A 71,231-nucleotide genomic window follows, 5' to 3' on the forward strand; every position below is an offset into this window, starting at 1 on the left:
ACTGAAGATAAAGGAAGGTGAGTAGAAAATATTTATTCAGGCATTTTAATTAAGAAAACGTGAAAAAATGTTGTCCTTTCTTCCTCTAGTATAGTTTTATTGATCCCTGTCAGTGCTTTTGGCAAAGAATGCTGCTTGTTTCAAATTAAATGTACACCAATTAAAATTCATTAATCATTAAAAAAAAAAAAAAAAAAATTAAGTACATCATTAAAAAAAAAAAGGCACAAGCCCACTCAGATTTAGAGGACTATAAGTTCTATGCTTCAGCCTGCACCACTTTGGACCACAAGTTTGTCTCCTTATTTGAAGTGTCATTAAGTGGCTCAAACTGACGTCTGTTTTCCTCCACCTCATAGCAATTACTCTAATGGAGTGTTTAGTAATAGAGTGAGACATTCAGAATAATAAAACATTTTATTTCTAAATACTTTTTAAGTTTTAACTTTTAAGCTATTATTTTAGCAGTTGCATCAAGTTTTGTATTTTTAACAACAGCATTGGTCTTTAGAGAAGTGAATGCACACGAAATGGAAGGACTCGACATGAACAAACCACAACCTCAAACCAGAGCACTGGAGGTCCAAGACCACAGTAATAAACACCATCATGCTGACTATCAAACACACAGACTAAATCAGACACACCAACATCTTTTTGTAGGATAAAAAAAAAAATATATAGGTGGTGTTTTAAACAAATAAGTTCAAATTCAGGATTGTCACAGGATGGCAGATCTCTAGATCAGGACAAATGAAATGCAGGATTTCTCAGTGCTGTTTAAGTGTTAAAGAGGTAGAGTGTACACACACACACACACAAACACACACACACAAACAAACACACGCGCACACACACACTAATCTGATTGGTTGTGATTTGCAGATCTGTCCTATGAGAAGTCCATCACTGAGACTGTCCATGTAGGAAGAGAATCGAACATCAGCTGTAAATACCCAGAATCCCTCAGGAGTAATCCCAAGGTTCTCTGCAAGATTTGGCCACTGGATTCAGTTTGTTCTTGTAATTCATCTTTTACTAAAAGTAGAAAATATGTAAATATAGGGAAATTCTCCCTGTATGATGACAGAGAAAGACGAATCTTGAGTGTGAGTATTAGAAATGTAACTGAGCGAGACTCTGGTGAATACTGGTGTGGAGCTGAAGCAGCCTGGGAATCTGATGATGGATACGAGGTTTATTTCACACAGATCAACCTGACAGTTACTGGTGAGTTTGTAGAGACACAGAGACACACTGCATTAACTATTCAGACATACAAAGACTTTGTGTGAAGCCTCTATCACGTGACATCCTACCACGACTAGTCTTGATATTACTGGCAGTTACTGAATATACTGTAACCATAATAGCAGGAGAAATACATGCTGTGTATCCTAAATTATACAAACATGACTGTATTAGACTCAAAGTCTGTTCAATGCATATAATATAATGCATAAACTATAGAATAATGCATAAACTATATAATAATGCATAAACTATTCTTAGTGCACATCCATACCAATACTAGTGTGTCATATACTGTATAACAATAATGCCAGTACAAAATAGTTTTATTTATTATTATGTTGCACCTTTTCAGGTCATCAGTCATGCACTAGATTTATTTGCAATTTAATTAATTATCTAACTGAACTTTCACTGCTTTAGATGCACATGTGCCAGTTTCAACCTTGGAACCAACACAGGATGCTCCATCATCATCATCATCATCACATTCTTCTTCTTATTCATCATCTCGGACTACATTAGTTTCTCCTGCGACAGGTGATTCATGTCCTCAGATGCTCATCACAACCATAAACTTGATACATGACTTTGATCTGACCCCTAATGAATCATCATCATTTAGGATAAAGTGACTATTTGTCAGTTTCTTTTCTAGTATTTCCAGCTGTGATCCCTGTGTCTGTAATTTTGCTGCTGCTTTTGATTGGAATCTTATTCTTCCTTGTGGTTCTACAAAAAAGGCGCAAAATAAAAGGTGCCCATGCACGAACATAATACATTTTCAAAATGCATTCAGATTCATGTGCCTGGTTTATGATCGAGTGGTGCAGAGGTGCAGCAGGTAGCGTTGCTACCACATAGCCTTAATGTAGTGGACCTTGAGCTCAGGTTCCTGCAACTCAATTAAATCCAAGACTAAAAATAACAACATTTAGAACATTTATTGACTCCTCAATTGTTGTTATCAGCAGGTAGAGCTTCATCTGCCAGAAGGATTGTCCAAAGCTCAGCAAATGACAACAGGGTAATTATATTTATTATTTTTTGTAAGTGTTTAGTATAAAAACATATTTTACAAGAAAAGGGGGTGAAATGTTGACTTTTTTTTTTGGTTTATTTTTCTTTTTACTCTCAGATTTCTCTTGAGGTCTATGAGTATGATGAGTTTAAAAACAACATGCACCTTTCTGACCCAAATGCTGGAATTTCTACAGTTTACTCTGCTGTCCAGTCACCCACAAGCCCCTCTGATCCTTCTCAAACTATTTATGCAAACACATTGTTCCCCACAAGCCCCTGTGACTCTACTGTTTATTCTGCACCCCAATCTCCCAGAATCGCCTTGGATCAGGACATCTCCTGCACAGCTTAGTAACCGACAGGTTCCACTGCTGGGAAATCTGCTGTAAAGCTCTAATAATGCAGTTCAACACATTCTCTTTAAGTAGTAAGTGGTCTTATTTGATACATGATACAGTTCCTCATGTATATTAATATAGCTAGTTTCTCATTATTAGTGTTTTAAGCATGTGGTGCTGGAACTCCACTTCTTCTCCTTTTTCCCCCCATGTGTTATTGTCCAAAATAACACATGAAGCAAAATGTGCCTGAAAAAAAAGCAATGAAAAATTCTGTCTCAGTTGTCATTGTGGCGGTTAGTTTCACTCATACTGTAAATGAGAAAGTCCAAAGCCATAAATATATATGCGCTATTGTTGATGAGTGAACCTTGATGGTCCTATGTTTTACTATTGTTAAGAAGTCATGACAGGTCTCAGAGCTCAGCCCAAAGTGAATGTGATGCTTCAGCTTAAATACCCCTTACACCTCAAACTCGATCTGTTTAACTCCTCTTCCGAATGCACCATTTTAGTGTCTATGTAAAATGAGCCTGAGCCGAGCCCTGCCCCACAGAAGACCAGCAGAGCTGGAGGAGGTTTTTCTTCATATGTAACCTGCCATATCAAGTCAGATATTATATAACACAAGTTACTTTCTCACTATGGCCAATATAGTGCAATGGGTCAAATTGGTAAAATCTGCATTATGGAGTTGGTAAATATCTAAAACAGAATTGAGAAATTCCTAAACATTGTTTTAAAGCACCTTAATGAAAATTATTCAACCTGATTACTCGAGGTGTGAAAGTATTTTGCACTGCTGGTGAAGGTATTTTAGTGACAGCAGGCAAATCCTGGTGTTACAGTAAAGCTTCTGTTGGCCATTTTATTAGTGCTTTCTGTTCGAGCCTCCGCAGTCACTGCTGTGCAGGTGTGAACATTACATCCGTTTATTTGTTACTGCAGTGTGAGCAAAAATGTACACCCCACTTGTGATTTGGATGAAAGAAGAGCAGTCTGCAGTGATTTGTTTTTTTGTGGTCCGAGGGTGTACCTGCTCCTAAAACAACTCAAAGAGGAGCATAAACATTATTCGAGCGATGACTAAAGATCTGTGTGGGTTAACTCCCAACTCGTGCTTGTTACAATGAGAGTCTCTGTGATCTTGCATGATGATGCACATCCTCACACTTCTGCCTGCACTGTGAATACTCTGTAATAACTTGGGGTGTTAAAGCATCCTCCCAATAGTCCCACCCCTTAGTCCTGATCTCACTCCTTCTGAATTTTTACCTGTTTGGTTGTCTAAAACAGCTATATGAGGACAAAGATTTAAGTGAAGACATAAAGAAAGTCATGGCTCGCAGCATAAGATAAGAGTAATAAAAGCCAGGATCAGAGAGGGATCATTTTGTAAAGTTAGAAGTGACACAACACATTGGTCCTGCTCTCATTTTACTTTACCACAACATACATCAAGGTACAGTTCAAAGCATTTAAATACTGATCCTTGGCTGTGTATTGTATAAAATTAAATATGTCCGAGTTGGGTAAAAAAAAAAAAAAAAAAGTGAAATTAGTGCACTGATTTGAAAGCATCTAGTACTGTTTTCTTTTATTATTAAGCATTTTTTAAACTCATATTGATTTTGTATTTTCTTTTACGTTTATTTATTTATATAACCACTACATTGTATGTTTTGAGGTGTTCCCAGCATATTACACAATGAAAAAAATTCTATCAACTTATGTGTAATTCACAAATTCTAACAACTTTTTTTTTTCTTTTTTTTTTTGGATCCCTCTTAATTTCATGATCACAAAATGTTATCTTTTTTTCTTGTCCTTTTATTTTAGATTTTATGCCCTGCATACCCTTGAATAATATATTACGCAGTTAATATAGGTGGTAATGATGGAGGCCATCCTGTAAGGTTTTTGTCATGGAATGTCAGGGGGATAAATGGTCCTGTTAAAAGAGCCAAAGTTTTTTCTCATCTTAAACTTTTTAAACCAGATAAAGTATTTCTTCAAAAAACACATCTCAGATTGGAAGACCACAATAGAATCTGTAAATCATGGGTTATTCACATTTTTTATTCAAAATTTGATCGTAGATTCTAGGGTGTGGCAACAGGAGAATACAGTTTACACCATCTGCAATAATTCTAATAGTGATTTTATTATAGTCTCTGTTTTTTCGAACAGTTGTTCTGTTGTTCTAGTAAATGTTAATGCACACAATGCTTAAATAGAATGGAGCATAAAAAAAGGCACAAGCAAGGCTACAAGCACTGTCGCAATTCTTTCTAGACTCTAGACTGGACAAATTATACCCACAAACACCAACAGCCAAATTATATATTTAAAAAAAAAAAAAAAGTTGAATTACAGACTAAATAAAATCTCTTAATTACTTGAATTTCTTGTCCTTTAAGTTTCTGAGTACATACTGTAAACAAATCTAGCCGACTTTTGGCTCATCGGCTGAGACAAAAAGTTGCCTCTCATCTTATCCTTCAAATAAGAGACTCCAAATAAACTTTAACAAGTAACCCAAAAGAAATTAACAATATATGTACCACATTTCATACTGAGCTTTACACTTCAGAATTTCTTTCAGACACAATAGACATGAAACAGTTCTTAGACAACCTAGATACTCCAACTTCAAAATCAGAGAAGGTGGAGAATTTAATTTATTTTATTTATATATTAATTATATTTATTTTCACTTTTGTATAGGTTTTCTTCATGTATCAGGGCATAGGAGGCTCAGTAATAAGTTTCTCATCCACCATACAAAAGGCCTTAGTTTGAATATCTGCCTGTGTCCAAACACAGTTACTTAATGCAGGGAATACTTAGTGCCGGTTCCAGGCCTGGACAGAAGGGGAGGGTTGCATCAGCTCATGCCTAGTAACTAAGCAAAACTGTTGGCTTGCAGATTAAAATAAAGCAAATCTATGATATACATATTTTTTTTTTAGCCAGCTACCACTTGGCCTAAATTGTGCAGCTGTTTCTTACTTGATCAAAAAGGGAAGTGGTTAATGCATCACTTAACTTATTGAGATGCAGACAAAAACACAAAGGCAACACACTCAGAGCAGGACAGAGACAGTAAGAGTGTGTAACAGAACAGGAGCTTTAATATCTTTCTGAAGTGGAGTTGGTGTGGAGATGTGTGAGTGTGGACTCAGGATGAAGATCCTCCTCATTGTCACCCTCTGCCTGATCTCAGGTAAAGAAATGCACTTCAGAATAATCCTCACTTTCAGCAGCAGTGTTACATGAAGGAAGGTTTTGCTCAGATGGATGTTTGGTGTTTTGTTAGATGGAGGAGATTCCAAGGAAGTAACAGGATATTCAGGAGGAGGAGTCCTTATCAAGTGCAAGTATGATACAGGATACACACAAAACAATAAATATTTCTGCAAGAGTTCAACACCGGGCTGTCCTGACAAAATAAGAACACATGCTAAAAATGAGTGGATGAATTCAGGAAGATTCTCACTGTATGATGACACCAAATCAGCAGAGTTCAGGGTGATGATCAAAGAACTCACTGTACAGGACACTGGGACGTACCAGTGTGGAGTTGATAGAAGTATTGTTTTATTAACACCAGTGGAACTGAAGGTAAAGGAAGGTGAGTTTCCAAGTATTGCATTCTGTTCATCAACCAAAAGGTCTAGTGTCATTAACAGAAATGGAAACACATTTTTACTACATTATGTTAAGTAATGAATATGTTAAAAGACTTTTGCTCTGAGTCTTTTGCCTTCTTTAAAAAAACATTTTTCTTTCTTTATTCAAGGCTAAGAAACTAGTTATATTGATGTGCATTATAAATTCAACACTCAACTATATTAGAACTGTATGAATCAACAACTAATCATCAAGGATTTTCATTTTTTCATTGCAAGGATTTTCTATACGTATTACTTGTTTATCATATAATACAGTTACTAAAATCCTAATCCACCAAAAGGAGAGGTGTTTAAGGTATATGGAGTCCTCTTTAGTTATTGGAGGCTCAGGAACAAAACTGTTTGTAGGGATTTTAGTGTGAACTGCAGTCACAAGTCATCAAGTCAAGTACAGCTGTTGGCGTTAACCAAGACCAGAAGCATATTCATGGTCAAGTGGAACTGTCCCACCACACGCATCCAAAGCAGACCACATTTACATTTAGGCATTTGGCAGACGCTCTTATCCAGAGCGACTTACAAAAAGTGCTTTAATGTTTACATAATTGGATACATACTTACACTGGGTTAACTAGGTTAATAACTAAGTGCCATTAGTCCAACACAACTAAGGGGGGGGGGGGGGGGGGGGTTAGTCCAAGCACTGGAGAAACAGATGAGTCTTGAGTCGTCGTTTAAAGATAGTCAAAGTCTCTGATGTACAGACATCTAGAGGAAGTTCATTCCACCACCTAGGTGCCAGAACAGAAAAGAGCCTGGATGAATGCCACCCTCGATCCCTGAGAGATGGTGGGATGAGGCGAGCAGTGCTGGAGGATCGGAGGGAACGTGGTGCAGTGCGTGGTGTAATTAGCGCAGAGAGGTAAATGGGTGCTGGGCCATTCTTAGCTTTGTAGGCAAGCATCAGTGTTTTGAATTTGATGCGGGCAGCTACAGGAAGCCAGTGCAGAGAGCGGAGGAGTGGGGTGGTGTGGGAGAACTAGGGGAGGTTAAAAACGAGACGTGCTGCTGCATTCTGGATCAGTTGCAGAGGACGAATCGTGGACAGAGGCAGGCCTGCCAGGAGTGAGTTGCAGTAGTCCAGTCTTGAAATAACAAGGGACTGAACAAGCACCTGAGTAGCCTGTGAAGAAAGAAATGGGCGAATTCTTCTGATATTGTAAAGAAGAAATCGACAAGAGCGAGTAAGGTTAGCGATGTGTGGGGAAAATGACAAATGATTGTCCACGGTTACCCCAAGATTGCGGGCGGTGGCTGAAGGAGTGATTTGGTTGTTGTCCATGGATATCACAAGGTCTTGACCTGGAGATGAGTCACAAGGGATAAACAACAGTTCGGTTTTACTGAGATTGAGCTTCAGCTGATGAGCAGCCATACAAAATGAGATGTCTGCCAGACATGCTGAGATCCGGGTGGAAACTGAGTGTCAGAGGGAGGAAAGGAGAGAACAAGTTGGGTGTCGTCTGCATAACAATGGTATGAGAATCCATGCGATGATATGACCTTACCAAGAGACCGGGTATAGAGGGAGAACAGAAGAGGACCAAGTACTGAGCCCTGCGGGACACCAGTGGAGAGTCTACGTGGGGCAGATGTAGATCCCCTCCATGTTACCTCATATGACCTATTTTTTAGATAAGAAGCAAACCATTGCCACGCTGTTCCACAAATTCCAAGGCTTGTAAGAATAGATTGTGGTTCACCGTGTCAAATGCAGCTGACAGGTCCAGGAGGATGAGGACAGATGACAGTTTAGCAGATCTAGCAGCATGGAGCTTCTTAGTGACTGACAGAAGGGCAGTCTCTGTGGAATGTGCCACTTTGAATCCAGATTGGTTTGGGTCATTAAGGTTGTTCTGTGAGAGATAAAGAGACATTTGATTATAAACGGCTCTTTCAAGAATTTTGGAAATAAAAGAGAGCAGTGATACCGGGCGATAGTTGTTAACTTCTGATGGGTCCAGGCAGGGTTTCTTGAGGATGGGAATAACCCTCGCCTTCTTAAAAGCGTCAGGAACATGACCAGATGATATGGATTGGTTGATGATGGCTGTGGTGAAGGAAAGGGAGTCCCGTGAGATGGCCTGGAGCATTGTGGAAGGGATTGGGTCTACAGTAATGAACAGGTGGTGGGGTTAGATGACGAGATGATCTGTTGAATCTCATCAGATGACAGGTTGGAAAATTCTGCTAAAGGAGGGAAGGAAAGGTCCTGAGGTTCTGCCGTAGGAGCTTGGTTGAGAGCGAAGGACTGGCGGATTGCTGCAATCTTCCCATCGTAGAATGTGGAAAATCGTCAGCAGTCAGAGGCGAAGGGGCAGGAGGAGTCGGTGGGTTGAGTAGTGAGGAGAAGATGTTGTGGAGTTTGCCAGGATCATGTGCAGAGGCTTCCAACTTTTGTCTGAAGAAGGTAGTTTTGGCAGAAGTCACATCACATGAGAATTTGGAAAGAAGAGTCTGGTAAGAGATGAGATCTGCATCAAGTTGCGATTTCTTCCATCTTCTCTCCGCAGTTCTTAATTCTCTCCTGTTGTTGCGCAGTACATCAGATAGCCAAGGAGCATGACAAGACATCTTCCTTGGTTTTGATGACAGCGGGCAAAGGAGATCTATGGATGAGGAGGGAGAGGAGAGGAAAGTTTCAGTCGCAGTCTCTAGTGGTAAAGAGGAAAAGGAGTCTGGGTCTGGGAGGAATGATAGGGTGTATGAAGACACAGAGGAAGGGAAGACAGAGTGAAGGTTTTTGCGGGTAAAAGAGACATTTTGGTGGTTAGGTTTACATAGAATGGGAAGGGTTATGGTGAAAGATACCAGGTAATGATCAGATTTATGAAGAGGAATAGTAGTGATATCTGTGACTGGGGAAGGGCGGCAGAAAACAAGGTCGAGAGAATTTCCTGCCTTGTGTGTAGGAGGGCAGCTGTTTAGAGTTAAAGAGAAGGAGTTAAGGAGAGGGAGAAGGAAAGAGGATTGGAGTTTATCAGATGGAAGGTTGAAATCTCCTAGAACAGTGAGAGGAGTGTTAGCAGAAGGAAAAAGACTAAGAAGTATGTCCATTTCATCTAAAAAGTTTCCTAGAGAGCCAGGAGGACGGTAAATAACTAAGATGTGGAGGTTAATTGGAGAGGTTACCTTAACTGCATGAAATTCAAATGATGAAAAACTGAGATGAGACAGGGTGATAGGCGAGAAGGACCATCTCTTGGACAACAGGAGACCCGTACCACCACCTCTGCCAGTTTCTCGTGGAGTGTGAGAGAATACATAGGCAGAAGATAGGGCAGCCGGTGTAGCTGAGTTCTGAGGAGATATCCAGGTCTCAGTTAGTGCTAGAAAGTCAAAAAAGTAATGGGTAGCTAGGGCAGAGATAAAGTCCACATGGGACATCCATGTGATGAGATCTCCAATCGGGAGTGGGGCACCAAAATTTGTCAGAAAGGTCTGGAGGGCAGAGCGGGGCATGGATCACTGGCAGCTCATGTGCGGTATATCTAGCTAGACAGAGAGAGACAGGGAGGAAGAGAGAGAAAGAAGATAATGAGATAGAACAGTTAGGTTTGGTCATGGTCACATAATTGGATGTATTTTGTGCAGAGCATTAATTGGCAGGCTATCCCAAACTTTGGGTCTTTGTAAGAAAAAGCTCTGCCCCTGCTGTAGTTTTTATAATACAAGCTATTTTGCCTTTTTCTTTTGATTAAAGTAGGTGAGGCGGATCATAAAACACTAGCAGTTCACTCAGGTACTGTGGCATGAGACGATTTAGTGCTTTATACAGTAGGTCAATATTAGTATTTTAAACTGTATACATTACATCTATAGTAGTATAACTGTCTACATGTTGTTAATTAGAGGAAGGAAACATACACACATAATTAACCGATCTGATCGTTGTTATTTGCAGATCCATCCTGTATGAAGTCCATCAGTGAGACTGTCCATGTAGGAGAAGATTTGAACATCAGCTGTAAATACCCAGAATCCCTCAGGAGTAATCCCAAGTTTCTGTGCAATACAAGGCTACAAGCGTCAGTTTGTTTTTATAAAAAATCTGTTAACGAAAGTGAAAAGCATGTAAATGTGGGGAAATTCTCCCTGTATGATGACAGAGCAATACAAACCTTGAGTGTGAGTATTAGAAATGTAACTGAGCGAGACTCTGGTGAATACTGGTGTGGAGCTGAAGCAGCCTGGGAATCTGATGATGGATACAAGGTTTATTTCACACAGATCAACCTGACAGTTACTGGTGAGTTTGTAGAGACACAGAGACACACTGCATTAACTATTTTGTCATTACAGAGGTTTTTTATAAAGCAGAGTCAGTGCACATCCTAACCATGACTAGGCTGTGATATTTCTAGCGTTTATTTATTATAACAATACGAGCCGGAGAAATAGAGCAAATTCATCTAGAAATCATTTTGTTACCACATGAGATTGAAGTGCTCTAGCTGATATTATCATGTTAATCTTCTGAGTTCTGTTCTTTCGTTCTAAATGTTGTGATGAACAGATTTGTATTGTCCTCTCAGTTCTCCTTGTGCACATGTGTATTTTTGTTGCACTACACTTCCTGTGAGATAGCAGAAGTATTACCAGCAGCACAGTAATAATTCACAGCAGTCTATAAACGGTGATTTTTCTCAGCTTTAATAGCAGTCAGTATTTGTGGAGTTGCATGCATACATTTCTAGCTCAAAGCCAACACATCCTTCTTCATTAATCTCATCACCACCATCTTCACTACCACCACTATTATTGTCATTATAATCCACAACACTGCTTCTCACTAAGAAACACAAATCCTGGCCTACTCCACGTCCTCCTCCAGCAGGTGGTTCTGCTCAGATGCACATCACATCCAAAGAAACTCCATGACTTTATTGAATCTGATCTCTTCTGATCTCTTCTGATCAGGTTAAAGTCACTGTCTGTCTGTCTCTGTTTCAGGATTTCCAGCTTCCATTGTGAACCCTGTGGCTGTAATTCTGCTGTTGTTCCTGATTGGAGTCACATTCCTTACCTTGGCTCTACTAAAGAGATGCAAGATGCAAGGTATTAATACACTCAGAGCATACTTAAATGTTTAACATGTTTATTTTGTGAGAGTGGGTCATGATCAGTAGCATTGGTGCCTCAAAACTTCCACTTATTTAGTCTTGAGCTTGGGTGGTTTGTGCCAGGTAAGAGACTGTGAGAGAGAGAGACAAGAGAGAGTGTACATAATCTTCAATACAGTGAATGTGAGACAGAAAAGATGCGTTCTAATTGACTCGTGGTTACCTGCACAAGATATTTAGGCATGTGAATTAAAACACCAGACTGTAGGGACAAAACTCCTCAGTTCAAATGGAACGCTGAACATTGTAGAAGACAACTGAATGATGGTTTGTTATTTTATTATTATTTGCTGCAGCCAAAAATAAGTTTATTCCTAGCAATAGTTCAGTGCATCATTCTTTATTATCAAGGACACTATAATATTAATACTACATAATATTAATTTGTGAGTTAGAAGCTGTAAGATCTTTGCCGTGGATCGCACCACAGACAAACAAACACAGGGTGCGGTCTCAAATGGTTGTCACTCTCTGGTGCTGCAGCACCAATCCTCCTCCAAACAAACAAAAGCAAAAGTGCTGCGGAAGATAACGCAGTCCTCCAGGGACTGTCCTTTGGGAGGCTGGGGAATGTCGTGGCAAACTTTAATCTAAGCTCCATGCCTCTATTTAAAAAAGTGGTGAAAGCCTGGGGTGTTTAGCTAATGATCCCATGCCAGCCGTGCTAATTTTAGCAGTCCCACACTTTAACCCTGGTTAGTCTGTGGCAGAATCAAATGAATTTAATCAATCACATCACACACACTTGAGTAAATTTTGAGTTTTGGTTTATGATTCCATAACTCAACTAAATCCACAACAACAACAAAATAACAACATTTAAAACTCTCATTGATGCCTCAACTGTTGTTTTCAGCAGGTAGTGCTTCAACTGCCAGAATAATTGTCCAGAGCTCAGGAAATGACCAAGGGGTAATTCTATTTATTATAGTGTGTGTGTGTGTGTGTGTGTGTGTGTTAAGTATTAAAACCTAAGGTATTTTACCAAAGAAAAAAGGGTAAAACATTGACTTTTTTGGTTTATGTTTCTTTTTACTTTTTTTTCCACTTCTCTCGAGGTCTGTGAGAATGAGGAGTTTAAAAACACCATGCACCTTTCTGCCTCAAATGCTGGTCCTTCTACAGTTTACTCTGCTGTGCAATCACCCACAAGCCCCTCTGATCCTTCTCAAACTATTTATGCAAACATTGAGTTACCCACAAGCCCCTGTACTGTTTATTCTACACCGCCATCTCCCAGAATCGCCTTGGATCAGGACTTCTCCTGCACAGCTTAGTTACCCACAGGTCTCTCTGCGTGGAAATCTGCTGTAAAGCTCTAACAATGCAATTCAACGCATTCTCTTTAAGTAGTAAGTGGTCTCATATGATACATGATACAGTTTCTCATGTTCATTCATGCGGCTAGTTTCTCATCATTAGTGCTTCAAGCATGTGGTGCTTACTCAACTTCTTCTTCTTACATTTTTTCCTTCCACCCTGTAATACATGAAGCAAAATGTCTCTGAAATGATTCAGCAAAGGATTCTGTATCAATTGTTATATTGGTGGTTTAGTGCCACCATTTGGCAGATAAAAATATTGTTATTTTTTTCCATGAATGAGAAAGCCTAAAGACATATGTGCATATACCAGTTCTGTGCTTTTTTTTTCTTTTTTTTTTACTATTTTTAACAAGTAATGACAGGTCTCAGAGTGTCATCTACAGTGTATGTGATGCTTCAGCTGAAAAATGCCTCTGATAATGCATTTTTTATTCCTTAAAGAACAGCAGAACTGAACAGAGCTGGGGTTTCCTCATATGTGACCTGTCATGGTGACAAGTCAGGTATTAATTCCCACAAGTTACTTTTGCACTATGGCCAATAGAGTGTAGTACCGTAGGTGAAATTAATTAAAAATATATATTTTGGCAAAAATTTGTTGATAAAAATCTTTCTAATCTTTAAACAGAATTAATGAAGTTTTACTTCTAAACATTGTTCTACAGCACTTTAAGGAACATCATCCATCCTGGTGACTCCAGTCATAGAAATTCACACATTTTTTTCACAAAAGTCTGCGTTGCTGGTGAAGTTATTCTTCGGCATGGTTACAAGCCTTTAGCTCACTAGCTCCTGTAAATCTAGCCTCAGCTTGTGTCTCTTATGCAATGCATCATGTTATATTCCAGTCACAGAAATAATCTGCAGATTAACTCTTACTCAAAAAATAAAGAAATGCTGAATTTATCTAAATTTACACAACACTCGGTCAGATCCTGAAGGCATTTTCAGAGAGCACAAACATTCTTCTTATAAAAAAATAGTGAGTTTGTGACACTGAGAGTAAGCTGTAATGTTACCTCCAGTCATGGTAAACAGATTATTAAATTATCTAAAGTCACATCTGACCACTGCTGTTGCTGCCAATGGTTTTTAAAATAGCCAAGAAAAAAACTAAACTGTGAAAAAAATTGTAAACTAATCTAAATAAATTATATTAAAAAATATATATATAATTATTACTTACCCCGAGTCCATTAAACTGTTATCTTCATCTCTGTAGTGCAGTTTGATAGCGTCAGTCCAGCGGGGATGTGGGTGCGGTGTTCATTTGACTGCAACTCCGCACAGGTAAATTGCTGGCTTGTGTTAACGTGTTCTTAAGAGCAAAGCACCATTTCATGGTTAAATGAATAACCGAATAACTCAAGCTTCAATAGGGCTTCAGTTGCACGACCCAGATGGTTTTAAGTGGCTACTACTGTATAAACCCAGTGTGAGGATATACACTATCCAATCACAAAAACTTATTGAAGAGCAGAAGCATAAACTTCGGATTAAACACAGAAGACTGCAGTCTAAGTTTGTCATGATCTCCCATGACGATGCACATCTGCACACGTCTGCATGGACTGCTGACATTTTTGAAAAACTTTGTTTTGAGGTGTTAAAGCATCCTCCCCAAGGTCCTGATCTCGCTACATCAGACTTTCACCTGCTTGTTCCCCTGAAAGCAGCCCTACGGAAAAAAAACTAAGATTCACTTCCGATGAAGAAACTTATTGGATTAAGAAAATGCATAATACAAATCACCCAAATTTGTCAGATTTAAGGGAACTTTTTTGTCACATTGAAACTCATGTAGTACACACAGCATTAGCACAATGAAATCAATAAGAATCGAAACAGTCTCAATCTGTAATAACGATTTTGAAATGCTGTTTGTTCTTTTTACAGCAGCTCAGTAATGTCAGTTGATACAGTTGATGGTTCCATCTGGTAGCCAGAAATCAGCACAGAATGTTTGAGGTAAAGATCAGTAAATTGTTCTGTGGCTGAACCCTGTGGGGCTCTTTTAAGTAATGTCTGCACAGATGTTATTTCTTTCTCATTGTACATGATGTTGCATTTATGTGGGCCAGACTGAGATAATAATTTTGACTAATAGACTAATAATTTTCAGAGTAAGAGCATGTGATACATTTGTGGTCTTTAAAATATTGCGTTTTTTGAGTTTTTTTTATTTAATTTATGTAAAGTCAATAATGTATTAATCTTTTGAGGCTGTTGCCAGCATATTACGCAATAAAAAAAAATCTACAAACCTGTAGTCCATATTAATTTGATTGAACCAGTGTCACCAGTGAATTTCTTGATAGGGACCTCAATCACAATAGCATGACCTCAAGTGTGGTACTGCTTTTATACAACAGTTCCACAAACTTTTAGGCTTAAACAAAAACACAGAGGCAATTCGGAACACTTTAGGAGCAATTATAAAGTAAACAAAGTGTTTAAGATGACATTATGTTATCGTACATGTTTTCTTGCAAAAATGTGTCTGTAACTTGATTTGAATATACATTTTGGCAGGTAGCTGCTCTCTCTTCAGTACTGCGGACTGTACCGACCTACATTCACCCATGGAAAAACCAAAAAGTAGTATATTTAATAATTGTCCAACACCTCGAATATGGATCATAGTTAGAGTTAAATTTCCCACTGGTGTTACTGTCCACTATTACCACTTGTGGAAATTCTCTCATCAAATCAGATTGCTTTGTTGGTGGTAACTGTTGTATAACAGTATTTACCCGATACTGTGGGATAAGACCTTAACAAAGATCCAGATTTAGATTTTGATCCTTATTGAACAAGTAAAAGGTACCAGTGAAAAGAAAGTCCCTTAAACAACACGTGAAAGACTCCAGACTCCAGATGGCGAGAAAACTCAAGTTATTTGTGAGCTGCATGAATGGCAGATAAAGAGTCCTCCTTTACACCCTAAGTATCACTTACATATAGGTTTTCCTCATACACATGGCATGGGGACTTAGTGGTACTGTAGGTTTCTCATCCACCATGCAAAATGTCCGGGTTGAAACTCAGTTTGAAGCCAGTATCCAAACCCAGCTACTGGATGCAGGGAATCCTTGATGCCGGCCCCAAGCCTGGACGAAGGGGAGGTTTGCATCAGTTTATGTTCAGTAGCCCAGTAAAATTCGTATAAAAATGCAATGTTTACAATGTAAATTATTTTATTTGCAAATGTGCACATAAAATAAAATAAAATAAAATTAGTTTTTTTTTGCAAATTGTCCGTAAGATGATAGATCAAAACAGTAAGTAGCAGTAAAGATACATAATCTCACATAATATCACAATCATAGGAGAAAAGCATTCATTGTGCAAAAAAAAGCAATTGCAGGATGGTGTATAAAATTGCTAGGTGGTTGTAGATCAGTATGTTTGCGCATTTGTGTGATTGTGTTTATCTGAGTGTGTGTGTGTGTGTGTGTGTGTGTGTGTGTGTGTGTGTGTGTGTGTGTTTATCAGTTCAGTCCCTTTTTGTTGAGGAAATGGATAGCTTGTGGGAAGAAGCTGTTAGACTGTCTGGATGTGAGTGCCCAAATGCTTTGGTACCTTTTTCCAGATAGCAGGAGGGTTAAGAGTGTGTGTAAGGGATGTGTATGATCAGACACACCGCTAGTGGCATTGATAATGCAGTATATGGTGTTGATGTCTGTGATAGAGGGAGGAGAGGGCGCGATGATCATCTCAGCTGTCCTCACTATCCGCAGAAGGGTCTGGCAGGCCGAGATGGCACAATTCCCAAACCAGACAGTGATGCAGCTGCTCAGGATGCTACGGTGGCCCTGAAGTGCAAAACAAATTACCAAAACTGAAAACAAAATAACAAAACCCAAAACAAAATAACAAATTCAAAACCAAATTAACAAAACGGAAAACAAAATAACTAATATCTGACTGGCCGAGAAGTGCAGTACAAATTAACAAAACGGAAAACAAATTAAAAACCAAATAACAAAACCCAAAACAATTTTTTTTTGGAGGGGGGGAGTTTTGTTGTTTCGTTTTAGGTTTTGTTATTTTGTTTTCGGATTTGTTAATTTGGTTTTAAATTTGTTCATTTGTTTTCCGTTTTGTTAATTTGTATTGCACTTCTCGGCCAGTCCTATACAAACCGGAAAAGGTAGGTATAGATTGCTAATGAAATGCTTACCGCTGATTGGACAAGACATCTGTCACTCAAGATATACAGGAAGTACTGTAGTAGCGGTAGATTTGTGTGTGTATGAATGTGCAAACATTATTGTGGTTTCAAATATGGCGTTCTTACGGTGGCCCTGAAGTCAGTTTTGTTAATTTTTTTGCACTTCACGGCCATCATAGTTTAAAGTGAAGCTGAACACACAAGAAACAAAGATAAAGAAACAAGTTCCTACTTCCTGTATATCTTGTAACAACAAAACTTCCCCCCTCTCCCAAAAAATTGTTTGGGTTTTGTTATTTGGTTTTTAATTTGTTTTCCGTTTTGTTAATTTGTATTGCACTTCTCGGCCAGTCAGATATTAGTTATTTTGTTTTCCGTTTTGTTAATTTGGTTTTGCACTTCAGGGCCACCGTAGGATCCTCTCGATAGTCCCTCTATAGAAGATGGTTAGAATCGGTGGTGGAAGCTGCACCTTCCTCAGCCTTCCTTGTTCATAAAATCCCTGAACAGGGATTACCTATAAGTCTTAATTGATCAAGATATAATACAGTTACTGCTTATGGGGGAAAAATTATTTTATATAAAAAATGTAAAAAAAAATTAATGAAATTAGCCACCTTCGATTAGGGAACAAATGCGGTCTAATCAAGTCCAGATTAGAACCATCTGTCGATTACATTAGTTTTCTGTAACTATTCAGTACATAGTAACGGTTTCTAGAGAAGTCAAAGTATATGCAGGGGGAGGAATCAACCTCAAATGCAGATATGATCATGAATATAAATACAAACCTAAATCTGTCTGTAAAATCAGAGCACATCATCTCTGATCTGACAGACAGATGTAAACAAATAAGAATCAACACTAAACAGTGAAAGGTCACATGATGGTAGATTCTCAATTGCCAACAACAGAAGTGTAGAAACTTCAGTGTGTTTATCAAAGAGCTGATGAGGACACTGGAACATACGCATGTGCCGTTGATGTCTCTGATAAAATAAAGACTTACAATTCAATTCAATTCAACTTTATTTATATAGCGCTTTTAACAATGGTCTCAAAGCAGCTTCACAAAAATGAAAGAAATTCATTAAAAAAATTATATATATATATATATATATATATATATATATATATATATATATATATATATATATATATAAAATAATTATCATAATAATAATAAAATAATAATAATATTAATAAATTGTGTATGTGTGAGAAGAATGTGTCTAGATAATAATGAGATGAATGAATGAAATTTCTCTGATGAGCAAGGAAAAACTCCCTGAGATGGCAATAGGAAGATCCTTGAGAGGAACCAGACTCAACAGGGAACCCATCCTCATTTGGGTGATAACAGATAGAGATGATATAACACCATGTGTGTTATGCAGCTGAAAGTACAATATAACAGAAATTCTTTAAATTAACATGAAGTCCAGTTTAGCATAGGGATGAGTCAGTAGGTGCAGAGGGCAGATGGGATCTGAATCGCTGGAAGCACAGGAGCAGGATGTGTAGCTCCAATCATAATAAGGCAGAATTCGGCTGGAGCTGGTCCTTCTCTGGATGCCTCAGAAACCTCGCAGGGTTGGCCTTTGTCTACTGAAGCTGGTACAATCTCCAGATGCCTCGGGATGGGAAGAAAAGTACAGAACAGATGGAGAGAATTAGCGTAGTTGCCATTCAGGATAGATGTACTGAAGTATGAAGTTATGGGATGAGTTACGCGTATGCCAGATTAAAGAGATGCGTCTTGAGTCTACTTTTAAACTGGGAAACTGTGTCTGAGCCCCGAACACTGTCTGGAAGGCTATTCCAAAGTTTTGGAGCTAAATATGAAAAATCCCTACCCCCTTTTGTAGATTTAGAAATTCTGGGAATTACAAGAAGTCCAGAGTTTTGTGATCTTAAGGAACGTGGTGGATTGTAGCGTTTCAGAAGACTGGTTAGGTATGTGGGAGCTAAACCATTTAAAGCCTTGTATGTAAGTAGTACTATTTTGTAATTAATTCTAAATTGAACAGGTAGCCAGTGCAGGGATGATAATATTGGGGTTATATGATCATATTTTCTGGATCTGGTGAGAACCCTGGCGGCTGCATTTTGGACTAACTGAAGCTTGTTTATTAAGGATGCAGGACAACCACCTAGTAATGCATTACAATAGTCCAGTCTGGAGGTCATGAATGCATGAACTAGCTTTTCTGCATCAGATACAGATAGGATACTCCTAAGTTTGGCGATATTTCTAAGATGAAAAAAGGCTGTTTTTGTGATATTGGAGATATGATTTTCAAAGGACAAGTTCCTGTCTAATATCACGCCCAGGTCTTTTACTGTTGAGCTAGTAGTAACAGTACATCCTTCTAAATGCAGGCTGAATTGTGAAAGCTGTTGTGTGCTGGTTTTTGGGCCAATGAGTAATATCTCTGTCTTATCTGAGTTTAGTAAAAGAAAGTTATTGGTCATCCAATCTTTTATGTTCTGGACACACTCGGTTAATCTGGACAACTTGGGTATTTCGTCTGGTTTTGTTGAGATATATAATTGGGTATCATCAGCATAACAATGGAAACTTTATAGACCACCTTTAACAGTGGCCATTATCACAAAGCAGCTTTACAGAAACAAAAAGAAATGTTGTTTGTAGTTGTAGTAAATGTAGTTTGAAATGTGTGAGAAAATATGTACAGTATAAATCTAAATAATCAGATTGTCCCTGATGAGCAAGCCGAGGGTGATGGTGGCAAGGAAAAACCTAGGAAGAAACCTTGAGAGAAACCAGACTCAAAAGGGAACCTCATTTGGGAGATATTGGATAGCAGGAATTGTTTTGCAGTTATGCTCTGTGTTAGGAGGCTGGAAGTTTATAACAGGAGAGGTGTTTAAGTTATATGGAGTCCACTTTTATTATTGGAGGCTCAGGTACAAAACTGTTGGTAGGAATTTCACTCCTGAACTATTGAGTGACTGCAGTCACAAGCCATGAGAGAGCAGCTGTCTGCATTCACCAAGTTCAAGATCCTCTTTATTGTGAGGTAGAACCGTCCCCAAGAGTGATTTACGCAGTAGCATGGTTAAGGTTATTTACTACTTGTTGTTCTTTAATTATTGCTAGTTTGAGTTCTGTACAGTGACCTTGGGTGAATAGAAAGGTATAAAGTATAAGTAGTAGTAGTAGTAGTAGTAGTAGTAGCTTTTGCATTGTGCTTATGTGCATATTTCACACTTATAATTCATACATACACTTGTTAAGCAGCTCTTCCTCACACTGCTAGAAAAGGAAGTGGCCTCTTTCTGGTTAAGACACAGATAAAGACACAGAGCACGCTCACAGAGGTGGACAGAGACAGTAAGAGTGTGTAACAAAACAGGAGCTTTAATATCTTTCCGAAGTGGAGTTGGTGTGGAGATGTGTGAGTGTGAACTCAGGATGAAGATCCTCCTCATCTTCACCCTCTGCCTGATCTCAGGTAAAGAAATGCACTTCAGAATAATCCTCACTCTCAGCAGCAGTGTTACATGAAGGAAGGTTTTGCTCAGATGGATGTTTGGTGTTTTGTTAGATGGAGGAGATTCCAAGGAAGAAACAGGATATTCAGGAGGACGAGTCCTTATCAAGTGCAAAAAGAGAAATATTTCTGTAAGGGTTCACCACCAGGCTGTTCTAACCAAATAAAGACAGAAGCTAAAAACAAGTGGATAAATTCAGGAAGATTCTCACTGTATGATGACACCAAATCAGCAGAGTTCTGGGTGATGATCAGAGAGCTCACTGTACAGGACGCTGGGACATACCACTGTGGAGTTGATAAAGATTGGAGGACAGACATTTACACACCGGTGGAACTGAAGATAAAGGAAGGTGGCTAGAAAATGTTTATTCAGGCATTTTAATTAAGAAAAAGTGAAAAAATGTTGTCCTTTCTTCCTCTATTATAGTTTTATTGATCCCTGTCAGTGCTGTTGGCAAAGAATGCTGCTTGTTTCAAATTAAATGTACACCAATTAAAATTCATAAATCATTCAGAAAAACTAAATTTAATTACATCATGTAAAAAAAAGCACAAGCCCACTAAGATTTAGAGAACTATGAGATCTACCGTATGCTTTAGCCTTCACTACTTTGGACCACAAGTTTGTCTTCTTATTAGGAGTGTCATTAGGTGGTTCACACTGACGTCCACTTCCCTCCTCCTCATAGCAATTTCTCCATCTTATAAAAATAACTCTAATTTAATTCATAGAAACTGGGTGTTTAATAATATGGAGTGAGACATTTAAAATAAAAAAAACTTTTTATCTCTGAATACCTTTTTATATTTAGCAGTTGCATAAGTTTTGTGGTTTTAACAGCAGCCTTGGTCTTTAGAGAAGTGAATGCACACGCAAGGGGAGGACTTGACATGAACAAACCACACACTCAAGCCACAGCACTGAAGGTCCAAGACCACAGTGATAAACACTACATGCAACCTATCAAACACACAGACTAAATCAGACAAACCAACATCTTTTTGTAGGATCAAAAAACATTGCTGGTGTTTCAATCAAATAAGTTTAGATCTAGGATTGTCATAGGCAGATTTCTAGATCAGGACAAAAGAAATGCAGGATTACGTAGTGTAATTACACAGTGTTATGAGCTAGAGCACACACACACAAACAAACACACGCGCACACACACATACACTAATCTGATTGATTGTGATTTTCAGATCTGTCCTATGAGAAGTCCATCAGTGAGACTGTCCATGTGGGAAGAGAATCGAACATCAGCTGTAAATACCCAGAATCCCTCAGGAGTAATCCCAAGTTTCTCTGCAAGATGGGGCTACAGGATTCAGTTTGTTCTTGTAATTCATCTTTTACTGAAAGTAGAAAATATGTAAATATGGGAAAATTCTCCCTGTATGATGACAGAAAAAGACAAATCTTGAGTGTGAGTATTAGAAATGTAACTGAGGGAGACTCTGGTAAATACTGGTGTGGAGCTGAAGCAGCCTGGGAATCTGATGATGGATACAAGGTTTATTTCACACAGATTAACCTGACAGTTACTGGTGAGTTTATAGAGACACAGAGACACACTGCATGAACTATTCTGACATAAAAAGGCTTTGTGTGAAGCCTCTACTGCGTGACATCCTACCACGACCTACGGGCAGTTATTTTTATCAAGACAAAACGGCTTATTAAGACATGGAATTACATAGACGTATATCCTAAATGATACGTAGGTGAATTTATTAGATTCATTCTTAACAATACAGACTAGTGCACATTCATGTGTTATATATAACAATAATGCCATATTATGCATACAATTCAGTAGAAAATTATTTTTGCTTCACTCCGCTGCAGTCAATTTTTTTCACAATTAAATGTACACTGTATTGTGTTGCATCTTTTCTGTTAGCAGTCCAACACTCACCTGTCATTCATTATCTAACTAAACTCTTACTGCTTTAGATCTATATGTCCCAGTTTCACAATCATCATCATTATCTTCTTCTTCATCTCGATTTACATCAGATTCTCCTGCAACAGGTGATTCTGCTCAGACACACATCACACTCAATCTAACTCCATGACTTTGACTTGATCCCTTATGAATGATCATCATGTACAGTGGGATAAAGTGTCTTTTTCTCTTCCAGGATTTCCAGCTGTGATTCCTCTGTCTGTAATTCTGCTGCTGCTTCTGATTGCAATCCTATTCCTTCTTGTGATTCTACAAAAAAAGTGCAAAATACAAGGTACAAATGCACAAACATGACACATTTTCAAATCTTTTTGAAAATGAAGATTTAAAGTATGTGACTGGTTCGTGATCAAGTGGTGCAGCAGGTAGCTCTAAGTAGCAGGTAGCAGGACGTAGCTTAGCTCTAGAATCAAGTGCTCAAACTTGAGCTCAGGTTCCTGATTATAAACTCAACTCCAAAACTAAAAATGATAACATTTATTGATCACTCAACCGTTGTTTTCAGCAGGTAAAGCTTCGACTGCAAGAATCATTTTTCAAAGTTCAACAAATGACAACAGGGTAATTTTATATATATATATATATATATATATATATATGTGTGTGTGTGTGTGTGTGTGTGTGTGTGTGTGTGTGTGTGTTTTATGTGTTTAGTATAAAAACATTTTACAAGAAAAGGGGGTAAAATATTGACATTTTTTGTTTTATTTTTCTTTTCACCCCCAGATTTCTCTTGAGGTCTGTGAGTATGAGGAGGTTAAAAACAGCATGCACCTTTCTGCCTCAAATGCTGGACCTTCTACAGTTTACTCTGCTGTCCAGTCACCCACAAGCCCCTCTGATCCTTCTCAAACTGTTTATGCAAACACATTGTTTTCTTCAAGCCCCTGTGACTTTACTGTTTATTCTACACCTCCACCTCCTAGAATCGCCTTGGATCAAAACTGCAGCTAAGTTACAGACAGGTCTCTCTGCTGGGAAATCTGCTGTAAAGCTCTAATAATGCAGTTCAACATGTTAAGGTTCTCATCATTAGTGCTTCAAGCATGAGGTGCTGAAACACAACTTCTTCTTCCATGTTTTTTTTTTTATTTCCTCCACCCTGTCTTCCTACTCCTCTGATAATGCATTTTTTCACACCTTAAACTCAATTTGTTTAACCCCTTTTCTGAACGTACTATTTCAGTACAATTGAGCTACAACTGTGCCGAGCTAGGGGAGACCTGTTAGATCAACTCACTTATTAATTCACATAATTTACTTTTGCACTATGGCCAATCCAGTGGGTGAAATTAATCAAATTTTCATCTCTGGCAAAAAATTACCTTATCTTTCTGATCCTCAAACAGAATCGAGAAAGTTTTAATCCTAAGCATTGTTTTAAAGCACTTTAATGAACAAGTTGGTTGTGGTAAAAATACACACATTTTTTCACAAAACGTCTATGCTGCTGCTTTTAGAGACTTCTGGTGTTACAATGAGGCTGAGGGTTCACATTTTCTTACTACAAGGGTAAATAAAATATTATCTGCACTGCATTTATATTAAAACTTGGCTGCATTTACAGTATGTTCAAGGCTACTGTCTCCCTAGTCAAAACTGTGCAGGTGTGAACATGTTATATCAGTTCATTTGTAACAGCGTTGCGAGAAAATGGATGCCCCACTAGTGATTTGCATGAAAGATCAGCTTGTAGTGATTTGGTTTTTGTAGTCTGAGTGTGTACCTGGTGCCTCAGAAAAGCTCACAGAAGAGCATAAAGTAACGACTAAAGTGCATATAGAGCATAAAGCGACGACTTTTTAGATAATTGGGTTACCCTTACCCCCAAAACAAACAAAAAACCCGTTCCAAGCAGTGTTTGACAGAAGGTACTTATAAGTGTAAGGATCCATCCAATGACAAAAGGCTTTGGATAAGAGCCTGTGTTAAATTACTAAATGTAAATGAACAGAAGTGTTTGGATATCTGCAAACAAAATTTGGAGCGAGACTCTGAGGAAAGTGAAAGATTCTTAAAGAGGAACTTCACTGATGACGAGACACAGATTCAGTAAACGGTAGAGTATGAAACAGAAACATTCTCGATTACCAATCGAGAAAAAGTTCAAAAGTTAACCATCAGCTGGAAAATTCGTCAATGCTTACAGTTTTCTGGTATTCTCAAGGGCCAGTGTTGGAACACTATCAAAAAAATTGTTCAACAATCAACTGTGCTCACCCTATCATCCGGAGATTGCGAATTCGATCCCCGGGTGATGCTGTAGCCTCTCACAACCGGAAGTCTAGAGAGAGCTGATTGGCTAAGCTCTCTCAGGGGTGGGATCAGAGGTATTTAGCACTGCCACATTAATCACGACTCTACAGCCAATCAAGGGCGTTTGTGAGCTCACGCAAGCGGAAGGAGCGGATAGCGCTGTTCTCCGAGTGTCCTTCTAGTGCTGTCTTCCATGAGCGAGCAGTTCGAAAAAAAGCAGTCAGTGACACCACGTGGTTTGGAAACGTGACCGTCTTCGGCCCTCCCGACTGAGGTGTAGTAGCTCAATGCGGGAGCTCCTAGTGACAGGGAGGAATTGACTAAAAATAGGCAGAATTTCAGGAAAAAATCAGGGGGAAAAAACAGTGCTCATTAGAGTGAGACGGTTATTGAAGGGCTGAAGACTAAACCTCAGATTAAACACAGAGGACTGATATCCAAGAGCGTCATGATCTCGCATGGCGATTCACGTCCAGACACTTTTGCACGCTCTGTTGACACTCTGCAAAAACTTTGTTTTGAGGTGTTAAAGCATCCTCACTTTAGTCGTGATCTCACTCCATCGGACTTTTACTTGTTTGGTCCCCTGAAAGCACCCCTATAAGGAAAAAGATTCCCTTCTGAATTGAAGACACCAGTGGATTCTTGGCTTGCATCTCAACCTAAAACATTTTTAATAAGGGAATATGACAGCTTGTTGGCAGATGGACAACGTGTATTGAAGGGCAAAGAGATCATGTAGGAAAATTATGTATTTGTCGTTTTAAAACAAACAATAGGATTTCTACAGTTTTTTAAGGCCCTCCTCATGAACAAATTCACACTGGCCATATCTTACCATAATAATAAATTAACTTGGTATCAAAATAGAGCTTATTGAATTAGGAATTTGAGAATATGCAAATCACACAAAATGTGACTTAAAACCTGATTTGATGTTAACAAAAAGCAGAAATGTTTTCACCTGCATTAACACATCATCTAAATGTCTAAATATGATATAGATTCTGTAAATAGCACACATTGCATGTTTTAAACCCCAACAGTTTAGTCGGTGACTCATTTTGGTGCTTGTAAAAAACCTAATGATTACAAGTGAATCAAATCATGCATGGTAGTTTCAATATATTAGCTTATTTGATTTTGTACACACATAGCATAAATAATTTAAGAGCGATAAGAGCCAGAGCAGTCTTAATCCATAATTAGGAGGCTGAAAAGCTGTTTGTACTCTTTACAGCAGCTTAATGATGTTACTAGATACAGTAGATTTCTGTCAGGTAGCCAGAAATCGGCATGCAACGTAAGTGTTAAAGATCAGTAGATTGTTTTGTGGCTGAACCCTGTGGTTTTGTTATGAAGCAATTTCTGCACAGATGTTATTTTCCCCTCAGTGTACTAATTTGCATAATTTGTCATTTGCGTTCATGTGGGCCAGCCTGAGAACGATCGGGTTTAAAAGTTCAGAGTGACACAACAAATTGGGCCTGCTCCCATTTTACTTAATCACAGGGTATCACCTGACACTCTGATTGAGGACTGACATTACAATACAGGTGCTCCTTTTATTTATGTATATGGCTTTCTATAGCTCAAGACATTTAAATACTAATCCACAGCCTTGCGACATAAAACTAGACATGGCTAGGTGGAAAAAAGAGTGTGGAATTAGTGGACTGATTTAAAAGGATCTGGTACTGTCTTTCTGATAGTTGCATTTTCTTCTGCCTGTATTAAATTTGTATTTTTTTATTTTTTATTTTATTGATTCACTGATTCTGGCAAATGTGCCTAATCGTTCAAAGTGCATGTGATACTTCTGTGGCATTTAAAATGTTTCTTTTTTTTTTTTAGACTTTTTATTTGTTACATTATTGAAACTTGCTAATGTATTTATTAGGCACTGGTATATTTTGAGGCTCTTCCGAGCAAAATACACAATAAAAAAATTCGAACAATTTTTGTGTAGTTTATATTAATTTGATGATTTAGTGAGCCAGTAACATTCATTAATTTACCTTCTATACCATTCATGCTGTACAGGGTCATGGGGGCCTGGAGTCTATCCCAGGAGACTTTGAGCGCAAGGTGGGGTACTGTATATGATTGCATGCACCAGCAATCCAGAGGTATCTGTGAGCTGGTTACTGGCAGATAAATAAAGTCCCTTCACATAGTAATTAAGCTCTGTGGCATGACTGGGTTTCAATTGAGTGCCTCAACTTGAGTGTACCAGTGTAAAGGGACTCAATAGTTATTGATTATGGATTATGCTTATGATCACTCACACCTCTTTCTGAGTTGCCTGAAATGAATCTAAGTAAATTAAGTATACATACAGTAGTATTTAATATTTCACTTATGTCTAAGTTTTCCTCAGGCACAGGGTATAGGGGGCGTAGGTTTCTCATCCACCACGCAGAAGGCCTGGGTTTGAATTTCAGCCAATGTCCAAACCCAGCTACTGGATGCAGGGAACGCTTAGTGCTGATTCAAAGCCTGAACAGATAAAGAGGGTTGCACCAGTTTATGCCCAGTAGCTGAGAAATTATTGTTGGCCTCCTGCTAAAAAATAAAAGAAATATAATAATAATAATAATAATAATAATAATAATAACAAATAAAAGGCTATTTAACTACGTAGCACTGTTTTTTTTACTGTTCCCATGTCAACCAGCTACAACTTTGGGGAGGGGGGTAGTCTACAGGTTGAAAACAACCAATTAACATAGGTTTGTATCACAACCCTAAAGCTGTGTATATACCCACCTGGCATTTGATTAATAAAGTGCAGAGTTTAAAGCAGGGGGCCTGGCTCAGCGCTAAGGTAATACCCAGCTTACAGGATGTGCAGCTGTTTCTTACTCAGTCAGAAAGGGAAGTGGTTAATGCATCACTTAACTCATTGAGATGCAGATAAAAACACAAAGGCAACAAACTCACAGAGCAGGACAGAGACAGTAAGCGTGTGTAACAGACCAGGAGCTTTAATATCTTTCTGAAATGGAGTTGGTATGGAGATGTGTGAGTGTGAACTCAGGATGAAGATCCTCCTCATCTTCACCCTCTGCCTGATCTCAGGTAAAGAAATGCACTTCAGAATAATCCTCACTCTCAGCAGCAGTGTTACATGAAGGAAGGTTTTGCTCAGATGGATGTTTGGTGTTTTGTTAGATGGAGGAGATTCCAAGGAAGTAACAGGATATTCAGGAGGAGGAGTCCTTATCAAGTGCAAGTATAATACAAGATACACACAAAACAAGAAATATTTCTGTAAGAAATCATGGACAGTCTGTCATGATGAAATAAAGACAGAAGCTAAAAACCAGTGGATAAATTCAGGAAGATTCTCACTGTATGATGACACCAAATCACCAGTTCAGAGTGATGACACCAAATCAGAGTTCAGGGTGATGATCAGAGAGCTCACTGTACAGGACGCTGGAATGTACCAGTGTGGAGTTGATATAGATTGGGAGAAAGACATTTACACACAAGTGGAACTGAAAGTAAAGAATGGTGAGTCTCCGGCTATTGCATTTTATTTATCTCCCAAACAGTCTAGTGTAATTAAGAGATGTGGAAAATACACAAGTAACTGCACAATTTTATTACATTATTTGTAGGTAATTACACATGTGATTAATGTATTATGAGACTTTTTCTCTATATGTTTTCATTAAGGTCTTTAACCCAGTTAAAATCCAAGGATAATAACTTATTTTTTCCCTTTGTGCAAGGCTACCAATGATATTGACGTGAAATATACATTTAATACTCAACTATTTTTAAAACATCAAAAGAATATTTAAAGCTTAATAATTGTATGAATCAAGAGTTAATTTTCTCTGCACAAGACGACCTATACGTTTTAGTTAATCAGCATAATACAGTTACTGTTTAGAGGAAAAATATCCAGATTTTTTTTTATATACAAAAATTTTAATGAACATTAATTAAGGTAATGTGTTTGGATTTACACACCCCCAAAGTCACCACCAATCAACAATACTTAGTAACTGTTTGTTTTTAACATGTTTTAACAGGGCCCTTGGTCTCTAGAGAAGTGATTGCGTATGCAGGGGGAGGAGTCAACATTGTGTGCAGATATGATCATGAATATAAATTTAAACCTAAATCTGTCTGTAAGATCGGGGGACATCAGCAGTGTTTTAATCAAAAGAGAATAAAACTAAACGGTGAATGGACACATGATGGCAGATTATCAGTGTACGACAACACAAGTGCAGGATTCTTCAGTGTGTTTATCAGAGAGCTGATTCTGGAGGACACTGGACCATACGCGTGTGCTGTTACTGTGTCTGATGAAATAGAGATTTACACTGTAGTAAAGCTAAGTGTAAACGAAGGTGAGGAGCTATTATTGTGTTTAAGCAGAAGAAACACATTTTTCTCACATTTCTATGTAAATTTATTGTATAATTCAATTCAATTTTTTTTCTATGATGTCATTATTACAAAGCAACTTTACAGAATCAAAAAGAAAATTAGGAAAATTATTTTGAAATGTGTGAGAAAATATGTAGAAATCAAAATGATCAGATTGTCCCTGATGAGTAATTTCATTTGGGTGATTTCAGATAGAAGGGATTGATCTACACTCTTACTGTAGATCAGATCAGTCTTACTGTAGATCAGTAAAAAAACAAAAACATAATGATCTGTGTGTTAGGAGGCTGGAAGTTCAGTGTAACAGAAGAGGTGTTAACATTAATATGGAGTCCATTTCATTATTGAAGGCTATGAATTTTTTGGTAAATTTAAACTTTTGAGTGACTGCAGTCAAAAGCCATCAGAGAACAGCTGCCTGCATCAGCCGAGTCCACTCGATGGAATTTGATATACTACTCCTAGGAGTTTTTTTTACCTTCATCATGGTAAATTGGAACTGTCCCCAGTCACCACATCCATTCCGAGCAGACAACTCATCCATTTGATGAGATCTCCAACAAGAAGTAGGGCACCAGGATATGTCCGACAGGTCCGGAAGGCAGAAGGGGTCTGGATCACTGACACCTCAGGAGTGGCATGTGCAGCTTGACAGAGAGAGAGAGAGAGAGAGAGAGAGAGAGAGAGAAACAGAGACAGATATAGAGACAGATAGAAGAGAAAGAACAGTTAGGTATCGTCCCCTGCTGTAGTTTTCATAATACAATGTACTGACAAGCAGCCTGGATCCTTTGACCAAAGTAGGCGGGGCAGATCAGAAGACACTAGCAGTTCACTCAGGTACTGTGGCAGGAGAACTTTAAGTGCATGAATAGTAGTATAACTGTCTAAATGACACATACAGGCACATAAACTGATCTGATTGGTTGTGATTTGCAGATTCATCCTATAAGAGGTTTATCAGTGAGACTGTCCATGTAGGAGGAGATTTGCACATCAGCTGTAAATACCCAGAATCCCTCAGGAGTAATACAAGGTTTCTTTGCAAGATGAGCCTGCAAGATTCTGCTTGTTTTTATAACAAATCTGATAAAGAAAGTAGAAAATATGTAAATATGGGGAAATTCTCCCTGTATAATGACAAAGCAAAAAAAATCTTGAGCGAGACTCTGGTGAATACTGGTGTGGAGCTGAAGCAGGAAAAACCTGGAAATCTGATGATGGATACGAGGTTTATTTCACACAGATCAACCTGACAGTTACTGGTGAGTTTGTAGAGACACAGAGACACACTGCATTAATTATATTGACATTACAGTGGCTTTGTATAAAGCACAGAGTCAGTGCACAGCATACCCATGTGATATTATTGAACAGGTAGTAAATATAACAATAATAGCAGGAGAAATAGAACAGATTTATTCAGAAAGAAGTTTGTTACCGAATGAAGTTGAAGGGATTATCATGTTAATCTTCTGAGTTCTGTCCTTTCGGTCGAAATGTTGCGATGAACAGATTTGTATTAGGCTCTCGGTTTCTGTGCATCTGTCTAGTTTTGCTTCCGTAAAAACACTCCCTGTGAGATACAGTAGCAGAGGAATTACCAGCAGCACAGAAATAATTCACAGCAGTCTATAAAGGGTGATTTTTCTCAGGTTTAATAGCAGTCAGTATTTGTGAAGTTACTGTATACATATTAATGTACTGTATACTGCATTGGGTTGCATTTGTTCTGCTATACAGTAAGTCATGTTAGATTCTCTCAATTAATGTCAATTAAAGAAACTTTCACTGCTTCAGAGCCGCATGCCCCAGTTTCCAGCTTAAAGCCAACACAACGGTCTTCATCACCATCACCACCAACACCACCATCATTATCATCATCATCATCATCATCATCAACACCACTACTTCTTACCAATAACCACAATTCCTCCTGGCCTACTCCAAGTCCTCCTCCACCGGGTGATTTTGCTTAGATGCTCATCACACCCATGTTCTACATGATTTTCATGAATCTGATCTCTTCAGAATGATCAGCATGTAGGTTAAAGTGACTGTCTTTCTGTTTCTGTTCCAGGATTTCCAGCTTCCACTGTGATCACTGTATCTGTAATTCTGCTGCTGCTTCTGATTGGAGTCTCATTCCTTACTTTGACTCTACAAAAGAGATGCAAGATGCAAGGTATTAATACACACAGAGCATGCTTAAATGTATAACACAATCATTTTGTGAGAGTGGATCATGATCAGTAGCATTGGTGCCTCACAACGCCCACACTCATTTAGTCCTGAGCTTGGGTGGTTTGTGTTAAGGAAGCGACTCTAAGTGTATACCTTATGATGAGTGTGGACTGTGAGAGAGACAGAGAGACTGGAACCAGAGTATGGATCTAGGTGTGTATAATCAGCATTGAGGTGAATGTGAGATAAAGAAGCTATGTTCTGATTAGCTAGTGGTTACCTACCCAGGATATTCAGCAATGTTAATTATAACTTCAGACTGCAAGGGCAAAACTGTTCAGTTCAAATGGAATGCTGAACAGTGTAGGAGACACCTAAACAATAATTATTCATTTGAGTGAACAACTACGTTACTTATCAGTCTTTGCACCTTACATAGTATTAATTTGTAAATGAGCATATACACATAAATATATATAAATCATTATTGCAAGGAGTGTTCAAGTCAAACCAAAACTTTTGATTTGGCAGAATAACACAATACAGTTATGAGAGTAATTACTCCTTTTCCTTCTCCATATAATCCCTTGCTATACTAATACACTTATTTCAGCATTTTACTGGTATTTGGATACCATCAAGGTAAAAAGTTTTCTCAGTACTCTGGAGCCATGATCGGATGGCCTGCTTCACATTTGAAATGCTGGCCTCCCAGGAGCTCCTATAATGGCCCAAACATGTGAAAATGTCTTGGAGCGAGGTCAGGACTGTATGGGGGATATGGCAGTAAAATGTGTAAGTGGTGTTGATGAATAATTTTGTATACAGTTCCCACTGACAGATGTGTTTCTTTTGCAAAATGGGGACAAGCTATCCATTGATGTGATCCATTTTGAATATTCCAGGGAACGACTGCAGTGGGCTCTGAGCCACCTTGGCCGGCCACCAATCCTAAGATTTTCATCACCGTATTGTAAATCTCATTCAGTTTTATGCATTCATTCATGAGAAATTTCATCACAAGTCCTGGTTTGACTTTAACACCTCTGCATGATATTAATTTCTATGACAGCATCCATTGTATATACATTGAAAAAATGTGGATTTGCAATAGTATTAGATTTTGTTTCAATGTATATGTATTTTTTTTTTATTATAGTAGTGTACACTGTGGAACAAAACACAACCAGAGTCTGTGGTGGCGATGTGTCTTGTTCCACAGTGTACTTAAACATTACGTTTATTTAAGCACACTATAATAATTGTAAATATTATATGCATATAAATATATTAAAGGAAAAAAGTATAAATTATAACTATTAGTTTGCCCTTGTCCCTTTTTGTTCCTATTTATAGACCACTGTGTTCTGTGTGTACTGTGACGGTTTCCACCTGACAAGACTATAAAAGCCTAATACTAAAACTATTTGTTACAATTTAACTAGCTATTAAAATTTATTGATTTTGTGAAAATTTCCTGGCCATCATATAATTAAAACCACAATAATAAGAATAATAATAATAATAATAATAACTTTATAAAACTTTAATAAAATACTTTATTGCTTCTATCAGCAGGTACAGCTTTTTCTGGCAGTAGTTCTGTCCAAGACCCAGGAAACAACCAAGGGGTAAATGTCTTCATCAATGTTTCTGTGTTCAGAACCAAAACTATTATATTTTGCAAGAAAAAACACCTGAAACATTTATGTGGTTTTTTGGTTTTGTTTTGTTTTTTGTTTCTGTTCCTCTTTGCTCTCAGGTTTCTCTCGATGCCTGTGAATATGAGGAAATTGAAGACACCGGCAAACTTTCTGCCATAGCTGATGGAACTTCAACAATTTACTCTACTGTACAACTACCCACAGTCGCCTCTGACCCTTCTCAACCTCTTTATGACAACATGGTGTTGCACACAACCCCTCCTGAAAAGATCATCTACTCCATAGCTCAGTCACCCACAGCTCTCTCAACTGAGAAATCGACTTATACAACAGTGAATTTTCACTCCAAAACCACTAATGATGCAATGCCACAAATTGTCTTTAAGAAAGAAGCCTGTGACTATGCTTTAGTCAATCATGTTACTTCACATAGATAGGGTTTTATCATTATGGATCCAAGCATGCAGTGCTGGAACTTTGCTAATTTATTCCTTTTTTATTTTTTTATTTTTTTCATTTGGTCTTGACCACCATCATGCAACAGCTAGGAGCGAGAGTGGACTAATCACACTTCCTCTGAGAGATGTGTGAAACCACTAAACTATTTATTTTCAAACTGCTGCATCACAGGGTGGTGTAACACACTCATACAAGAGTAAAGCACTATTTGCCCCCCTTAGCAAACATGATATCACAGACTCGTCGTTTGCCACTGTCACTATGATTGACAAAGAAAAGAGAGCATGCCTGTTTTTAACACTTAGTCATTATGTAAAATTTACTTTGATTCAGCAACTACAGTGGTGTGAAAAACTATTTGCCCCCTTCCTGATTTCTTATTCTTTTGCATGTTTGTCACACTTAAATGTTTCTGCTCATCAAAAACTGTTAACTATTAGTCAAAGATAACATAATTGAACACAAAATGCAGTTTTTAAATGAAGATTATGTTATTAAGGAAGAAAAAAAACTCCAAATCTACATGGCCCTGTGTGAAAAAGTAATTGCCCCCCCTTGTTAAAAAATAACTTAACTGTAGTTTATCACAGTTAAAAGTTCAATTTCTGTAGTCACCCCCAGGCCTGATTACTGCCACACCTGTTTCAATCAAAAAATCACTTAAATAGGAGCTACCTGACACAGAGAAGTAGACCAAAAGCACCTCAAAAGCTAGACATTATGCCAAGATCCAAAGAAATTCAGAAAAAAATGAGAACAAAAGTAATTGAGATCTATCAGGCTGGTAAAGGTTATAAAGCCATTTCCAAAGCCTTGGGACTCCAGCGAACCACAGTGAGAGCCATCATCCACAAATGGCAAAAACATGGAACAGTGGTGAACCTTCCCAGGAGTGGCCAGCCGACCAAAATTACCCCAAGAGCGCAGAAACAACTCATCCGAGAGGCCACAAAAGACCCCAGGACAACAACTAAAGAACTGCAGGCCTCACTCGCCTCAATTAAGGTCAGTGTTCACGACTCCACCAAAAGAAAGAGACTGGGCAAAAACGGCCTGCATGGCAGATTTCCAAGGCGCAAACCACTTAAGCAAAAAGAACATTAAGGCTCGTCTCAATTTTGCTAAAAAACATCTCAATGATTGTCAAGACGTTTGGGAAAATACTCTGTGGACCGACGAGACAAAAGTTTAACTTTTTGGAAGGTGCGTGTCCCGTTACATCTGGCGTAAAAGTAACACAGCATTTCAGAAAAAGAACACCATACCAACAGTAAAATATGGTGGTGGTAGTGTGATGGTCTGGGTTGTTTTGCTGCTTCAGGACCTGGAAGGCTTGCTGTGATAGATGGAACCATGAATTCTACTGTCTACCAAAAAATCCTGAAGGAGAATGTCCAGCCATCTGTTCGTCAACTCAAGCTGAAGCGATCTTGGGTGCTGCAGCAGGACAATGACCCATAACACACCAGCAAATCCACCTCTGAATGGCTGAAGAAAAACAAAATGAAGACTTTGGAGTGGCCCAGTCAAAGTCCTGACCTGAATCCTATTGAGATGTTGTGGCATGACCTTAAAAAGGCGGTTCATGCTAGAAAACTCTCAAATAAAGCTGAATTACAACAATTCTGCAAAGATGAGTGGGCCAAAATTCCTCCAGAGCACTGTAAAAGACTCGTTGCAAGTTATCGCAAACGCTTGATTGCAGTTATTGCTGCTAAGGGTGGCCCAATCAGTTATTAGGTTTAGGGGGCAATTACTTTTTCACACAGGGCCATGTAAGTTTGGATTTTTTTTCTCCCTAAATAATAAAAACCATCATCTAAAAACTGCATTTTGTGTTTACTTGTGTTATCTTTGACTAATAGTTAAATGTGTTTGATGATCAGAAACATTTAAGTGTGACAAACATGCAAAAGAATAAGAAATCAGGAAGGGGGCAAATAGTTTTTCACACCACTGTATGTCTTATTTTTAGCTAACATACTGTAGCATAGCATTTATTAGTATTGCTAATCACTCAGCCTGTGTTTGTGCTAGTTATTTGCTAGTAAAAGAGCAAGTGCTTTAGTGCTGTCTGGTTAAGCTTCTTCATTGCTGACGCTCCAGTATGAAGTTACAAGAGCATTTATTATGTCATGCCCTTAAACAGTGTTCCTATGTTTAAGGCTACTTGTCTAATGTACATAAAGATGGCGTTTATGGTAAAATATATGGTGAAAAAAGAGATTATCCTCTATCCCTTTGCATTGGGAACAAATCACTCGTTATGTAGACAGTATTGTATTTTTTTTATTACATTGATGGTCGAAAGATAAAATTGGTATTTGAACACAACCTTAAATGTATGGATTTCCATATGAGGACTTTATGCAAGAATGCTAACAGGCTATTAAATAAGATTTAATAAAAAACACAGCCTTAATTTTTTTTTAACCCTACATTTACGGCATACTGTATGGCAGACACTCTTATCCAGAGCGACCTACATTTTATCTCATTACACATCTGAATAGTGGAGGGTTAAGTGCCTTGCTCGAGGTTCCAACAGTGGCAGGTTTATAATGCTGTGGTTTGTATCTGGGACCTTCTGGTCAGTCAGTAGCCCAAAACCTTGGCCAGGGGTTAAGAAACCACAAGACAGTGTGTAAAGGCTGCAGGGAAAAGGAGGAGTGAAAGACAGAGGTGAGAGAGAGGGAGATGCTGGAATGACAGGTATGATCCCTGTTTTTCTCCCTAAACCTGCTTTGTGAGTGAAGCCCCGCCCCTTGTCACCTGAAAGGTGCCAGTGTCTCACTCTAACCCACCACACACTCAATTCTCATAGTGTGAAAAATAAATCTGCTTGCAATTGCTACACTCTTATTTTGGGGTGTTTAGTGCGTTAGTTCATTATTTAAACAAACAAAAAAAATGAGTAGGGTTCGTTTATGGACGGAGGAGCAGTTTAACTGCCCCGTTTGCCTCGACTTGCCCCGGGACCCTGTGACTATCCCGTGCGGTCACAGTTACTGTATGGAGTGCATCTCAGGCTACTGGAAATCCGAGGAGAGAAAGACCGGGTCGTGCAGCTGCCCCGAGTGCCGCCAGTCCTTCTCCCCTCGGCCCGCGCTGTGCCGGAACACCATGCTGGCGGAGGCCGTGGAGCAGCTCCGCCAGGGCAGCCTCAGCACGACGGCGCGCGAGTCCATCCGCAACGCGCGCCGCGCCGCCGCCTCCGCGTCCGAGCGCGGGGCGCGCGACCGCGAAGCCGGCGCGAAACCGCTGCCTGGCTCGCGCGTGCCCTGCGACCGGTGCGTGGAGCCGAGAGCGGCGGCGAAGACCTGCCTCACGTGCATGGCGTCGTTCTGCGAGAGCCACCTGAAGCCGCACGACACGCAGCCCAAGCTGAAGGGCCACGAGCTCATCGCGCCCACCGGAGACCTGACGCAGAAGATGTGCCCAGAGCACAAGTACCTGCACGAGTTCTACTGCCGCTCGTGCCAGACCTACGTCTGCTGGCTGTGCACGAGCAACCAGCACAAGGAGCACGAGACCGTCTCCACGCAAGCGGAGCGCGCGGAGAAACAGGTACGTGTTTAAAGTAACTCACCGAAGAGTCGAATCTTTCAACCGAGTCAGTTAGGGGAATCATATAGGTCCACTCTCATACCTCATTAATCTCACACAGTGCAACCAGGATCAGTGTGCATTTAATAAACAAACCCCTTTTTGAACTGTGTGTGTGTTACAGTGTATTAGGAAAAATCATGATTAAAAAGGCAATTATTTAAATCAATTTAATTGACGCCTATTAATGCAAAAATGCTCTATTTAGCATTTTGCTGTTTTCAATTCATTTTCAAATATTTTTATGTTATACAGCAAATATTATTATTTGATTAAAAGAAAGGTAGAGAAAGATTTTTATAACGAATTAGATGGCCTAGTAGGTGGCACGGTGGTGTGTGAATAAGTGTGCCCTAGGATATACCATGACAAGGGTACATCATGCCCTATCTCCTGGGATAGTCTCCAGGCCCCTGCTACCATGGATACAGGATAAAGTGGTATAGATGATAAGTGAATAGATGAGCTGGTTGTAATAAAAACTGGCACTGAGCTGATTAGAGCCGAAAGAGCCGGTGCTTTTCATTGAGCTGAGTCACCATCACTATTAATTCTACAGATGAAGTTGAGTTTAATTAAGTCTTGATGGGCCTCACTAAATAATTAACAAACCATTCATAAAGATGAACATATAATCATATTTATCAGTCATTTCATTAACCTTCAAAGCATTTAAATTAGATTTAGCAGGAGTTTTTTTTGTGTGTGTGTGTGTGCGCGCATTATGATGTGGGGCCCGTCGAAAACTAAAGCCCAGTTCACCCACCAACCTCACTGACCCGTTTATATTATATTATTTATATTATTTATATTATACTATGATTACTGGTTAAATAACAATACATTCCTCAATCCCTTTAAGTGTATGAAGCAGCTCAGCCTGCCAGTCCTTGTGTGAGTCCTTAGTAGAGAAACAAAAACTTATTACCATGAGCAGATTTATTAATTTAAATGTACAATTGGGGTTGCACTACTTACAAAGGTGTTATTTAAATCAATCAAGACCTTCCGTATCAAAACCAATTAGAATTGCACAGCGCTGTGCTTTAAAGCATGCTAACATGACTTGTAACAGGTTTTCACTGCTTTCTGTTGTTAAATATTAGTGTGACCTAGTGCGGTCTGTGTCATGAGTGTTAGAGTGTCGTAGGAAGTGTGTTAGTATTATTAATTAATGTTTTAGTGAATACTATATTTCATATCAAGTATATTATATTGTACATTGACTTGATGCTTATTATTAATGCTTATCATTTAAAATCACACATCCCTGTCCTTTTCTCCACCACAGAAAACCCTGTTGTCGGTTCAGACAGAAAATCTACAGAAGCTGCAGGAGAGAGAGAGGGAACTCAAAGACATGAAGAAAGTCCTGGAGACCCTCAAGGTGTCAATAACACATACGTGCACCTTTTCAAACACAGATAAAAGTTTTTAACAGCTATTGAATTCTTTAAACATACCTACAAATGTTGTAATGCTATTCTGGCAAATCCGCTCTGACCTAATGTTAGAGCAATCACACAAGTTAAACAGGTCTGAGTAGGTAGCTGCTTACGTCAACCCTGAACCCTGAGTGTCAACCCTGAACCACATGTGTGTGTGTGTGTGTGTGTGTGTGTGTGTGTTTGGTAAGACTACATGCATAAGTTTTACACATTGTTTCACATTGCACATTCACATGTGTGTGTGCATATGCGCATGTGTTTTCACTTTCTCACAACTCTGATGGGTCCCCATGCAGGAAGCAGCTTTTTAAAAATAACTCTACCTTTGCATTAAACAAAGAAGAAGAAAAAAGCCAAAATGTTTCCTGTTGGTTTCTGAGGTTATGGTTAGGTTTCGATTTAGGTAAAGCATAGTGTTGCATTAATTTGCTGCATTAGTAATTATGTTAGTAAAAGCTCCTCAGAAATATAGTAATATAAGAATAAGTGATATATGTTTGTCTGTGTGCGTGTGTGTGTGTGTGTGTGTAGTCCTCTTCCGACATGGTGAGCGAGGACACAGATACGGAGCTGTGTGAGCTTCAGCACTCCTTGCAGCGCATGGCGGATCTGATCCAGCAGGTGATGAGCTCCAGTGGACAGGAGAAAATCAATGAGGCACAAGAGCTTGTGGACAAACTGTCGAAGGAGATCAGTCAGATGAGAAAGAAAGACTCTGATTTAAAGGAACTGGTGACGTGTCAGGACAATATCTACTTTCTCAGGGTACAGACACACACACACACACACACACACACAAACACACACCTGGAGCCAAATTAAATAAATCACTCAACAAATCTAGTGAACTTCTTAGTTTCCTTTATCTTGGGTCACTATTGATAATGTGTCAAACTTTAGCGCATGCAATTGTTGGTGGAATGAGAGAAGAAGAGCACTTTAAAATCTTTCTTAAAGTCTATGAAATACAATATTTAAGGAAGCAATGAGTTAAATAAAGAACATAGGAAGCCAAAAGGCTGAATAGAGTATGGAAGACCGAAAAGGTCAAATAGTGTCAAGCATGCATTGAAGACATACTGAATGATTTAAGAGATTTGACCTGGATGTATATCTTTCCTGCTTGTTTGTTCCTCCTTCTGTTTTCACCAGACATATCAGTGTCTTTGCTCTCCGGAGCTGACTGAGGTCGGCAGTTTTACTGTTAATCCCGACGCCTCATTTGATCCTGTACGGAACATTGTTTTGGATCTCAGGGAGAAAGTGGAGAACATGTGCAACCAGGAGCTGGACAAAATTAATAAGACAGGTCAGGAACACAAGCACACAGGCACACAGATATACAGATACATGCAGTATACTGTATATTGTACACACAGTCAGGCTCACACCCTGTATGCATTAAAAACTATTTTTCCTTGATAATACACTGACCACTTCTTCCAGTCTTGAAATAGTCCAGTTTTTTGGATGTTCTGGGAATGTTCCCTATTAACTGGGACTGCTTTTTATGGACATTATGTACACTAAGGACAATTTTAACAATTTCATCTCAGGCGATATGTTATAAACAATACAGTTTTTGGTGTCACTTTATTGCAGACACTTTATTTTTTAATCACTCAGGCCTAAAGTACATGCTGCTGTGCAAACCCTAATGCCACTTGTTTTCCTACAGTGTTCAACACAGCGCCGTTCACAGTGACTGACCAACAGAGCGGACAGGGCGGACAGAAGTCAGGCATATTGAAATGTGAGTAAAGTCCACTACTGATGGATGGATAGATGGATGGATGGATGGATGGATGGATGGATGGATGGATGGATGGAGAAGGGGCAAAGTCAAACCAGGACTTTTGATTATACAGAATACCCGAACTCAGATATTAGAGTAAAAACTCCCTGTATTTCTCTTTATAATCCCCTGCTACACTTATGCGCTTAGATGATTACTGTTAATGTTGACCTACAGTTATTACCTACATATATATTTAAGCAATAAACATGTTCGTTCTCTGTGTCCGTCAGTGTTTTCAGGAATCAGTGGCAAAACATCAAGCAGTAGTCGCACACAAGGTATCTTACTTTCTAATTAAGTAATAATATCTGATCTTATTTGTTTATGTTTTTGCAGACTTTGATCACTAATAGTGTGTGTGTCTGTTTGTAGCGGGTCCCCCTTCACTTCCTTCTGTGAGTGCTCGAGGCCCAGGTAACATGTCAGAGATGTTGAGTTGCCATTTTGATCCCAAAGAATTGGGTTCCGCCTCTGAAATTGTCTGTCTGTGTTTGATTCTGACCAGCTAGTGTATCTGAGAGAAAAAAAAAAGAAAGAAAGAAAGAGAGAGAGAGAGAGAAAGAGAGAGAGCACCTTGGGTATTTTAAAGGCTTGTGTAAATTTAAAATTTTAATCTCACAACATTGGTTACTCCAAAGTTACCTGCCATTTCCCAGTAACAAGTTCACAACCATCACCCTAAAAAAGATAAAGCACTACTGTTCAATCCGTTTCATGATAATCTACTTTTTAATTATATCCAAAGAAATCATTATAATAAAATGTTACAAAATGTATAGCTGTTCCCGTTTTCATTAATATGTTTAATTAATGGTTACATTTTACATCATCACTTATAGCACACTGTCCGCTCAACACTGGTTGAAGGTGATGTCATAACATGGTGTCATACTGTAGCAGTTATCACAGTGGCCTAATAAGCGGTATAGAGAATGAGAGATTAGATTAGATTAGATTAGATTAGATTAGATTAGATTAGATTAGATTGGATTAGATTAGATATTTAGCATGGCAAAATATTTCAAATTACAGCAGCCATCTCAATGCCATCTACACTACATGCATTAGACTTTCTTCAAATAATCCAAGCATGCTGCCTCTGATACAAGGAGGTTCATATTTCTTTTTTTCTTAATAACACTGTGATACTTGATTAACATTAGGGTGTAACATGTATTTATGATTTGTACACAGACTATATTTCATTAAAAATGTTTTGTCCTCCTTTTAGTTGGTAGAGGACCGAACACCCCAAGACCAAGAGGAAGCACCAACAGTCAGGATAGAGAACAAGGTAGGTAAATGTATGAATTTCCAGACTAATCTTATGTGCGTGTGTGTGTCTCTGTCTGTGTGTAGCAGGACCTCCCTCACGTCCCTCTCTAAGTGTTTGAGATCCAGGTATCATAACAGATCTGTTGAGCCCCCTTTTGATTTGTTGGAAATGTTTTAAACAATCTCAAAATAAATTAGTTAATCAGGTTCTGCCTCTAAAATTGTCTATCTACTGTATGTTTGACACTGACCATCTGTCTCTAAGAAAGAGTAAAAGAGAGAGAGAGAGAGAGAGAGAGAGAGAGAGAGAGAGCACCTTGGGTTTTTTATTGGCTTGTGTCAATTTAAAATGTCCATATCAATCTCAAGATTATGTCTTACTGTTTGTAATGAACTTTTCTTTATGGGTTTTTCCTTCAGGTTCTAAAGTTACTTTCCATTTTCCAGTAACAAGCCAGACTTCAAATTGCCCCTGGGTATTTATTCAGTGGTTAAGTGAGAGTATTCTGCAAGTACGGTTAGGGTTAGACCTACTGATCCTGTATGAGCCTTGCTTGAATTGTTCCAAAATGTAGTCAGTATACCTGTTCCTGTTTTCATTAATGGGTTTAATTAAAGTGCCACTATTATGCTTTTTCAAATATTTTCTTTCATGCAGTGCATCATGTAGCTGTATGTGAACATAAACTATCTGCACTATCTGTGACACTGACAGTGCACGATAAATGGAGTTTTTGTCTATTAAAATAAAGAATCGGCTCACATTCGCCTAAACGAGTCGTTAGCAAATCTATTTTTACTCTGTTACGGATCCACGTCACTCCGTAACATATTTGCATAATGGCCGCCCACGTTCTACGTCGCGAACAACTTGCCCATTTGAGCTTGAGTAGTAATGGTGGACTGGCGCTGGAGTTATTTGTTTGGACAAAAGAAGGAGAGATTGTTGTGGATCATTTTCTTTCGAAGATTTTTTTAACCGGATTATCTTTGACTGGACATACTGTATTCCCCGTCATCGGCCTCTCGGACTATATTAACCCTGGTACGACCGAACTATACTCCACTAACACACATACAATCAACACAGACTTCTGACATTTTCCACTCACTCGCACACATACACATACCGTTTATTATATATAGTTTGTAAATATTGTTTATATCTTTGTTTGGTTGTGGTGCACCTTTTTCGTTTACTTTATTTAGTTTTGTATAATACACGTTTGCTTTATCTACTTTTTTGTGTTTGTCCTTTTTGCCTTTTAGACCTTTCGATTTTTGTAGCCACAGTTAATATAAAATTAGCTGGTCGTTACACGGTAAAACCAACGCCATCTTTTTATGTATTGACAGGTCTTTAGAGCCGTCGTTCAGTTATGGTCATGGGCGTTTCTTTTCCCGACACACCAGTCATAAATCACCGTGCCCTCTGACCAATCACAGCAATGAGGGCTCACAGAAAGGAGGGGTTTAGACAGACTGAATCTTCAAACTGCTTCACACGAGTCATTTACAAATCATTTAGAAATGGGGTAAAATTAAATCTATTTTTGGAGAAAACTAAAGTGTTTTTTGACCTTGCATACATGTAAACCTGTTTTAAGAGACTCATTAAGCAATATTAGCAACCTTTAAAATGGCATAATTGGGGCACTTTAATGATGACATTTCATTTTTTCTATTTACTGTCTGCTTGACGTTTTAGCATTAGATTAGATTAAACATGGCACCATGGCCTAATAAGCAGTATAGAGAATGAGGCAGAGATTAGATTTGATTAGAATAGAATTTTAGCATGACTTAATATTCCTAATAACAGCCACCATGCATATGATTCAGACTTTACCCGAATAATCCAAACATGCTACCTCTGATACAAAGTGGCAGTATTTTAATTTCCCCATATTAATAATACAGTATAATACATGATTCAATTCAATTCAATTCAATTTTATTTGTATAGCGCTTTTAACGATTTACATCATCACAAAGCAGCTTTACACAATCAAAAGAACTAAGTTTGTATGAAATGTGAATGTGTATGAATCAAAATGATATGATTGTCCCTGATGAGCAAGCCTAGGACGACGGCGACAGTGGCAAGGAAAAACTCCCTGAGATGGTAATAGGAAGAAACCTTGAGAGGAACCAGACTCAACAGAGAACCCATCCTCATCTGGGTGAAAACAGATAGCAGGGATGGATGTGCATAATAATATGCAAGACTGGAAGTTCAGTATAGGAGGAGATGTGTAAGATTAAAGTCCAGTTTGTTTCTGGAGGCTCAGGTAGACTGTGAAAAATTTCAGTCCTGAACTATTGAGCGACTGAAGTCACAGGTCCTCAGAGAACAGCAGTCTGCATCAGTCGAGGACAGGACCACCTTCATGGAAAAGTGGAACCAACCCCAGTCACCACACGCATTCCAGGCAGACCACACGGGGGCATCCATGTGATGAGATCTCCAACCAGAAGCAGGACTTCAGGATGAGTTAGAGAGGTCCAGCGGGCAGAGGGGGTCTGGATCACTGGCAGCTCAGAAGCGACATGTATAGCTCGACAGAGAGATAGGTAGAGGAAGAAGGAGAGAGGGAGAGAGAGAGATGATAGAGCAGAAAAGGAGAGAGCAAAGAGATGGAGAAATAACAGCTAGGTATGGTCACAGTCGAACAATGTAAAAAGTGAATGTATATTTAGTGCAGAGTGCAAGTAGGGACTCCGGCAGGACTAACTATGACAGCATAACTAAAAAGGGAGAGCCAGAAGGAAACACAAACATGAGGGCTTCCAGAGATGTAAAAGATGATGAATATGAGGGTGTAACATGTCATGCTGAATTTTACCTGGATGTGATGCTTTATCTAAAATATTTTGTCTTTGTTAGTTGGTAGAGGGACAAACACCCCAAGACCAAGACAAAGCAACAGCAAAGAGGAGAGAGAACAAGGTAGGACACACACACGGCATGAAAGCACAAAATCCATTTATAATATTTAATCAAATTTGTTCCTTTATAGAAATCATACAGTTGAATGCCAACAAGTTAGTGTACCCTTTATTTTTTCTATCCTATCCATGAATGAAACATTTTTAATAAATAATTTTTAAAACAACCTGCAGTTTTTATGTAAACAACAAACCTATTTTCACACAGATTATTTTATATGTTCCTTTTTTTTTTTAGTAATACAATTTTGGTTTTAATAGAGCAACATCTGTAAAACCTAATAGACTTAAGCAAAATCCACATCAGTTTATTAGTGACCAGCCTATTTTTTTCAATCTATCATCAGCCTACCATGTACTGTATGAGCAGACTTTCAATTGTGTATGTGTTTTTCAGCTAATAACCGGAGTATGAATTCTCTGAGACCAAGTGAGAGACAGAGGAGAGAAGAGCGAGAGCAAGGTGATCTAATCATACCTCACTCTCCAGTAACAATACACATCATCCCTACCAGGCCTTTCAAATTTAACTTTAGTAACAGAAAAATAGTCCAAAATCTAATTCACACGCTGTAAAGTCACCATTTGAATTTAAATAAGTAAATATTTAAAAGCCTTTGATTGGATAATTACTGCATTTAACTGAAGCAGTGAGTAGTTTAACATTTCTTAATCAACCATGTGGGAAGACGTATCCCATTGTCATGAAAAATATGTCACTGTTTTTCAGAAGAGTCTAATTATTCGCAAAAACACAACTAAGTAGAGTGCTGAAATGATTGGAACATGGTTAAGAACTCTCTAACACATTATTAAGACTTGTAAGGATGGTGCTGAAATGCTCAACCAGGATTGGAGATCACATGCTTGGTGACGTTGCATCAAAGCTATGTTTATTTCCATACACACACACACACACACACAATATGATGATAAACTTACAGGATTCGGACTAAACAGCTGTGTCCATAAGAAAACCACTTCTTAGTGAGACACATCAGGAAAAAAGGATTTAATCTCCTAGGGAGCATAAGGATTGGACTTTGGAGCAATAGCAAAGGAGACCTGAGGTCTGATGAGTCCAGACTGACCCTATTCCAGAGCGATGGGCGTGTCAGGGTGATAAGGGAAGCGATGCACTCATCATATATAGTGCTCACTGTACAAGCCTCTGGAGACAGTGTTATGATCTGGTGTTGCTTCAGTTGCTCAGGTCTAGGCTCAGCAACGTTATGGGGCAATAAAATGAAGTCAGCTGATGACCTGAATGTACTGAATGTCCAATGGAGTTCTGAAAGCATGAGCAATCATTTCCACTTATGAATTGGCCATCACATTTGTGATGTGCTGGGGAAGACGTTATGGACTGGTTTGACACTTCTCTAATCGATTCAAGACCTCAGTCAGACATTAATAACTCTGGACAGAAATGAATGTTATGGCAGTGTTGTATTAGATAATGTTGTCAAAATGCAACGTCAAATGCCAGGCAATGTATCTCTTGCAATATTAGGTGCACAATTGTTTTCACATGTGTTTTGTTTACAGACAGAGAGACCGATATCTCACCAAGATCTCAAAGCAGGCAAAACAGAAGCACAAATGATAATGAGGGTAAGATCATGCATGTACTGTAAAGCTGCCTATAATAAATAAAAAAAAAAACAGTGTGACCTCCAGTGGTGTAAAATCACAGTAGCTGAAATGTAAGTTAGCTTAGCATAAAGACATTTTTGTGCAAGACTGGTAAAAAAAAAAGTCAAACACAAAACATAAATGATATTCATGGTTATTAGTGCTTTGTTAATTCATTTTAAGGTTTTGCTTAATTGGGCATGCTGACAATATGTCTCTGGCAAATTTTAATTGTTTTAAAAAGAGGGGTGCAGTCATGCCACACTGAAAGCTGAATAATACAGAAAGGGGTGGCAAATGCTGACATTTTAGTCAAGAAAATTTACTAGTATATGCTGCAAAGTTGCATGTTAAAGAAAAAAGTTCACGCAACATTTTCTGCCTGATTAGCTGACACTTGGAGTGTCCGTTCTCTGAGGCAGTCGACACAGGGGAGGGAAAGCCGAAAGCAGGGTGAGTATCACACACACACACGCACACACACACGTAATGGCACACAGGGTCTAAGAGATGCTCATGCACACGTACTGGACTCTGATTGGGCCAGGATCGGACCTTGCACAGATGCAATAATTAACATACATGTCGCTTTTTTCACAGCGGACAACTGGAATATATGTTCTGACATGTCCAGATCGGGAGGAGAGGAGAAAGAGACGGGTACGTGGCTGTTTATCACACTGTAATTAATCTGTGTATTCCTCATACATGTTTAATTTCTTGTTGATTTGTTTTTTTGTGTCTCTGAAAGTGAATGGAGAGAGAATACAGCGTTCCCAGAGACCACAAGAGACACAGATGACCAGACAGCAACCAGAGAGACAATGTACGATGCAGAACATACACATTTTACCTGCTTTTATACTATTTATATAAATAATGCTGACAGGGTAAAAAAAAATATCTAAATGATGGCTACTAAAGAATCCTGAAGAATATACAGTATCCAGAGACGTGAAATAACAATGTAAAAATAGATTTAGGTTTAGGTCTTTAAATGTGTGAATGTGGGACAAGCTCATCCTAGGCATAGTGGCCTCACACCTTCAGGGTCAAGTGTTCGATTCCCAGCTCAGGTCTGTGTGTGTGTGTGCAGTTTGCATGTTCTCCCCGGGCTTGGTGTGTTTTCCTCCAGGTACTCTGCTTTTCCCCCCACAGTCTAAAACAGGCAGATTAGGCTTAATGGCATTTACAGATTCCCCATAGTGTGTGTTTTCAGCCATGAATTGGCACCCTCTCCAGGGTGTACCCTGCCTCCTGCCCTAAGTCACCTGGGACAGGCTTTTGACCCTGTAAGCCATATAGAAGATTTACAAATAAATAAATTAACTCATCCTAGCATGAACCAGACCATCACACCTCAATGTGCTTTTGTTGAACATCTCATTCCAGATCTACTCCTCCTTTGCTGTTATAATGACCTCAGCTTTTATGCGTAGGCTTTACAATAGATTTTGAAGAGTATCTCTGGGGATGTGGAATCATTCAGACACAAGAGCATTAGTGAGATCAGGGACTGATGTTGGAGTGTCAAGGACGCTTCAGTTCCAGTTCAGTTAGGTCGAGTTCAGTCAGGGGCCTTGGTGCATTAGACTCATTCCTTCCACTAGAGATTTACTACTCCATGTCTTCATGGAGCTGGGTTTATTTACAAAGGAGGATTATCATGCTGGACCAGGTTTGGCACATATGGGTGTTATAGTCATGTGTGCACATACTTTTGGTCATATAGCGTATAGATAGTGACTGTACAGGTAGTGGCTATAGGTCTATAGGTAGTGGCTGTACAGCGCATAGGTAGTACAAGATTTGCCAATAGATCTCTCACAGCACGCACATTTTCATTTTCTTTCAGCTGACAGTTGGAGCTTAAGTTCCATCAGGTCAATCAGAGGCAGAGACAAGAGAGAAGAGAGAGAGACAGGTAAACCATGTCTTCACTTAAACATGTCTTGAGTATTTGTGTTTCTTACACACATTAACCCTCTGTCTCTTTAAGCTAATTCTGATGTACAGAGCTCACCTAGGACTCAGCAGATGGCAACGGTCAGACAGCAGCCTGAAAGACAATGTATAGTGCTCTTTCTCTCTCTTATATATACATACATACATAGACACAGCTCGTGCTATTGAACTCATGTCTGGGTTTGTAATTTTGTTTTCCTCATCGCTGTGTAAAATCAGCCGATCGCTGGAGTCTGAGCTCACTGTTACCCAGAAACCGGAAGAAGAGACAAGAATCAGGTGAGAGAAGGAACAACCACACCGCCTAGCTTTTTAAGTGTTCAAATGTTAGTTAAACACTGATTTTCTGTCATTCTGTTCCAGTCAAACAGGCCACACCTATTCAACAGGAAGTAGAGTCTTCTCACGATGACTGTAAGGCACACCCACCTTCTGAAACATGCTTTGCATTTTTGTACAGTATTTTATTTTAGAAGGTTAACACAAACTGATTTGTCTTTCTGCAGGGGGAAACCAGACTGAAGGTAAAACTTGAACTTGTACTGTCCAATACAGGCATACTACGGTGTCAAACACACACACACACAGACTGTAAATATGTCAATATGGCTATTAGCACGTGAAAGACTAATTACTTTTAACATTTTTTTTTAAGCATGACCTGCATGGTGCCGTAATGGTTAGCCTTGCACCTCCAGGATCAGGGTTCAATTTCCGTCTCGGGTCTGTTCTCCCTGTGCTTGGTGGGTTTCCTCCCACAGTCCAAACACAATGGACAAATTATTTTACCAGAATTGTTCATAGTGTGTGTGCACTGCGATGGATTGGCACCCTGTCCAGGGTGTACCCCTTCTCATACCATTACTCTTCTGGGACAGGCTCCGGGCTCCATATGACCCTGTACAAAGGATAAGTGCTACAGCTGATGAACGAATGTATAAATTAATGAAGCATACATTGCTTGTTGTATTGGCAGATAATTTTGTTCGTTTTAAGCACTAATTTCTTGGAAGGAGCTAAATTATCTGCTAACAGAATAAGAAAGAAAAACATGTCTACACACAGGTTTAATCATTTTGTAAATCTTAAATTAAGGAATATTAAATCATTTGAATAGATGGATATATTCTGTATATTATATTTATTTAAATGTACTTTATAAGATATCACTTTTTGAAGTGTAAACCCAGGTTGAAATAAAAGAAAAAATATAAGACATCTATACATTTAATTAATGTGCAAAGTCTTAGGTGCTTACATTCTAGTTTTAAAAAAAAAAATCCAGTGGAACCTTAGGTTAGGAGCATAATTCGTAGGAAGCGGAAGTTTTTTAAAACACCTGTAAATTAAAACGAATTTCCCCATAAAAAATAATGAAAATTCTAATTATTCATTCCACAGCCCAATAAAACAAATACATGAAAATAATTAATACAAAATATAAAGTAAAACTAAAACAAATTAACCTGCACTTTACCTTTAAAAAAAAGTAAAAAATAAATCCTGACAGGTAAGTGTTTCCGGCGCTGTGTATGTGTGTGTGTGAAGTTAAAGTAAGGAGCCGCTCCCCTCTCCTCCTTCTTGTCCTACAGGTACCCTTCCTTCACTCTTTTCACACACAACGGAAACACTGTTTTATCGGAAAAACAAGAAATCTCTCTAATGACACTTGATTGAGCGACACACTAACAGAATCACTGCTGTAAAGTAAAAATTAAACAAATTAGCCTGCACTTTACCTTTGAAAAGGATCGCGACAGAGCAGTGTTTCTGTGTAGAGCAGAGAGAAATAATGTGTGTGTCTGTGAAGGCGAAAGTAGGAGGTATGACGCGCGCGCAAACAGACACAAAGAGCAGGCTAATACAGGGAGAGAAAATGGATCTTTAACCTCTCTAATGAGACTTGCTTTTGCTTTACATGCGCGCTGTACACACACGCATACAGACACAAAATAAAATATGTTTTACGCACACACACGTGGTCACAGTGTTATAGTAAACAATACACGCGTGCACGGATGTTGATTATACCAGTAAGAGACGCGCACTAAGACCCAGCAGGGGAGACGATTACCCACAATTCCGCATTTGGTTACAACACTTTGCTTCCATAAACAAATAAAAATAAAAAACAGTAGTGTCAGGTACAATTTGCCTAGTTTTATAAATAAATTACCAGGTAAGTTTTCCTGAACTTACTTATCTCTGGGAAATAAAAAATGTTTTTCTACTGTAACCATATAGCAGAAGGCATAAAAAGACTGCACAGTGTTGTATATTAAATAATAAATAAAAAGGCAATAAAATGACACTGAAGTAAACAGGACTTGGATTAGATAGTTCAGCGTTCTCAAACCTTTTAGTCAGAAGTCATTTTAACTGTAGAAACAAACAACCAAACAAAAAGATAAATAAATACAGAATACTCTGAATATTTTAAAGAAAGATTTTTGAACTGTACGTTTTTTTTTATTGTCTTTAGATTCCTGTTATTATTTATCATTTGCAGGCATGGTACCATTGATTATTATGGATTTAGTTAATGTTATGGTGCTAATGTGGATTTTGGTCTGTTTGTGCCTCTGCTTAGTAAACCCTGGACTTTTCCTGGACTCTCCTTCACCAAATCCCTCATTCATTCCTGCCTTTCCAGGTTAGCATCTTTAACATCTTTTTATTTCCTCAAACTTATTCTACACAAAAAATCCCCCCTAGATACTGTATTTACACCTATTCAGAGCCACAAATATAGTCCTTTCATTCCTTCCCACAGCATCAACGTTCCACTCCGTTTCCCCGGGTGTGAGAGAGATTGACATCGACAGCATTCAGGCTCCGGAGCCGAGAAGCAGAGATGAGTTCCTTCAGTGTGAGTGGACACACATTCACGCACACGTGCACAGATCCAGTTGGAATCATGTAGAAATTTATTATAAAATACATTATACATACATCATGCATATCACTGGATTATTGAATTTTACACAAAAAGTGCCCAGATAACTTTTAGATCACTGCTAATTCAAGTGGAGACATTGGCAGTGGTGTCTCAGGCATTTCGTTGGTAATCAGCTAATCAGGGGTTCGAGCCCTGCCGTTGCCGGGTTGCTCATACAAAATGACTCTTATACAGTAGCCTGGATCAGAAAATAGAAGGTTGGGTGTCGGGCTAGCAACTCGGCCCCATAAAAAAACACTACTGCTATAGAAATAACATAACCCATCACCATAATCAACATCATGGGTTGTAAAAAAAAAAAAAAAGTCAATACATTATGCTTCTGTGTGAGATTATTTTGTTTTAGTAATTCTGTAATAAAAAACATGACTTTCTTTTCTTTTGTGAAAAGCAAAATGCTAATTAATGTAAAACTACTTATTAATCTGTTTAATTTTTTAACAGTACATAATGAATGATTTTTCATTAATAAAATACAAAATTCTTTGGGAACCAGTAAAATTACTACTGTAGTCATTTAGACTACTGTCAAGTCCAAACCACGCCTAGATTGACTCAAGGTTTAGTCTTTAGGGGTTCAGGGCCAAATTTGAGTATAAATGAAAGTATACTAAAATGTCCATATTAAGACCAATCAATGAACATTATTTTTAATAAAATTTTTATTTTTATCTCTACTAAGACCAATGCCCAAGAGCCATTCCAAGTGCAAATGCCAATAAGCCCAATAATATAAAATGCACAAAAAACCTTAGATTTAGGTCTATTAAGGTATCTATAATAGAATAAAAACACAGATCCATGGAAAAATAATAAAATCAATCTCTTTCTTAATTAGATGCCTGCGATTTAAACTTTGACCCTAACACGGCTCATCGACGTTTAGTTCTTAGTGAAGATTCCACCAAGGCAACACTGCAGGCCTCTACTCAGTCATACCCTGATGTCCCTGAGCGATTTAATGGCTGGACGCAGATTTTCAGCCTCCAGCCGCTCAGCTCAGCTCGGTGTTACTGGGAGGTGGAGTGGCGTGGACGGGGCTCTTCAGTGGGTGTGGCCAGTAGCGCCATGCCTCGTAAAGGAGCGGATGCAAGGGCAGGGCTTGGCTACAATGCCCAGTCATGGAGTCTTGAGTTGTCTGACATGTGCTGTGCTGCTTTACACGCCAATCAGAAGCAAGAGATCCCAGTGACATACTGTCCCCGAGTGGGTGTGTTTTTGAACCAGGAGGATGAGACTCTGACCTTCTACGGTGTCGACGATGTGCTCGTGCACCTGCACACTTTTTGCGGGGTCACATCCAATCAGCCGTTGTTTGCCGCGTTTGGCGTTGGGACCGGTGTCGGAGTCGGCCTCGACTTTGCCATGGGAAACTTCAGCGCATCCACAGACAGCATTAAAATCTGCACCATCTGACCCAGATTCTTGCAACTGTAAAGAAATTGTTTGCTTAATTTATATGAGAATTAGTGTAATATTAAATATCAGACTGGCCTTAATTTTCCTATATCAATAACAGTAATTACAGACTATCACTAATGGGTATATGATAGGAAAATGTCTTCCCTTGTCTTCTAAAAGTTTGAAAAGAATTAATTTGCTGGGTTCCAATGTCTGCAGTTTCATTATACATCATAACTTTTAGCCCCGTTTATTCAGGAGGATACTGTTGTTAACACAAGGTTTTTAAGTGTAGAGTTGTTTGTTGCATTTATTATCAATACAGACAGCTAGAGTTTGGTTTGCCATGGAAAACTTCCATTTAGAACGTCTCGACAGATAGTGAACACCACAATTGTAGGGTTTCTTCTTAGAGCTTTAGCTAGCTCATTTCTATGTATGATGTTTAAATAAGTCTATTTGTTCCCCATTTTATCTTTAATCCTACATTTTATTCATAATTTAAATAATTGAATAATTACTGTTCTTAATTTGATACTATGTACTTCATTGTCTGGGTTTTTTTCTCAACTCTTAATATGTAATTCTGATTTAACTTTATGTCTGAACTTCATTTATGAACGTCTGAAATATTCAGTTCAAATGAGACTCAGCCCTGAAGGATTTATTTGGGTTTCCAAACCGACCTCTCAAATTGAAGAAGGTACTAGGATGAATAGTAAATAACGAAAAAAAAATGTCCAGTTGACATGACTCAACTTCAAGACAACTTTATCTGGACAACTGATAATAAATATTAATTTATAAATAAATATCGCTGTTTAATTAAATTTTAAGTAAGTTGTATGAACTATTAGCTGCTAGTGTTCTTTTAACAAAATCATATACAGATGCAAGAGTGATACCAAGCTGTGGGTTACCAAGGCCATAATATGGGGTGATGTCTCCATAACCTGGTTTGTCCATGGGTTCCCCACAATTTACTGGCATATTACTTAAATATTCATGTTAATGAAAAATTTACATGGTTTACCCTGGGATTTCTACCATGTCCTCTGTCTCTGCAATGCTACTGCACTCCAGGAGTACCAGGAGAGCAAACCTCAACATTTTTCTGTGGTCCTATGTAGACCAGCTGGAAATCATCCAGTCCAATACACAGTGGACATCACCGTGGTCCATAGACTGGCTAAATATTCAGCACCTGCTACATCACTTTTTTGGAAATATTTTTCCTAATACAAAAAAAAAAATCAGAAATCTGGGTTGCAGAAATTCTTGAATCTTGGTTGCAGAGAAAGTGTTACTAAGTACTCAGTTGCAATCATTTAAATAATAATCAATAATAACATTATGAAACCTTGTATTGCAAGTAACTTGGTCTGTTTTGCAAGATGAGCAAAAATTTTCAAATAAATTTTAACTTGATAAACGTGCAAGTCTTGACATACGAGTAGTACACATGCCAAGTATTACGTAATCACAATTAAAATGTTTTAGTGCGTATAAGAGTCTCATCACTGTACTGTGCTTAAAGTATTCTGTAATTCTGATTTAACTTTATGAAGTCCCATTTTGACTTGAATTAAACTTGCTTCTTACCTATTTGTCTCAAAATGTCATTTTGATGCTTGTGTTGCAATGAAAGTCATCTTTATTGGGAGGTAATTCTTTCACATTATGTTTTATCTAAGCAGGAAGCTTGTTTTTGTTTTTTTTCCCCTGAAGTGAAATCCTTCAGTTTTTTTTTTTCTTTCTTGAAAGCGTGTTCTACCTCGTACAAAGTGTGGGGCACTTATCTAAGCACTACTGCTCTTGCCTTAACTATAATAGAATTACATTCAATCCAGAAATATGGGTATGTGCAGGAGCTGGACAATGAAACTGAAATGTCTGGTTTTAGACATCAATAATTCATTAGTATGGTGTAGGGCCTCCTTTTGCGGCCAATACAGCATAATTTGTCTTGGGAAAGACAGATACAACAGTCCTGCACAGTGCCCAGAGGGATTTTAAGCCATTATTCTTGCAGAATAGTGGCCAGGTCTATATGTGATGCTGGTGAAGGAAAATGATTTCTGACTCCTTTAAAACACCCTAAAATGGCTCAAAATATTTAGATCTGGTGACTGTGCAGGCCATGGGAGATGTTCAACTTTACCTTCATGTTCATCAAACCACTCTGTCACCAGTCTTGCTGTGCATATTGGTGCATTATCATCCTGATACACGGCACCGCCTTCAGGATACAATGTTTGAACCATTGGGTCCACATGGTCCTCCAGAATAGTTCAGTAGTCCTTGGCAGTGACGTGCCCATCTAGCATAAGTATTGGGCCTAGGGAATGCCATGATATTGCCATGAAACCATTACTGATCCACCCCCATGCTTAACTCTGGGCATGCAACAGTCTGGGTGGTACGCTTCTTTTGGGGTCTCCCTGATGTGGAAAAGACAGTGGAGGTGGGCTCAGAGAACAATACATGTTTCACATTGTCCACAGACCAAGAGTAACCAAAGGTTTGGTTAGAGCAGCCCGGCCACATACATTGACCCTGTGAAACTCCCGATGAACAGTCTTGTTGTGCAGTGAGTTGGGCAGCTGTGGTTTTATGTTTTTTGGATACAATCCGGGTTGGCACCTGGACATCCCTTTCAGACAGCTTCCTCTTGCGTCCACAATTACTCCTGTTGGATTTGGTTTATTCTTCTAGGTGGTATGCTGACATTACCCTGGATACCGTGGCTCTTGATACATCACAAAGACTTGCTGTCTTTGTCACAGATGCACCAGCGAGATGCGCACCAACAATTTGTCCGCTTTTGAACTCTGATGTCACCCATAATAATGTGTGTGATGCAATATTTGATGTGTGCAATAGCAAAACTGTGCTATTACTCTGCTAATTAAACATTCACACTGCTCTTACTGGTGCAATCAATGAAGATTGGCCACCAGGCTGGTCAAATTTAGCCATGAAACCTCCAACACTAAATTGGTCAGTGTTTCAGTTTCGTTTTTCCAACCCCTGTAGGTCATAGGTTTCTGTACATAGTTAGGTTAAGAAGGAGTTAAATATAAAGTCCATAATGACAGTTTGTCATAAGGAACAGCAAAAATAACACAACTATGAAAAAAAAATAGGGGGGGGGGTGGCCTGCCAGCATCATAATAAAGCTTCACATGATCACAAAATGATCACAAACTCCCCCCAAACTGTTTTCACAAACACAATTGTATAAAATGTATCTTTATGTTAAAGAGGACTACCCACAACAGAGCTACTCCTGTCGCAACACCTTTTAGGATTAACACCTGTAACACTAACTGCCATCTGTCACTAGTGTCTGAAATCAATGAATAAATAATTAATCCTGCTGCTACTCTCCAAAATTTATTGGAAAGCCTAAAAAGAGCTTATTACAACAGAAAATGAAAATCAATGTAAATAAGATGCTCAATGTGTGTGATGGTCAAGTCTGTTTTCCCGTGTGAATGTGCTGGTGTAGCTGGAGGTCACTCTGCTGCCTGAAACTTTTCTGGCACTCCGAACAGTGATATGGCTTCTTCCCGGTGTAAATGCGCTCATGTTGCTGAAGAGTGTCCTGCCACCTAAAACTCTTCCCACACTCGAGACATTCGTAGGGCTTCACCCCTGTGTGAATGCGCTGGTGGAGTTGAAATGTACTCTGCTGAGTAAAACTCATCCCGCACTCCGAACAGCAGTAGGGCTTCTCTCTGGTGTGAAGGCACAGGTGTGTCCTCTCGAGTAAAACTCTTCCCACACTGCGAGTAGTGATACGGCTTCTTTCCAGTGTGAATGCGCTGGTGTCGTTCCAGATGTCATCGCTCAAGGAATCTCTTCACGCACTCGGAGCGGTAATACATATTCTCTCCGTTGCGGACATAACGGTGCGTTTCAAGGAGTCCCATCTTGCTAAAAGTCTTGCCGCACCTGGAGCACTGGTACATTTCCAGCTGCAATTCTTTTTAAGCTGTGTTAATGTGCGTGACCGCTGGAGATTCTCATGGGTACATTCTTATATTTAATGTCATCTGATTCCATCATAGAGGCAGCACTTGACGGGTGCATAGGTTTAATTTGGTTGTAAGACAGTAAACACAAAAAGCCATGATATTCCTGCAAGAGAAATAAACTGCATGTATAATGCAAGGATGTGGCCCTGACCTTATTCTCACACTGGTCAGTTATGCTATGGTATCGAAATCAGCAGTTAGGTTTAAAATTTTTGCGCTTTATTTTATCTCTTTATGCAGTGTTATCTGTGTGTTTTTATTATCTTTCATTGAGAAAATCATTTGCACTTCGGTTATAGTAAAATGTCAGCACTTTCCATTCAAGGCTCCTGTCTTTCCACTCACTGTGCAGGGTTGATGTTAACTGCGATGCTAGCAAAAAATGTATGCACCACTGAGGGTGACCTGGTGCCAAAAAAGCTCACGGAAGAACATAAACAAAAGCAAACAATTTGCAAACAATTTGGAATTTTATTTTATTTGGAATATTTATTATTATTATTATTATTATTATTATTATTATTTAGTACTTACTATTTAGTGTATTTTTTTTCATTGAATATAATATTTTTATTACTTGTTTTTATTTATTTTTCCCTATTTAATAAAATATTGTTTGCTGCATTTCTACATAAAAGAAGAAAAGAAAGAAAGAATACAAAGAAAAAAATTATGATTTACTTTTTAGTGTAAATGACAAAACATTCAATTTAGAGTTTAGGTTTGCATTTTTTCATTTAATTAATTTTGTAATGATTCAATCATTTGGTCAAATCATTTCATCCTCTTCTTATAACAACACAATATAATGTAAAAAATAAAGATATCAATCAGACAGTTAAAATTGTTAATATAAGGCTGAGTACAAAATAAAGTGTAATTGCCTCATTAGTGCACTACATGTGCCGTTCATTCCTGCCCTACGTAGTGCACTGAGACCTGAAACAGGAGTGATATGGAATTCAGACACTTGTTTTGCTAGCGAGCTTTATTAAAACAGGATTTCAATCTGTACACAGTTAACCACCTCATATACACTTACAACAGCAGTGTGTTTAACATAAATAGATCTCATTATGTTTATAAAATGCTGTAATATGTACGCTGTGTGTATGTGCGAGATAGAAAGTTTACCGGAATGCTCCAAGTAGGGATGACTGCAGGCTGGAGCAATAGGCGTGCCGAAAGTTCGGGGCGTGCCGAAGGGTAGAGGGCATGTCGAAAGAAAATGGTGGGTGAATGAAGCTTTTGCGTTGGCCGATCAGCGTTCCGAAAGGTAGGGGGCGTGCCGAAAGGTAGGGGGCGTGCCGAAAGGTTTCTCATTAGTGAATGGAGCTTCTGCGTTGGCCGATCAGCGTGCCGAAAGGTATGGGGCGCGCGAAAGCTTTCTTATTGGTGAAAGCAGCTTCGGCGTTGGCCAATCAGCGGTAATCCTATTTATATGTAAGTACCTTTATTTTAGCGTTATTTTAGTTTGTATCTGTGTCCGTTTTGCGCTACAGATGTTTTTAGGCCTCGTGAAATGTTTTAGGCCTTGTCATTTTATTCTGACCGGGAAGGATTTGAAGGATTCTGTTCCATGGACTGCTACTACAGCATAAACGAATGAATGAGCAGATTGAGTGTACAGGTTGGGCGGAGTACACTCTTAAAACGGAGCAGCTCTGATTCTAAATAAAATGTTTTCTTGGCTAAAATTGTGTCTGTTTACTGAATAAGTGCCAATTCAAAGGTTACTAAACTGTACTTCTCCTCCTCTTTATTGTGGTGTTTTATGAACCATATTTCTCCTTATCAGGCAATGTCAAAGTCAACGTTATTGTCAATTCTGCAACATGTACAGTGCATACATATAGAGAATCGAAATTACGTTTCTCTCAACCCTTGTTACAAATAACACTGAAAAAACTTAAATAAACCTAAAAAAAAATAAAAAAAAACTTAAATAACACAAACTTGGAGAACAACAGAGGTAAGATAATTGAGTTACTATTCTGCAAAAAGGGACAGTTTACAACAAAGAAGACTGATATGAGGAAAAACGGAACAGTGCAATAAGAATAGTGCAAGTGTGCTTATTTTAGTTGATTAAAGTGACATTTTAAAGAGCAATATAAAACAGTATAAAAAATGGTGAACAAACCAGTATAAACAAGAATGTTTTTAGTTTTTATGCGGTTTTAGTAAAATTACAGAAAAACAACTGTCAGTTTAAAAATTTTGAATGACTAGTTCTGTAACTTTTTTGGTCTTGTTTAACCAGTACGAAGTTAATAGTATTCCAAAAATATTAAAATTACATAAAAAAAATTTATGAACAGCTTGTGGTACTATATTCTTTTAAATAATTGTAATTTGATTTTGATTATGGGTTTTATACAGTTAAGGCTAGAAGGAATACAGCTCGAGCTCTATTGGGCATGCGCACATCAATCCACCATTATTTTTTCTCTCACTATACAACAATAAAACTTTTTGTATTACAGAAAGGATTAGTTTTAGACGTGAAAAATGATACAATAGGTATAACAATTAATTTCATTGTTAGTTTCCGGTCGGAGCTATATATCCCTTTTAGCCACGACCATGACTTAAACGCGCGAGGATGACGTCAGTAACCCGTGGCAACGCAGTAGAATGTTTAGTAAGGTATATTTGTAATCGATAATTTACAGAAAAAGAATGGAATTTTAACAGGATTATGTTGGCTGCATTACTTAAACGCATTAAAAAGAACAATAGAAAAATAATAAAAAGAAAAATAGAAATAAAAAGAAAAATAATAAATAGAAGTAAAAATAGAATTACATATAGTACAAAATAGCACACTTGAAGTTCACTCAGTACAAAAAAATTAAATTTTTAGATTGGATCATATAACACCATTTTCATAGTACGTAACACTTTTAAGCCCTCAATCCATGCTTTGTTTTTCGTTTCGTAAATAAGCATACACATTTATATTTTTATCAGATCAAAAGAAACATTTGCTAAATACATTTTCATGCCTCTTATGTAGTGTCTGTAACGTTTTTTTATTTATTTAAATCTTTCAACAATCTTAATGTAATTCAGCTGAAAATTGGCTTATTTAGATTTCATGTGAAAATACCTAAACCTGAAAAATATTAATAATTAAAGTGTATTATTCTAAAGTGCAAAACTTAAGCTATTTTCAACATGAATATGACATAGTTACGGACACAACAGATTCTGCTTTTTAAGCATTTAACAAAAATCATCTCTCATGCAAAGCATTGAGGTAGCAACTGAATAAACTATAGTTTCCTGTGTTTTATGGCCACATCAACCTCTGTTGTTCGTAATTTGGGGAAAACAAATCTGTAATTTTGCACTGAATCTTTTAATTTAGGCAACAATTTTCCAGGTAATATGCTTGTCACCATCATCAGCTTACACCAATTTTATGATAAAAATAGCTTAAAAACACTCATTTTTCAATAGTAATTTTCCAGAATTGTACAGTCTCGCTTCAAAAAATAATAATTTTTAATGCAATTTTTTTTCTTCTATTTTTCTTATATTTTGAAGCGAGACAGTACAAAAAATGGCTCTGAAAAGTCGGTAAGAGAGAAATATTTTTTTAATACATTAAAAACTGATCAGAGAGGACGAGAAATGTAATAAAAGAATTGATGACCTTCTGTTCAAATTTATCAACAATATAGCATCTGCGACAACTGGCAATGACTGGCCCACTTTTCTTTGCAGTATTATTTTAATTCAGCTACAATGGAGAATTTAACCTGTTGAAGGTCATGACACAGCATCTGAAAAAGATGTAAGACTGGGGGAAGAGGGGTTCAGAGGTGGACTTGCTGGGGTGTTTCAGATACTTGTCCTGCTGTATAACCAATATGCGCTTAAGCTTGAGGTCAGAAACTGATGGCTAAATATTCTTCTTCAGGATTTTCTAGAGCACATATTCATTTAGCCACAGATCACCACCATGTTTGGTGTATGATGTTCTTTTTATGAAACTCTGTGTTAGTTTGATGAAAAACGTTATGAGACGTACACCTTTTAAAAAGTTAGATTTTGTCTCATCAGTCCACAGAATAATTGCCCAAAAGTCTTAAAGATAATCCAAATATTTTTTTGGCAAATGTAAGATAAGCCTTTGTATTCTATTTGGTCAGCAGTATCTTCTGCCTTGGGACTCTTCCATCTCTTTCTTATTGTTGAATCATGAACTCTGACCTTAACTGAGGCAACTGAGGCCTGCAGTTCTTTAGATGTTGTTCTGGATTCTTTTCGAGCTCCTGGATGAATCGTTGTTGTGCTTTTGGAGTAAATTTGAAGACCGGCCACTTCTTGGAAGGTTCACCACTGTTCCAAGGTTTCTCTATTTGTGGATAATAGCTCGCACCATTGTTCGGTGGCCTGGCCTTAGAAATGGCTTTGTAACTCTTTCCAGGCAGATACACGTCATGACTTGCTTTAATAAGTCTGGCAGTAATCAGGCCTGGGTGTGAAAAGTGAAATTTAACTCAGCTTTCCAAAAGTCATAGCTCATTCATGATTCAGGAAAAGAACAATTTGTGTTTTGTTTATGGAGATAATGCAATAATCAACCTTGTCCTCAAGCGGGCACTGCGGCTCCACCATACAATTTCTTCCATGAGCTGAGTAAATTCCTGGCTTAATATTTCAGTAAACTTAGCTCTTAAATGTTTGGATTTTATGTCATAATCAAAACTGTTAGACACTATTCATGGAAATGACAAGTATTAAATGCGATCAGTTCATGCAAGTTTCTAAGTTTTGTGTTTTTGGCTTTTTGTTTTCTGGGCTTTGTGTCATCTTTGTTACAAACAAAGTTAAGTTTATGACTGCCAGCTGACTAAAACCGCAGAACTTCCAAACTATAAACATCAGCATCCCAGTTCACACAGGTCAAATGAATGGGTATCTGCAGAAGTTCTTGTGAGTGTCCATGAGTCCCATACTATGGAGTCACCAACCAACAACTAATAATCCTTAAATGTTAGTGTAAGCTGTCAAACATACTTATTTGACCTTTCGTAGCAAGGTCCTCAACCATTTAGAATGGGTAGAAAAAACACCCAGTCACTGATTGATCTCCAAAATCAAATTAGTCTTTGATGCATATTTTTGCTGCAGGTCACCAGACAAGGAATTTCATCATGAAGTACTGGTGCTTACACTATGAAAACTTATTTTTGGGAGTTATAAATGCAAAAAAATGTATTTTATTTGAATTAGTTTTATACTGAAAAGGGATGTTAATGATTAATCATTAATGGACTTATTAGCATTAAGAATTTAACTAATTAAAAACTTAACAATACTGGGCATAACTCCCATATCTATTATCTTGTACATCACAAAAGGGTGCATTTGAAACCATAAATACCATTTCAGAAGGGTCAAATTATTGGGCTGCATCAAGCAAAAAAAAAAAACTAAGCATTTTTGAAGTTACTGGAACTGGGTTAAGAACTCAAGGATAGAAGATTGTTGTGAACAACTTTGTGAAAGTGTGGTTGTGGAAAAATTATGCATGAAGAACAAACATTTGATGAAGTTGAGTAAAAAAAATCAAGGATACACACACAGTCACAGGACTGGGATTAAACAGCTGTGTGTCCATCAAAAACACTAGTATTGAGATTCATCAGAAAAAATGGCTTGAATTTTCTAGGGAGCATTTTAAAAAATGTGCTGGGATGAAGAAATTTGTAAGGCAAAAAGAGATGGTGACCTTCCATTCAAAGTTAAATTTAATTTTAAAATTTAATCATGTTGCCAGTATCAACACAACAATAATAATTATTATTATTACATTTCCTGACTTATGTATGTACCTGTGTGCCAAAAACGTACATAGAGTTAACAGTCATGCATTCTTTCATGAATGTGTGATGACACTGGTGTATAAGATTTTTTCTACATTTAAGAAATTTTTTCCTGACTGTTAAACAGTGTTAAGACTTCTCTAATAAACGAACGCACTCATGCCGTTCGACATGACTCTGTTGTGTAAAACTCTCTTTGCATTCTGTGCTGTGATGCAGACTCTCTCCTGTGTGACTCTGCTGGTGTTTCGCTAAACTACTTCGGTCAATAAAACTCTTGCTGCACTGTACGCAGTGATAGGGCTTCTCTCCAGTGTGAATCCGCTGGTGTATTACTAAAGATTCTCGGATTTTATAACTCTTCCCGCACTCTGAGCAGTGATACGGTTTCTCTCCTGTGTGAGTGCGCTCGTGTCTGTGAAGATGAGTCCGTTGTTTAAAACTCAATCCACACGTTGTGCAGAAATAAGGCTTCTCTCCAGTGTGAATCCGCTGGTGTTTCACCAAACTTCCTCTCTCATTAAAACTCTTCCCGCATTGGGGGCAGTGATACGGCCTCTCTCCTGAATGAACACGCTGATGTGCTTTAAGATGATCATCTCGAGTAAAACTCATTCCGCACTCCGCACAATAATAAGGCTTATCTCCAGTGTGAATCCGTTGATGAGTCACAAAATTTCCTTTTGCAGTGAAACTCTTTTCACACACTGTGCAGTAATATGGTTTCTCTCCCGTGTGAATCCGTTGGTGTTTAACGAAATTTCCTCTTACACTAAAACATTTCCCGCACTCCGAGCAGCGATACGGCTTCTCTCCTGAATGAGCACGTTGGTGTATTTGGAGACTATTTGCTTGTTTAAAACTCTTTCCGCATTCTGTGCAGTAATACGGCTTTTCTCCAGTGTGAATCCGCTGGTGTTTCACTAACCCTCCTCTTTGAGTAAAACTTTTTCCGCATAGCGAACAGAAGAAGGGCTTTACTCCAGTGTGAGTGCGCTGGTGTGTCACTAAAGTTCCTCTTTCAGTAAAACTCTTAGGACACTGTGTGCAGTGATGCACCTTCTCCCCAGTGTGAATCTGCTGCTGTCTCGTCAAACGTCCTCTTTGAGTAAAACTCCTAGGACACTTTGTGCAGTCATGCAGTTTTTCTCCAGTGTGAATCCGCTGGTGTCTAGTAAAATGTCCTCTTTTAGTAAAACTTTTTCTGCACTCTGAGCAGTGATACAGTTTCTCTTCTGAATGTGTTTGGAGATTATTCTCCCTAGTAAAACTCATTTTGCACTCTGTGCAGTAATAAGGCGTCTCTCTTCAGTAAATCTGCTGGTGTTTTACTACATTTTCACTATCACCAAAAGTCTTAATAGTGTAAATGAGCAGATAGGGGTAAATTGTATTTGTCCTTTGTCTTGGAGTGTAGTGAATACCACTGACCGCTGGAGATTCTGGAGAGTTGGGACTGGATTCTCCAGTTTAACCTTTTATGATTTCATTATACTGGAGTCTCTTGGTGTGTTTGCAGAAGTACAAAGAGTAGAAGACTTGCAATTAGGTATTCCTTCCTAGACCAGAAAAAGATGAACCAAATGCAAAAAGTTTGTTTTTTTTATCAGTCAAAGTAGCTCTAGTCCACACCACCAAACTCATTTACTTAAGACTCCAGGTATGCTAACACCTGGCACCTGACAATTAGCTTTTTTAGTTAGTTTTAGTTTTAGTTAATGACCTTTTTTAGGCCATTAACTCAAGTAGTCACAAGCATTTCCACAAGCATTATAAGATTTTTATGGTTGTCAAAATCTTTGTTGTGTTATTATATATAATAACAAAAAAATAGCAAGTAATAGCAAATAATGTTTGCCCAAGTCAATACTTTTGACTTAGATGAGGATTAGATCATATTTTATGACAAATTAATGCAAAAAAACATGAAATTTCAAAAGATTTACATTATTTTTCTTGCGATTCTACACACACACACACACACACACACACACACACATCCTGTAGCATTCAGATTACTCGGGGTTTTAAAACTGGCTTTTAATATGTATTTATTTCTCTCTGACACTCCGTAGACTCATTTTATGAAAACTTACCTACTTCGATTTCTACCTCTGTCTCCTAATACTATTTATACCTCCTTGAAAAAATTTAAAAAACTTAAACTGGGGGAAATGGTTGCTGGGATAAGCAGCATTGTTTACACTGGAGCACGTAGGTAGTGTACTTACTGCATTAGGATCCTGATCCTCTCGTAAATATCTGAATGAAGACATGGGCAACTTCTTTCCTATTGCTCATAAAATATTACCAACACCAAGAAGGTAATGCAGGACACCACTGCTGCTCACATTCACCATGTTAACGACGATCAGTTGCAGACTGTACACAGGAAAATCACTGTGTTCACTGAACTGAGGACCGATGCCACATCAGTGCTGTTAACGTGCACCTAAGTTTGCATGCATATGATTTAAACTGACAGAAGCGTTAACCATTTCAATCACTAACTCTCAACCAAACAGCTCATTTACACAGCATTAGTTTAACTTACCCTTAAGAAAGTTTCTTTTTTACAATCTCAGACATATAACCAGTGTCTATGTTTTTAACTCATTGAGATCTGTGAGATTCTGATCAGAATCATGGAGATTTAAAAAACAGGTGACGTCAGATCATTGCTGCCCAAGCTCGGGCCACGTCAGGGGGCGGAGCCTAGCGGCCATATTAGTTCTTAAAGCTGCAGCTTACAAATTTGCAAAAATGAATACCTTCAAGTCAACAGTAATCTTAAATCTGCACAACTAGTTAGATAAAAATATTTACAATTATTTTTACAATTTCTTAATTTGTATAGAAATGTGTATACTTTGTTAACACTAACCTGGAAATAAGTTTATCAGTGTAAGGCTGTTTACACTGAAATATTCACACGGAATAAAGTTAACCATTTCCATGAGCAAACTAAATTTTAAAATAATTTTAACCTTCTCAGTTCTACAGTATAAGCAAATTATTCTTGTTGTTGTTTAAAGAAGGTAATTTCATGTCGCTATGTTTTTAGTACGCCAATATGGCCGACTGGCTTCAGGAAAATGACGCCATGTCGACTCCCGCTATTATATTCGGATGAACGGAATAGCGAGATTTGTTCTTCTTCTACGTTTTATTGTCTGCCAACTTTCACCTGTATTACTGCCCTCTACTGTCGACTATATGTACCTGTATTCCCATGTACAAGGATTCCCACTTTTATTTTTGTAATTAACAAAATATTTTAAATAAAGCTCACGAATTACTCGTGATAATTACATGGTAAATAAATGCAATAAAGTTATTTATTAAAGAATACTGAGTCCAAGGAAGAAGCTGGGTGGATTAATAACATAACTTCTTAATTCTTGCTGCTACGTTAAGGAACATTTACTGTCTCTCCACTACCTCAAATCACCACCCCAACACCACAGTTGAGTATTATGTTACAGTAAGTTATGTCGTGTTTGTATTCGCACTGTCACTTTGGTGCTCTTGTTTGCACATTTGCACGTTCACTTTATGTTGTCTGTAAAAATAAAAAAAGAAACGTAGATGGTCCTCCTTTCTGGGTTAGCTACTTAGTTTTTGTTAAGTTATGTTGTAAATTTATCTTGTTAGGTCAATCTGTCTTGTCTCTGCTAGCCAGCTAACTAAGCCTCTTAGTTAGCTAGTTTAGTTTTTCTGTTAATTTATGTTGTAAATTTATGTTGCATGTAGCACCTTGGTCATGGAGGAACGTTGTTTCGTTTCACTGTGTACTAACTATACAAGTGACAATAAAGCCTACTTGAACTTGAACTTATAGGGGTTTGGGGACAAGATAGGGCAGTTTAGGGAAGGACACTTAGCCAGACCGAAATCTGCCATAAAAATAAAAATTTTTAAACATATCTTTAATTATCAGCAGGTGCATATGTTAGTGAAATCTTAAAGAGAATTTAAAGGATTTGTGTTAATAAAAACCAATTCATAATAGCTCTCAGTTAGTTACTATGGAAACAGTCTGTAAAGCTAACCTGCTCGCTGAGTTTTTCCTCCTCTTCTTTAGCTGAACCCTGCAAACTGAAAAAAGTGTGACACAAGAAATTTACAGAATTGCAGAGATTAGTCTGAGCACAAGTTAATTTATTAACAACAGTGTAAGTAAAAAATTCGAACTCCATTTATATTAAAACTTCTACGGTATTGGCTGCACTGTCTTATCGGTGCGTTTTGTTCAAGACTACTGCAGTGTGAGCAAAAATGGACGCCCCACTTATGACTTACATGAAAGAAGAGCAGCATGAAGTGATCCGTGGCTTTTTTTTTATAGTCTGAGGGTGTAGGGGTGTAAGGATGGACAAAGTATATTGAAATGCAAGATTATGCTAAAAAATGATGTATTGTCTTTTCTCAAAATTTATACCAGGGTGAGTCAAAAAAAATTTTTACTTTTTGATTTACCCCTGTATATTTTTAGATTTTCAGGTCTGATAGGCTGCACTTATATCCCTGTCACTTACTAATTGAAGGAAATTATGTGAATAGGAAGTCTTTCCACCTCATTATTGGGGAAGTAGGCTTAAAATGCAGCTCTTACCATTCCAAATAAAACACACTTCACAACACAGCTATACACTGATCAGCCATAACACCAACACCACTGGAGGTGAATTAAAAATCATTGGTTATTAAATATAGACCAGTGGCACCTGGTGGCAGGATCAAGAACACTCATGTCCCATCTACACCATCTAAAGGCCAGCCCATCCGGCCCCATCCCACAGGCAAGCTAATGCAGCACAAATGTAAGGCCACAAAACAAAGGCATCAGACCACCCTGTGCAAGTATATGAGGTTTAGCAAATTTAAAGGTTCAAAAATTTAATGAGTACAAGGTTTTTAATCCTCCCCTTAAATTCCCCAGATTCCAATTTGATCGAGCTTCCATGGGTGTAACAGACAGACAAGCCTGATCCATGGAGGCCCCACCCTGCAACCCACAGCACCCAAAGGATTTTCTGCCAAGGTTCTGGTGCCAGACACCACAGAGGCACACCACAGGGTACCAGGATAGTGTTGGGATGATTGAAAAGGTATATTTTTGCATAATAAATTACAGTAAATACAAATATATTGTGGTAACAGAACACTATTTGCTTAGGTGGTTGTCAAAATATCATAACTGCTTGTGTTAAACTGGTACCTGATATAACTATATCCATTTTTTCATCTTCAGTTGCTAGCAAGTATGTTTTGTGGCTGGTGGATTGTACCTGTTTTAATATTCTTATAGTACAATACAATACAATACAATACAATACAATACAATATAGTGGAACCAGTTATTCAGAATCTCTTCTATATCCTGGAAACCATCAAGCAACATCTGCTTGTGTTCTGATGGCCCTCTCTCTGCTAACACTATCTAAACAAGGCATGATAGTCTGAAGGCAAACTGACACAATTGAAATGGATTTAGGAAAAAATGTAGTCAGAAAAAAAAATCACATGGAAATCACTTAAATGCTTGGTGAAGTTGCATAATAAAAAGGAAAAATCAGAGCCATGTTTACCAGTAAAACTCAGAGAATTTCCATACTGTACATACACAATGAATGAGAACTCACAGGATTGGGACTAAACTTCAGTTTGCTAGAGAGCATAAAGATTGGACTTTGGAGGGAGTGAAAAAAGGTATAGATCGACCTTATTCATGAGCGATAGATGCGTCAGGGTGAGAAGCAACCCCAGATAAAGCAATGTACCCATTGTAAGGGCCATATTTCATTCTTGTGATTTGTTGTTGTGTTTATCTTTATCTTATTAGTTAAGCATTATACATTAAGTTTATTAGTTAAACATTATACATTAAGTTTATTAAGTTTTTTAGTTAAGCATTTAGTATTATACTCGTAAGTTGTATTGTGACATCATTTCATAAGTTGTTCTGTGACATCATCTTACAGTTGTGTAGCTGCATGTCTATCACACATGTTAGTTGTTAGTTGTTGTCCAAGATACGGAAGTGTGGAGAACACAAGCTTTTGACCGTAATCTAAAAGAGCCAAGTTCGTGCAGCTGGTGGAATTCATCGACCAGCAAGCCAGAGTATATTCAGACCCACTCTTCAGAGACCTGGACGCTATGACCAGTGGTAAAAAAACACTGTCACAAATCCCTTCAAGGGAAGAAAAAAGAGGGGTCAGCTTCGCAACTGGGATAAAACAGGTTGGTGAAAATTATAGAGACCAGACTACAGTAAAGAGTAGTGGTGCATTAGTTATCAGTGCTTTCACTAAACCTTGTGCATTCTGTGTAAAAGGTCATACCTTAGATGAATGTTTCCAGTTTAACGCTAAGACATATAAAGGCAAATTGGATTTTTTGAGAAAGAATGGATTTTGCTTTGGATGTCTAGTAAAAGGACACTTAAGCAAAGACTGCACAAAAAGAATCACATGTCAGTCGTGCTCAAAGAAACATCCTTGCATGCTACTGTACACATTGACGCACAAGATACAGCTCAGGTGATGGTAAAAGTTGATGAGACTGAAACAGTTAATACCTTGCCTATTACAGTGACTCATGAAACAAGCGCTTGGACTGGGGCTGGAGATGATTGTATTCTCTCCATTGTACCTGTTAAAATAAAGTCCAAGAAAAGTAATAAGACAGTAGAAATGTATGCCTTTATGGACCCAGGTAGTTCTGCTACCTTTTGTACGGAGTCATTAGCAAGGTGGTTAAACATACAAGGTAAAAAAATCGACATTATGTTAAGCACCATGAACGCGAGGAAACAAGTAGAAAGTTATGTGCTTACTGACTCATAGGTAATAAAGAGCATAAGCTTCTAGAACCATGGCAAGTAATTAACAGCAGGCACAATGGGCCAATATGCAGTAAAGACCGCTCTTGGATGAACCATAAATGGACCTCTTCGAGAGTCGGTCGAGAAAGGCACGTATGACAATGAGCAAGCGAGCGTTATGGTCAACAGAGTTTCCATCGAAAGTGTAGAACAAATGCTGATACAACAGTACAACCATGATTTCCTTGAACGGAATTGTGATGATAAAGCTGAGTTGTTACAAGAGGACTATCAGTTTTTAGACTCTGTAACTAACTCTCTGCAGTTTACCGATAATCACTTCTACATCGGCCTTCCATTTAAGAAAGCAGCTATTCAAATGCCCAATAACCGAAGTGCAGCCATGCAGCGCGCACTGAACCTTAAAAGGAAGCTTAAGAATAACGACTCCTTTCATGAAGAGTATTTAAACTTCATGAACGACGCTGCATCCAGGGGAGTTTCTTGTGAAAAATTCATGAAAAACCCCAATTGGATCTATGGTCCCTCCTTTCTCAAAGAACCAGAGTGTAAATGGCCTGAGAACATTCATGATCTGTTAATAAAAGAGGATGACACTGAGATTAAACATTCAGCTTCAGTGAATCACGTAAAGACTACAGAGAGCACAGATGCCGTGAGTAAATTGATTAACTATCACTCTGACTGGTACAAGCTGAAAAGATCCGTTGCCTGGATTCTTAATGTTAAGGACATGCGTAAACAGAGAACAAAAAAGATTAAAGGACAGGTAAACGACTCAATAACACAAAACCACAGGTCTCTGACAATTCAGGATTTAAAAAGAGCAGAAAACTAAATTAAGTTCGTACAAAACCAAAAATTCAAAGATGAAATTTCCATGTTACAAAAGAGTAATGCATCCGTAAAAAGAAACAGTTGTCTCTCCAAACTAGACCCAGTACTGCAGGATGGAGTGCTAAGAGTTGGAGGACGTCTCGGTAAGTCTGCAATGCCCGAGCACGTAAAACATCCAGTCATTATACCTTAAGACTCACACATCACAACTTTATTCTTAAGAGACATTCACGAAAAGGTCGGACATTGTGGAAGAAATTATATGCTCTCAAAATTGCGGCAGAAACACTGGATTCCGACCGCTAATTCCCTTGTGAGAAAGTTTCTGTCCAGTTGTGTGACATGTAGAAAGATCAGAGCAAAGAATAGTGAACAAAAAATGTCAGAACTGCCACATGGAAGAATAACACCAGATCACCCACCGTTCACTAACGTAGGGGTAGACTATTTTGGACCCTTCGAGGTCAAATGAGGTAGAAGTAATGTTAAAAGATATGGCATATTGTTTACTTGTCTGACAACAAGAGCTGTGCACGTTGAAGATGCGCAGTCTCTAGATACAGACTTCTGCTTAAATGCCATTCGACGCTTTGTGTGCAGAAGAGGCCAGGTGTCAGTCATGAGAAGTGACAATGGAACAAACTTTATAGGTGCTGAGATTGAATTGCGTAAATCTATCCAACAGTGGAATCAGTTAAAAATCAAAGGCGTCCTCATGCAAAAGGGGATACAATGGATATTCAGTCCTCCTCCTGGGTCTCATTTCGGTGGAATATGGAAAAGGCAGATAAGATCAGTTAGAAACATCCTGAGATCTGTACTAAAAGACCGAACACTAAACGATGAGAGCTTGCATAAATTTCTGAGTGAAGTGGAAGCAATAATGAATGACCGACCCCTTACCACTGCTACAGATGATCCCACAGACCTGGAGCCCCTGACACCCAACCACCTGCTGCTGATGAAAAAACAGCCAAACTTGCCTCCTGGACTTTTCAAAAAGGAGGACATTTATGCACGTTGCAAGTGGAAGCAAATTCAATACCTTGCTGACTTATTCTGGAAGCGATGGGTGCGTGAATACTTGCCCTTGCTTCAGGAGTGTCAAAAATGGTCTCAAGTGAGAAAAAACCTCTCGAATGGAGACGTAGTTCTAATCACTGATGAGTCTTCCCCAAGAAACTCATGGGTCATTGGACGAATCACGAAAGTGTTCCCCAATAAAAAAGGACTTG

At 38.4% G+C, this 71,231-nt stretch overlaps 3 protein-coding genes across 4 annotated transcripts; 2 read left to right on the top strand and 1 right to left on the bottom strand.

The window, feature by feature from the left end:
- The first annotated feature begins 5,777 nt into the window (after positions 1-5,777).
- Positions 5,778-33,726, top strand: LOC128526391 (CMRF35-like molecule 8). Its single transcript, XM_053498195.1, has 7 exons — positions 5,778-5,838; positions 5,932-6,246; positions 10,212-10,556; positions 30,887-31,051; positions 31,167-31,271; positions 32,846-32,901; positions 33,033-33,726. The coding sequence occupies exons 1-7, from the start codon at positions 5,778-5,780 to the stop codon at positions 33,369-33,371; spliced, it is 1,386 nt and encodes a 461-aa protein (XP_053354170.1). The 3' UTR covers positions 33,372-33,726.
- Positions 33,727-35,835: 2,109 nt separating this feature from the next.
- trim25l (tripartite motif containing 25, like) lies at positions 35,836-54,028 on the top strand. The gene is made up of 22 exons (XM_053499232.1): positions 35,836-36,960; positions 38,291-38,386; positions 38,979-39,212; positions 39,600-39,756; positions 40,126-40,200; positions 40,476-40,523; positions 40,618-40,659; positions 41,477-41,539; positions 44,408-44,470; positions 44,867-44,932; positions 46,018-46,083; positions 46,495-46,557; positions 46,705-46,764; positions 46,856-46,930; positions 47,960-48,028; positions 48,104-48,175; positions 48,289-48,348; positions 48,433-48,483; positions 48,576-48,593; positions 50,660-50,722; positions 50,843-50,938; positions 51,867-54,028. The coding sequence occupies exons 1-22, from the start codon at positions 36,304-36,306 to the stop codon at positions 52,442-52,444; spliced, it is 2,772 nt and encodes a 923-aa protein (XP_053355207.1). The 5' UTR covers positions 35,836-36,303; the 3' UTR covers positions 52,445-54,028.
- An 8,200-nt stretch (positions 54,029-62,228) lies between these two features.
- Positions 62,229-64,945, bottom strand: LOC128526073 (zinc finger protein 501-like). Of its 2 annotated transcripts, XM_053497642.1 has the most exons (3): positions 64,864-64,937; positions 64,541-64,691; positions 62,229-63,868 (listed from the first exon to the last, which is right to left on the bottom strand). In XM_053497642.1, exon 3 carries the CDS (start codon positions 63,582-63,584, stop codon positions 62,439-62,441), a length of 1,146 nt encoding a protein of 381 aa, XP_053353617.1. In that variant the 5' UTR covers positions 63,585-63,868; positions 64,541-64,691; positions 64,864-64,937; the 3' UTR covers positions 62,229-62,438. The 2 variants fall into 2 exon arrangements, with proteins under 2 accessions (XP_053353617.1, XP_053353618.1); XM_053497643.1 differs by lacking the exon at positions 64,541-64,691 and having other exon boundaries at positions 64,864-64,945.
- Between the last annotated feature and the right edge of the window lie 6,286 nt (positions 64,946-71,231).

Source organism: Clarias gariepinus, chromosome 6 (genome assembly GCF_024256425.1).
Source record: "Clarias gariepinus isolate MV-2021 ecotype Netherlands chromosome 6, CGAR_prim_01v2, whole genome shotgun sequence".
NCBI classification, from domain to species: domain Eukaryota; kingdom Metazoa; phylum Chordata; class Actinopteri; order Siluriformes; family Clariidae; genus Clarias; species Clarias gariepinus.

What these genes read in the sequence shown, in the direction of transcription:
- LOC128526073 (XM_053497643.1), bottom strand. Translation starts at nt 63,584, where the DNA reads ATGAGTTTTACTAGGGAGAATAATCTCCAAACACATTCAGAAGAGAAA.
- LOC128526391 (XM_053498195.1), top strand. Translation starts at nt 5,778, where the DNA reads ATGTGTGAGTGTGGACTCAGGATGAAGATCCTCCTCATTGTCACCCTC. An exon ending in CACCCTCTGCCTGATCTCAG is followed by an intron (nt 5,839 to 5,931) that starts GTAAAGAAATGC and finishes GTGTTTTGTTAG; the next exon opens with ATGGAGGAGATTCCAAGGAA. An exon ending in ACCCAGGAAACAACCAAGGG is followed by an intron (nt 32,902 to 33,032) that starts GTAAATGTCTTC and finishes CTTTGCTCTCAG; the next exon opens with GTTTCTCTCGATGCCTGTGA.
- trim25l (XM_053499232.1), top strand. Translation starts at nt 36,304, where the DNA reads ATGAGTAGGGTTCGTTTATGGACGGAGGAGCAGTTTAACTGCCCCGTT. An exon ending in GGACAAAATTAATAAGACAG is followed by an intron (nt 39,757 to 40,125) that starts GTCAGGAACACA and finishes GTTTTCCTACAG; the next exon opens with TGTTCAACACAGCGCCGTTC. An exon ending in GAAGTCAGGCATATTGAAAT is followed by an intron (nt 40,201 to 40,475) that starts GTGAGTAAAGTC and finishes TGTGTCCGTCAG; the next exon opens with TGTTTTCAGGAATCAGTGGC.